The sequence below is a fragment of the Gobius niger genome (genome assembly GCF_951799975.1).
Source record: "Gobius niger genome assembly, chromosome: 2".
Classification (NCBI taxonomy): domain Eukaryota; kingdom Metazoa; phylum Chordata; class Actinopteri; order Gobiiformes; family Gobiidae; genus Gobius; species Gobius niger.
Window position 1 is genome coordinate 37,921,486 of NC_136853.1, and position 72,089 is coordinate 37,993,574.

At 41.0% G+C, this 72,089-nt stretch overlaps 1 protein-coding gene across 1 annotated transcript; it reads left to right on the top strand.

Moving 5' to 3' along the window:
- The first annotated feature begins 773 nt into the window (after window positions 1-773).
- mdfic (MyoD family inhibitor domain containing) lies at window positions 774-27,201 on the top strand. Its single transcript, XM_079552529.1, has 5 exons — window positions 774-1,026; window positions 1,355-1,515; window positions 2,861-2,959; window positions 22,067-22,444; window positions 26,917-27,201. The coding sequence occupies exons 2-5, from the start codon at window positions 1,422-1,424 to the stop codon at window positions 27,165-27,167; spliced, it is 822 nt and encodes a 273-aa protein (XP_079408655.1). The 5' UTR covers window positions 774-1,026; window positions 1,355-1,421; the 3' UTR covers window positions 27,168-27,201.
- Window positions 27,202-72,089: the final 44,888 nt, after the last annotated feature.

Sequence of the window (72,089 nt, forward strand, 5' to 3'; positions counted from 1 at the left end):
TGTAAATATACTTGAAAACATGAAAACACTTCACGTAACTTTACTTAAATAGGGAACACGTGGAAGAGCTTGGTAGCTTCTATCGTGAGCTTTTTTGGAGCTATATGACATGTGGGAGAGGCTGCGTATGTGCTCCGTTTGCGTGACAGAGCGCACGGACAATACCAGACGGGTATATATTAACTCGGCTAAGGTTAGGTAAGAATATATCTCAGTAAGTAAAAATGGTGGCCTATTCCTTTAAGAGGGCCGGAAGGCTTTCCCAGATGTTTTTTCTTTCAATATTGATCAACTAAAAATGTAAACCCAATTTGTTTTGTATTGTTGAACAGATTAAAATGTATTAGTGTTTTCTGATTTTGGAATTTGATTCTGGTGGCTTGTCATCATAAGACAAGATAGCCTTTATTGATCTCTCAATGGAGAATGGTAAGGACTGAACCACTGGTATAGACTGACTTTAGCCTATAATAAAACGTTGCCCTTTCTAAATGTTGCAGAATACAATGTCTGTAAATGGAAGTTATTTCAATCTTTGGAACTGAACCACCACTTAAGCGAGATCCTTGATAACCCCACATTATGGTTAGACTACATAATGTTTTGTTTGTATATTCGCACGTATAACGTCTGGGAGGGAAACGCAGAGCCGCAATCTGTGCTGCTCTTAAGGGAAGCAGAGGGAGAGCGGAGCGGTGTGAGTGGCTGGAGCCTTCCTACAGGAATCCGGATATGATGAAAATGTTTTAGAACTACAACTTTCCTCTGCAAACTGTCGCCACTGAGCGTCGAAGGCGCCGCGACGATTTGTTGTTATTTCTGAATGCGTCAGCGGCGCGTTACCAAGCAGGACTTGAGAGGCACACTGGCGACCAAACTTGTAGAAAAGTTTTTGGAACGGTTGGCAAGTTGCTCTTTCGCCTCCTTTTGAGTTTTTTCTCCTCCCAAACGTCTCGGGCGCGCGTCGAAGGAAGGAAGGATGAAAATAACTCAGATTTGAAGCGAAGGAGTTGTCATGTTTGAAAGGTACGTTTTACGCTTTATAAACAGCGCGTTCAACTTGGATATGAACAGCACTTTGGGCGTCTTTTTTTTATTTTATTTTGGGGACAAATGGAGTGTGTGAGAACCGAAGTCTGCGCTACACATGGAAATCTTCAACACGTTTATGTAAAAGCGAGTGAAGGGAAATTTCCACTAAGTTTTTACTGCGGTTCGACGTCACTGCGTGAATAAGCAGGCAACTTCTAAACTTGTGTAATAACCTGCTGTGTTGCTTTGTCTCTCGTGTGTCTCTTAACTCACGAGAAGACATTGAATTTCTTTCCTTTTTTTTTCCTTTCTTTTTTTTAAGCGCTGAGGGGTGAGGAAAAGGAGGAACTGGTACTTGTGCGCGCGTGGTTCCGAAAGCTGAGTGTCCCATGTCCAAGGAGACGGTGCGTACTCAGGATGGGCCGGCTGAAACGGGACAGGGCCTCCATCTGGAGACAAGACCGCTGCTGTCCGCTGCACACGGTGAGCCCTGCATAAGTGTTTTAAAACTTCACCTCAATGCTTTAATGTTAGAGTAGAGTAGAGCGTATTACAGGGGAGAGTTTTGCATTCTTGACTATGAGAAATTTAGTGTATTGTAAGTGTGCCCCAGTGCTGAGTGTTGAAAATGTTGTTTTTTCCCCCCTCACTGGTTACTATTAACAGTTACCACAGCCAATTATAGTTTTTAATTAACTTCCTAGTTGCCCCTAAGATTATCACATGTCTAATTTTCTTATATTCCACACCCCCCCCTTTTTTTTTTTTTTTTTCAAACAAGCAACGGACCGTTAACTAGCCTATTTATACCAAGCGTCATTATGGCACTGTCAAAAAATAGCAAAGTAGGACAAAGTAAGCAATCAGTGGGGCTGCTGGATTGCGAATGGATTTTCAGTGGACCTTCAAAGGCACTCATAGTTAAGACTGGCTCTGCTTCTTCCCTGGGGACTGTGGATGTTCTGAGAATAGAGCAATTTATGTCTAAGTGTGATCACTAAATACCACGATGCATCACATAGGATTGCTGCTATCGCCACCGCTGCACCCATGCACTAATCCTGTGCTGAAAAAAAGGGGGTCCACATAACGTGTCCCACTGGCCACCTACTGTCACTGCTTTACAGAGACTGCTGTAGCTTTGTGCCAAACACACCATTATTTCCTTTACCGTTTGAGAGCGCTGCTGCCATGGCTGCCGCTGCTGCTGAGTCATAGCTAATTTTCTTCTTTTTTTTCCCCTCCAAAGCAATAGTTTCAAGTTCGCGTGCATGTATTTGGCATGAAATGGTTAATAAAATCATTGGCGGAACAAAGCAGTACTGTTCAGTGACCAAAAGGCCCTGTTATTTTGAAGTCAGTGGCCTATAGAGATGAGTGAAAGTGTCTCCCCGTGTTTATGCGCAGCTATCAGGCTTCGATGTTGCTCACTAACTTTTTCCAATGCACATGAATGCAGTCTTTATGGCAGTAAAACGGAGCTTGGCAGGTAGAGCACACCCGGGAGCAGCGGGAGGAGAGAAAATGAGATCCAGACTCTGGCAGGCCTTACCTGAACAGCTTCGGTCTCATATTCTGCTTTATAATGTATTGTGCTGTGTTGTTGTCTTGTTGTCAGTCTCTGTGCTTTTGGCATTTGATGCACTGGTGTTCTGTTCAATACAAGGAAAGTTTTTGTTGTGATTATCGTTGATGATTTTGAGTATTTGTGTATTCATGTAAACTATAGAGAAAGCTATACAGTCACCTAAAATAACCATGTTTTCTGCACTTTTGGTCATGTGAGTGTGAGGTTTTGCTAATTGTCAAACGTTGCTTGTGACTCTAGATGTTTCTGAATCAGCTGGAAGAAGCGTGACGCCCCGGAAAGCAGCCTCAGAGGGTCATGTGACTGAGGAGAGGACCAATCACTGCGAGCCGATTAGAAGTAAGTTTGATCATCTCGGAACGCGGTGATGAATAATGAGCTGTTTGTTTTAATGCTGTGGACTTGTGTGTTTCCTGTTTGTTGTATACGGAGATGGCTGAAGGGGTGTTGTAAGTGAAAAGCAAGGTGTTGTTTCAGTTTAGGAGCTTCTAATTTCGGCCTCCTTAACATTTTCCAGCTGTCGAGGGGCTTGTTGTCACACATGAACTTGCATGGAGCAGGGTGAGTTTACAGCTTAAACAAAAGCGATCACAATGTAGCTTGTAAGGCTAGCCATCTGTGCTAAACATGTTCACTCCAGTCATAAAAACAAAAACAAAAAACAACTTACTATTGGAATTGGCATCTTGTCTGATATTGTGTTTTGTTTTTTTATTATTTTATTTGGATTTTGAAGAGCTCCACAATAGCTAACTTCATATGCACCAATCCGATACTGGAAAAAATACAATATTGGGTATCGGCAAGAATTATAGAATTAGAATTAGAGATAATGAACCGGTTTTGGCTCTCATCGCTTTAAAAACACAACTTTCACCGACTAAACCAAAGTGAATATGGACATGCTGTATATGATTTTGAAGCTAAGAACCTGGGGAATTCAAACGCCAAGTTAGTTTTAAACTCCGCAAATGTATTATGGCTCGCCGCGCAAGATCAAGAAGCTAGCAACAGCATGCTAAAGCTAGCGGGAGCATGCTAATGCTAACGTCAAATAATCAAGGCTGGGTCAGAAACTATGACAGAAATATCTTAAATAGCCTAATAAAATAAAATGGGTCACTGCTGAAGCGGCCAAGTGTTTGTATTTTCATTTATGAAATGCTGTTAAAGAATAACTCATATTTGTAATGCACAAGTTGTAATGATCAGATCACTTTATGTGAGCTGTTGTAAAATAGCCTGTCCCAAAGATAGTGTCAAAAATCCAGTGATTCTTGTAAAATGTTTTTTACATTAGTTTATTAATTGTTATAATTGATAATTGATCTGTCACAAGAAGATACTTTATTGATCTCACAATGAAAATAAGAGGACTAATACCAAGAAAGTCTCTTGGTATTGGTAAATATCGGATATCGGCATATATATATCGTGCATCTCTACTTCATACAGTACCTCTCCAACATGATTCTGCCTTTTCATCAATATCATTCAGGCCTAAGTCCCAATAAATGGAGACCAGTACATCGGGGGCTAACTTAAACCTCTTACCCCCCCTGCCTTAACCAAGCGCATTTTCTGCAGTTCAGCCTTACCCAAATCTAAACGCTTATAGGCCAGAGTGACGCCTCATTTAAAAGCTAAGACCTACATAACTGATCACTTGAAGCTTTTTTGTCATGTCTTCGTCACTTTTTCATCATGTTTTTGTCACTTTTCCATTGTGTTATTGCTTTTTGTCTTTTTTTGTTGTATTTTCATCCTCGTTTTCGTCGCTATTCAAGAAGCTTCTAGATTTGGATAAGGCCACACTGGAGAAAATGTGCTCGGCTCAGTTGTTGATTCAACTTATGTATGAATCAACATTTGGACATATTACATTGCACTCGTTTTACTACTCAAATCAATAATGCTCTTGAGAGGGGGTTGAACGGGTTGCATTGGCTCGGATGAATAGCTGCTGATTGCTTCCATCCTTGAGTGGATCGTATTTTGAAATTGACGCAGCTACTTTTTTGTTTGTTTCTCTGTTGTTAACTTTTTCCAGCGTGCTTTTCTTTCCTGGCTCTCCGCTCGCATGGAGTTTAAAGTCTCGCCTGTGGCTTGTTTACTTAAGTGACGAACAATGATTTTTTTTGTTGCTAAAATGAAAGTATGTGCGCGCGCGAGTATGAGGAGGCCCCTGTCGCTCCTTAGGTGTGTGTCTTGTGCTTTGGAGGCCTGTCTGTCTTTCATTTTGGAGCAGATAGACCCCAGTGACGACAGTTTTGTGTTGTTATTGATGTCACCCTCCACCATTTACACATACTTTACTTTACTTCTCTTCTTCTTCAAAAATGAGGCGTCTGGGGGGTTTACAGATGCTCTGAATAGGTACTGTTCTTCTGCTCCTCAGATGTTTACTGTTGAAGGCTGAATGCTTTGAGAAGGTCCTGCTAGGCCCGTCACGATAAGGAAATTCAAAGGTTCGATATATTGTGGCAGGTAAACGATAAACGTTATTGTTGTAGACCTTTTTTAAAGTCACAGAAACTCTAGACCTAAAAAATTACTGTTTGTTTGAAAAGTATTTAAATGTACATTAGGCCAGGATGAATGCTGTGTGTGCATGAATGTGTGGTGGTGGTCAGAGGGACCATTTGTGCAGATGTGTGGGGTGTACAATTGTCTCATGTAAAGTGACTGTCTGTGAAAGGCACTATATAAATAAACGTATTCTTCTTTTTCTTCTTCCTCTTCTTCTTGCTCTTCCTCTTTTTCCTCTTCTACTTATTCCTCATCTTCAATTTCCTTTTCTTCTTCTTCTTTTTCTTCTTCTTTTTCTTCTCTTTCTTCTTCTTGCTCTGCTTGCTCTTCTTCTTCTTCTTGCTCTTCTTGCTCTTCTTCCCCTTCTTCCTCACATGTTAATATTAGCCAGCCATTTTTGACTGACCTTAAGTATTTTCTTTCCCCTACATGTTCCAGTCATGTCCTAATGTGTAGAATGAGCCCAGACCTGTTCACCACAACTGCCTCTAAAATCCTACACTGTCACTCAAAAGGTCCAAATTGCCGTCATGCACAAGCTTAATATAGAAGGTGCAGTTACACATGTGACCTGAGGTGGCAGTAGTGAGCATAACATGGCTAACTTGCATCTAGCCCCTTAAACATACTGTAGGCTACGTAAAAGGCGGTAAATAAACTTTATCCTCCTCAATTGATATGCTTTGCGTCATCAGCTGTATATTTCTAACATTATTTCACTCATTGGGTTAACCCAGATATCCCTATTTCCTAAATTTGAATGTAGTTATTTCTCTCTGTAGAGGCTGAATGGTAAATGGCACTTTCTTTTCCGCCTATATTCAGTACTCAAAAGGCTCACTGCTTTAGGCCCGTAGTGGAAAGCCCTGGTAAAAAGAGAAATGAATGAGTAAACCTGAGCTGAAGTCTGTAAGAACGCATTTATGCCAAGAACCGTGAATTTAGTCGACCCATCCGAAATATATTCTCTCAGGGCAACTCGTAGCATCCCTAGCCGGCAGCTGTAATTGAGAGTCTTCTTTACCGCACAAACAGGAAATCAATATGAAATCATCCTCCTGCCTGAGTCCTGCCCCCCAGCTCTGTCTGAACCTGCGGGAATGCTAAGTTCTTGTGCTGTAGACAGATTTTTTATTTTTTTTAAAACAACAAAAAATAAGCCCTTTGTAATGTTTCAATAGCCGTGTTTTGACAAGCTGATGTCAGCACCTTTCCTTACAAGGGGTAAACATATAAAAAGTGTATGGCAAACTGTCCATTTTAAAGCGAACTCGTAACCAGGATGATTTTAGCTGTGATTAAGGCGATTTGATGAAACTAACCCATCCATATCAACACAATAAACAAATGCATAAATCAATACATAATTTTGTAATCTTAATTGAATTTTGAGTGATTGCGCTAATTCGCATTTGCATTTTATTTCTATTTGATGAATTTTCGGGCCAAATTTGAGGGTTCAAATTGTAATGGGTTGAATTGCCCTTGATTTAAGGTTGTTTTCAGTGAGCAGCTCCTGAGGGCTTTCTTTACTCTATGGAGATGAGGAGAAGTCTTGTGGGAGATCTCGGGATTCCTCAGGAGACCATTCTGGGCTGATATCTACTGAAAACAGAGCCGTGAAATAAATTGGCACCAAAGCGTTCCACTTTTCGGACTTAAATTGTCACATTATTCATTGGATTGTCGAATAGTTGTTAGTGCGTCTGAGCTGGATAAAGATGACCTTACAAGCTTCTTAAGAGCAGGTTGGGTCTTTTTTTTTTATCTGCAGGGAGAAGTGGTGAGACAGGAAGGTCAAGCAACGCACATGTCTTTTAAAGTGCAGACATTACTCCGGCCTTTGAGTTAATCTGGGATTGTGCCTGGATATATGTATGGAATTTGCAGAATTATAAAAGCCAGTTTGGGATATCTAAACTTTAGGGTTCATAAGGGATTTTTGTGTCACAGGACTTTTTACTTTAGGTCAACGAGTTACTCAAAGGTTAAGGTTAAAGCAGAACTAATAACCTTAATACATAATCGCCATTGCAGATGTCCTAGCATGTTGTGTTTTTTTTTTTTTTTTTAATAATTGTCCGTGAGAGTAAATAATACGCTGACAGAAAAGAGAAAGGGAGGGAGGGTTATTGTACATTGTGCCACAGCTCAATGATACAATGGAGATAATTTTGTCCACTCAAACTTGGTGTAAACACTGCTAAAGTGGCGCTAGCCCACAGTTAGCTTTACCCGTTAGCCTGTTAGCTTCTTTGCCGTGATTCCATTTCTGTGTGTTGGTGCTCTGAGACACCAGGGGGACATAAAAGACCCCCAATCATCCCATTAACACTTACCCCCGAGGGACTACGAAAAGGATTTCAACTTAAAAAGTTACTTACGGTTAAAACGATGTATCAGGATTTTTGACATAGGGCCTAATTTCCTATTTATCCAGAGTGTTGTTGATTTCTGGAGATATATATATATATTTTTAATTCATGCAGTCCTTATATTTAAAGAGTTTAGTGGTGCTAGACTAGTGCTAGGCTAGCGCATGTCTATGGTAACTAGTAGCCTGCATTAAAAGAGTCTGACCCAAGCACAGTGCACCTGAGGCAAATCACTTATAACACCAGACTACCAATATATATGGCGATAGAATAATTATAACTAAGGCTGCAACGACGCGTCGACGTCGTCGATGTCGTCGATTACGTAAATACGTCGACGCCGTTTTTGTGCGTCGACGCGTCGCTTGTTTACATTTCACTTCCAGCGTGGCTGCGCGTAATGCAATTACGCTGCGACCGAGGGGGAAAAAGCACGGCAAAAGTCGTCAAAAGTGTGGGAGTATTTCCAGAAACGGCCTAATAATGTTGTTGTTTGCACACTGTCGAGCGGAAATGTCATATCACAGCAGCACAACTAACCTGGCTAACGCCAGACTGCTGTGTGCGCTCCAATCATTTCGAACTGCAATATCACTTGTGATTTTAGTCTGGCGTTAGCCAGGCTACAGCACAACGGCTATGAACGAACATGTGAAACGAAAACACCCGCGGCTGCAAGGGCCGCGCATCTCAGTCAAACTACGGTGTTGTTTCACTGATTAATCAACGCGTTGTTACGGGGACAGGCTCTGACAGCGCGCACTCACTCTCCGCCTACTTTGCCGCATATAAAACCAAAACGGAGCAGTCTGCTGAAGTGAATGAGCAGGAGAGACCGACCGCCTTCCCCGTCTCTCCCAACACGCGAGTAGGCTACTTCTCCACTCGTGCCCCGCTCGGCTGTCTGTCTCCCGGTTCTCGCTTCGCCTCATGCTGCCCTCATGCGCGGCTCCTCCGCGGCTGCATCCCGTCCCCGTGTCCCGGGCGCTGTTCTCATATTTTCTCTGCGCAGACTCGGGGCATCGGCCACACACTCATTTAAACTCTCTTGTTGTCGTGTCTAGCGGAGAATCAGGACAGTAGTTTGATGGATAGACAAGAGTAAAGCCGTGTCCGTGGCCTTTTTGTCTCAAAGAGGAGTTGAATCCACATGGTTCTCACGAGCACAGTAACTTACAGTAACTGTGGTTCTCTGAATGTGCACAGTCTATAACGAATTGGGCGACTCACAGGCTAATTCTCAGCGGTCAGACAGAAATAACCGTCAGGTGCAGGTTTCAGTTAGTTTTAAATCAGCGGTTCCCAAACTGTGGGTCAGGGCCAGAAGTGAGAGAATGGGCCCATTTGCCATTTACTATTTTAAAAAGTGGGGAAAATAGACTAGTAGTAAATAAATATATAAAAGCCATGCCATTTGGACACATCAATGTTTTTTTCTTCATTTTAAATGAAAAAATAATCGGTAACATGAAAAATAATCGATAGATTAATCGAAAAAATAATCGATAGATTAATCGATTAATCGAAAAAATAATCGATAGATTAATCGATAGAAAAATAATCGTTAGTTGCAGCCTTAATTATAACCATTTTGCATTTAAAATACCTTATATTTGAGCAGCATTAGCTTTGTGGTTGTAAGCTACGCAGCGGTGGAGTGATCTGCTAGAAAATAGTCCCTCAAAATGCGGTAATTCATGTGATGCAAGGTCAGTTATATTTCAAAAATGATATTGGTAGTCTGCCGTAATATGTGATTTGCCTCAGGTGCACTGTGTAGTGGGTCAGACTGTTTTTAATGCAGGCTACCTCTTACCATAGACATGCCCTAGCCTAGCACTAGCCTAGCGCCACTAAACTCTTCAAATATAAGGACTGCATGAATTAAAAAAAAAAATCTCCAGAAATCAAAAACACTCTGGATAACTTGGAAATGAGGCCCAATGTCAACAATCCTGAAATATCCTTCAAAGGTGCTTTATTTTGTTATTTTGACATTATACACTGTATGAAATTTTCTTTACAATGATTGCTCACTTGTTGATGGTGATGTCACTGCATGATAATACCATGGCAACGTAAGTCAATTAGTGTCAGAGTTTGTTAATATTTCTTTTGACACCCAGTTTGTAACGTTGAGGGTTCTATTTGGAATGTAAATCGATGATGGTTCAGATAGGAGTCTCTAAACTAACCTGTGTAAATTCATAAAATAGTGAATGGCACAGCTGCTGCTATTGGCTGTAGCAAGCGCATGCCTCATAACAGAAATAAGGTGATCTAAAATGATTAGATGTGATTAATTCTCATTACCAGACTTTCCTGTGTCCAAATCCTTATAACCTCGGACATTTTGAAAATATTTTCCATCTATAGGAGCCGCATGGTGAAGTTGTTGCGCAAGGTCCATAGCTTTATCCTTGGTGCTTTGTCTCTGTAGAAAGTGTGTCCAAAGTGTCTCCTTATTATAAACTGAGCCGTAATTTTCAAGTGATTACTTACAGTGGGTCATGGAATCAAAAACGGTATAAATAGGGTGAAATGCTAGTGCAGGGGTTGATTAAAATGGCCATTGTAATTCTACCTCTGTTGTAATTATTTTTTCATTGTCTTGCTGCAGATAGATTTCATATGGGAAATTTCAAGTGTGTTAATTAGCATATTTTACCCAAAGTGCCCAAGCCTATTCAGTGTTAATTTTTTTTTTTTTTTTGTTGAAGATATTCAAAATACTTCAGCCTAATGATTAGATATGCATACCTCACTTCACAGGCTCAGGGCTTTGAAGAGCCTATGTTAGATACTGGGGAACACATAGTTACGCAGACTCAACTGTAGTGGGTATTTTTTACTCCAGACAATTGAACTATTGAAAGTCTTTTGACCAGTTTTTTCAAGTGGCTCTTACCAGTGAAATGTCTACAATGGGAACAATTCAATTCCTGTGTCACATGAGAGTGTAAAGACAAGTCATGTAATACGATTGAGGAAAAGTAATGTGTAATTTTTGATAATTGCAATTTTGATACGATTGGCTGTCAAATTAATATTATGTATGTCATATTTGAAATTGCGACCGAATTAAATGATTGAATGGTTTATTTAATGCTCTATGGTTCTTCAACGTATGCTGACAAGTTGCAACCCAAATAAAATATTCATTTAAACATGTAAAAAAAAAAAAAAAGCTCCATCAAAGGCTGGACGTTCTGCGATCTTGGCCCATCTGCTGAAAGACTCCCATCAGCCTTGGGGATTTATAGCCTGTCCATCCATGGGAGTAGGTCTCTCCTTCTGTGGTTGTCCCCGTAGTTTCTTTATTCTCCCGCTGAGTTTTTGAGTTTTTTCCTCGCCGTGCTCGATAAGGACAGGGGACGCCCACACGGCCCCTTGCCACGACGAGCCTGGATACTTCATTTGCCTGAACTTTGCATTGTCTTGTTTGCTGTTTTGTTTCATTGCTTTAATGTTTACATGACAGGCTTTAGGTTACATTAAACAACTCACATCTGATCTGTTATTTCTTAAACTAAAATACAAACACTTGGCTTCAGCAGTGGCTGATTTTATTTTATTAGGCTACTTTAGGTGTTTGTACCATAGTTTCTGTCCCAGCCTTGATTAGTTTTCTTTAGCATTTGCATGCTAACACTAGCTTTAGCATGCTGATGCTAACCACAGCATTTTGCACGTTTTGTTTCATTGTTTTAATGTGTGTACAGTCCTGTGAGGCAACTCCCGTTGCGATAATGGGGTATACGAAACCATTGATTGATTGAGTAAAGTGTTTTTCCCTCAGTTCGGTTGTTCGAAACATTGACCACAAGACAAACTGGGAAAAAAACAAAACTACCAAAACAAATTGTCAGTATTTTTTGCAAATGCCCACGACCCACTTTCACAATCCAACCGTTGAGAATCACTAGACTATTTTTAATTTATTTTTATTTGCATGGCTACAGCGTCTTGTGCTATAGATTCTTCCATTATCAACAAACATCTATGCTCAACAAGCGTTATATTGTAACTCTAATAAGTCATGAGATCAACAAAGTTTACTGGGAATCCCTCAACTTCCAAAGCCTCAGTGTCACTCTCTTTCACACAGAGAGAGTGAGGGCCATGAAAAACAGGCAGTTCAAATGAGCACGGCGCTGGGGGGATTACTTGGCCTCTAGCCGGGTTTTGGCACCAACATTAAGGTTAAACCCCTTTTCTATTACCCAGAGCACTGTTGGTGTTGCCCCGCGAGCTCCAGGCCGCTGCCCTCATGCTGTTTGCAGGTTGAGTGGCTCAGAGAGGGGTCAATCTGTCAGCCCCTGTTCGGTAGAGGGTGACCAGGGAAGAGCCAAGGGAGTCCAGGGGAGACCATAGGAGCAGACTCACAGGCATCTCCCACCAACAGCCCCCCCCCCCTCCCTCTCACCCGCATCATGCAGACTTTAGAGCTAAAATCGATACGGGTGTCTCCGCGTTTAAAAAGCCACTCTGAGGCAGACGAGGGCGTCTGTCCCGAAGGTTGATCTCTCGGCTTAAGGCGCTGATTGGCACCGGGGAGATGTGAGGCGCTGACCCACAGCTGTCCCATTAGCACAGGGTTAATGCTCAGATTGATACGAAGCAAATAAAGGAACTTGGTGTGAGCGAGTTTGATAGACCGTCTACCCCCACTCTTTGACCTGCCCGTGTGCTGGATTCCAGTGAAATCAGCAATACAGGCTTATACATCTTAAATAAATAGAGTTCACAAAAAAGTAAATCAGTTTGTAATAATAGGTTTGCAGTTTTAGTAAGAGAAATGTACTGTAGCCAATCTCTTTCTTACCTGCTGCTTTTAAATGCTATAAAAAACTACATTAATGACGTTTATAGAGGTGCACTGATCCAGCTTTTATGCTACCGATACTGGGGTTTGAGCATCTGCCGATATCTGATATTGACCAATACCAAGAGACTTTCTTAAATGTGGCTTTCTCTGAGTGAAACATTGAATTGACTCTTTTCTCCAGCTTAAGATCAATTAAGTCCTATTTTATTGTCATGATGCTACAGATCAATTATATCTATTGGAAAAACTCTTGGAAAAACAATTAACAATGATAACTGGACTTTTCTACACTAAATATCTTTGGGTAGCTATATGACAGGTTTTAGGTTACAATAAACCACTCATATGACGTGATCTGATCACTACAAATATGTTACATCAGTTATAAAAAAAAAAAAAAAATACAAACACGTGGCTTCTGCAGTGGCCAATTTTATTAGGCTACTTAAGGTATTTGTACAATAGTTTCTGTCCCAGCCTTCATTAGTTTAGCATTTGCATGCTAGCACTAGCTTTAGCATACTGATGCTAACCGCAGCATTTTGCGCTGCAATCAACAATACCTTTGCAGATGTTTGCAGCCGATACCCGATATCGTATTTTTTCTGTATTGCATCCGATATCAGATACCAGTATCGGATCGGTGCATCCCTAGACATTTACAAATGCAAAGGCCTTAAACACACTAACGCTACCATTGTTAACCTCTCTAAATGTGGAGCATGCAATACAGTACAAATATCTTGGATTATTCTCGATGGTTCGCTCACCCTCAATCCCCATAGTCAAAGTCTGGTCAGAAAATCGGAAAACTTTGGCTTTCTTATTAATCTTTCAAGGCCAAAAAGCAAATAGTGAGCAATGTGCTGTCTACTGTACTGCAGCAATCCACAAACCCAAATAAGATATTCATTTAAATTTACAATACAAAAGAATTATTTGCAGTTTGACCCTATTTTTGGTATATATTTAACCTTTTTAATTCCCACCTAAACCAAGCACATTTTCTCCAGTTTGGCTTTACCCAAATCTAAGTTTCATTGTAAAAATAGTCAAAATAGCAACAAAAATGAGATGAAAATGCAACCAAAATGCAACAGTAAAGAGACAAAAAAGGGATAAAAAGTGTGATTAAAATGTGCCAAAAAAGTGGCAAAAAGGCAAGGAAAAAGCTCCATTTTGATTGGCTTATTGGCTCTAACCTTTTAGATTTGGGTACAGCCGAACTGCCCTCGGTTAAGGCGGGGGTTAAGAGGTTACAACTAGGCTGTGTCATCAGAGTTCTGTTGATTTCAAGCAGTGATCACGAGGCCGTCAAAAACAATCTGTGGAAAAGTACTTAGTGATATAAGTCAATTCTTATTCCTATCTCGATAACTAGACCATAACATTTTATTTATTTAGACTTAAGTAGCTTGCCTGTTCTAAAGTTGCAGCCTGTCTGAATTTCGTTTGTGGTTGTTGCTATAGGCCTGCCATTTTGTTAGTGTGTACGGCTCTGCTCCTCGGCAGCGCATGTGCAGAAGTGCTGAACTTCAAACAAGTCACTTTCCCGGGCAACTTGCACTCTGAGCAGATTTTCAAGCCGGTGGAAATTCTGAGTCATCGATGTAACTGAAACTGAAAATACCTCTGTTTGCCTCCTCTCTCTCTGTGTGTGTCTCTCTCCTGTTCTCTTGACTCATTTTTTGTTTTTTTTGGTTTTTTTGTGAGTCGTCAGGGTGGAGCACTTTTTTGAGAGTAGAGAATCGGGCAGCTCCCTCAGGCCTGCTCCGAGTCACGTCGTAATTGATCTTTCGAGAAACACATGTTGCTAACTGTATGTGGTCTAAATTTCGGTAAGATGTACTCAACTTTAAAAGATGCCACAGTCAATGAAAGCAATTTGACAAAGACACGTGTAAAAAACGAAAAAGAAAACCTGTTTAATCTAGGAGTGAATGAAATGAACAAAGTGAACTGCGACTCTTTGTCCAGTAGAGCGGTTGTGATGCTTTAAACTCTGCCTAATGTCTGGTTCTGGTGCATTAAAAGCCTCAAATTAGCCGCATGCTAAATTCCACACAGCAGTGACCAGAGACTCGTGCAGCTCGAGTGGTGAGTCTGAGGCTGTCTGCTCTGCACAGTCATTCATGTCAGAGAAAATGGGCAAGTCTTTCGAAATAAATGCATTTTGGAGCAATTAATTCTGACGATGCTGCATAAAGGCTGTACTTCCAGGAAACTGGCAAACCGGCTTGGCCTGGCGACATGATGAATGATAATAAATGCATGTCAGGACAGAGAAAATTCAACAGCAATTGTGATCATTTAGAAGTTGGGAAAAATATAGGAAAAAAATATGTAGGCTACTCTTGTCATACCAGCCAGAGAGATGATCTTCTCCAAAGACTCAGTGGCTGCATGAACTGAAAGTAGCCGGAATTGAGAAGCCAATATTGTAGGGTTGTCAAAAAAAACAATTCCTTGATACTAAATCAATACTAAAAGTGGTATCGAAGCTTGATATGCATTTGAGCAGGTATCGATACTTTCTGTGTTTCCTCCCTCCTCCTCCTGCTCGCTCCCAGAGTACCAGAAGGAACCTGTGTGCTACGATCAAAGCTTAAATTAGAGCTAAAAAGTACTCACTTAAACCCTGAATACAATTCCAAAACTAAATACATCCATTGTGGAAATGTAGAATCTAGATACTGGTGCATTACCAGGTTGAAAGGAGCAGGCCTTTTTTATAGAAACTGAAGACTTGTGGCTAATGTTCCATTGGTTTGCATGTATCATTGGCCGTTTTTTCTCCTATAAATGCTCAACAAAATGATATTTTACCAATGTCAATTGTATAGTTACATGCTACCTTTCTGTACTTAACTCATGAATATGTTTAGAGCAGGACTGCCCAAAGTGGGGCCCGCAGACCAAATTTGGCCCACCGAAACAATTCTGTTGGCCCGCCAGAGAGAGAATGACCTACTTTTGCGCTGGTGTGGTTAAAACTCTCTTCCATTCATTCTCAATGGTAGATATGGATGCAGTACACCGAGTGTTGTAGCATCAACTTTCAGTTTTCCAACTTTTATTGCAAAGGTTGTTGACATCGACAACAGTATATGTTAAAAATTGACTTGATGCTGAACTGACACTTTCAAAATAATCTAATGTGGCATTTTCTTTGAGTTAACGAAAGGTAAAGTTACTGTAGGTGCTGTAGATGCAGGTTTTTTTTTTTTTTTACATTTTGCACTAAATTGCTACAATTGTTGATTTTGTTCTACTAAAACTAGGCTTTTGCCATAGTTACCATTTGTTTTAACATAGCATGTTATTTGCATAGATAGAATCAAATGCAAATGTAATTTGCAGTTATATGTGTTTCGTGCTTGACATCGCCGTGTTTGGCCCGCGACTCACAGGCACTTTTTCATTTTGGCCCTCGGAGACAAAAATTTGGGCACCCCTGATAAAGAGGAATTTTAAAGGCCAGTTTTAAAACAGTACTAAGTAACTCTTTCCCCTAGAGGCCATACGCGCTGCTGCAGGTGTCGTAGCAAGTTACGATTTTTTTTTTAGAAAAGGCGAAGGTACAGAGGGATATTGTACATCCAATTACACAATGGAGATAATTTTTTTCACTCAAACTTGGCTGTAAATACTGTTTAAAGTGCAGTTAGCTTTGCCCGCTAGCCTGTTAGCTTCTTCTTCATTATTCTATTGGTGGCAGTCAAGTTGCAATTGTGGTTTTCTGGCCAGGGGGAGATGAAGGCCCCCCAATCATTCCATTAACACTTGCATTACCCCCAGAGGGACTACGAAAAGGGTTTATCAAGGTAAACAAGTTACTTAGTATTGCTTTAACATTGTGATATTGCACTGTTCTGCTCCTAAATGCGACAGCAGTGACTGTTACTGTTATGAAGGCAGAAACAGACAGTGTTTAACCTGATGGTCATTTGCCAAATCCAGTCTGTAAACACTCTATATTAAAGGTTAAATCGCCATGTACTGTACTAGCAGTCGACTATGTGCAAAAACAGTTAATCAGAGATAACAAATTAGACCCTTTATTATTTAATGTCTCAGAGTCTGAATAAACTCATATAATGTTGAGTATTCTGCAATGTAGACAATACAGTGCAGAAGGAAAGAGTCAAGAGTTTCCTACAGCAAATATATTTAAAAGGGGAATTTGTTTTTTTTATACTGTGGTATCGAAATCGGTATAGAGAATCGATAGAATTTGAGCTACAACAAAAATATGAAGTGTAAGTAAAATATAAACGTAAGTTGATACAGTATAGCAAAAATAATTACATCCGAAATAAATGATATCGCCCAATGAATACACTGAAAGCATGTATTCTCTTCACGCGGCCCCTTGCCGTCAAATCAGGCTCCTTTCTTTCAAGTTGCCTTCACCACCGCAAAATGTAATTAAGCAGAACAAGGTCCGAGGGGGTTATTTTTCCACTCAATCAGCAGCAAATTTTGAAGCGTCTAAATCCCTTACGCCCGATTCCCTCTTTGTCGGAAAGAGGCGGAGGCAGTGACGGTGGTGGTGAAGGGGGTTTGGAAAATAATATTAATCTCTGTCTTCAAGTATCACTTAAAGAAACCAAATATGAATGACTGTCAGAGAATTAAAAGGGCTTAAAACGACTGTTATTACTGAAAACTATTGTAATCACGTAGCTCAGACTGCACGAGGGAGGTGTCACGGAGACCGGCTTGGAAAGTCGACTTAAAGTTGATTTTTCCTGCCTAAATGAGGTGGTCTACGGTGTGATCAGACCTGACAGGTGGCGACAGCTTGTAGATTTGTGTTGTGAGGTACCGTATCGCACCCACACTGCCGATGCACAGAGCTTGTCATTGCAGCTGATGAGGATCCAATATTGGAGCTAATTTAGCCGTTCTCCTCAAACCATCACCGCTGCCATGTCTCCATCTTTATGCATGTCTTCCTCCTGATTTGAACGCATGCAAATCACTGTTGTCGCTGACTGGCCCAGGATGGCAGTGTTAAGGTATTTCATATTTATTGGGTCAAGTGCCAAACTGTTTAGTGTTAAAACAAGTCCAATAGGGTCACAGGGGAGGGGAGTGGTGGTCGTGTTGCCATACTCTAGAACAGTTTACATTTTAATGGTTTGACTTAATTTGAGTTCGAATAGATACGGACGGCATCACGTCAAGGGGGAAAACAGAATCTTTTGGGAAACACAGTTGTTTTTCACTCTTTTTAGCCATTTTCTGGTGAAATATAAACTAATTTATCACATACAAATAAAGTGAAGTCTAAATCGGGTCTATATGGATGTTTCTTCACAGCAGATTGTTGCGTAGAAGCAAAAAAACGGCAGTCATAGCTAGTGCTAGCTAGCGTTAGAATTAGTAGAAAACTACATTCATAATTCAGCGTTTGTTAAAGTAGTTTTTTTCTCTTAATTAGAGAAAGTTTAGATGTTTCTTAACTGTTTTCAAACATGACCATATATGGGCGATTCCAGAGATGCCGTCTGTATCTATATGGTTGCGTTGTTCGCTGGTGCCCCTGGAAGCAGTACTCCTTTAGGAAGCTAATTCCCGTGCACAAATGCTATGTTCATATTACCTAAGAAACCACTAAAAACATCAGTCAAAAGCAGTCTGCAAATGAAATTCTGTCTTTATTTTCTGTGTGACAAATAACAAATGCAATCAAACCAAACTAGGTATCAATTTGATGAATGAAAGATACAAACAGATGCAATTATCACACTGCACGGACTGGATTTTCTTGATCTTTAACTACTCTATGAAAATTGTAGTTTTATTGTTATAGGCCAGTTGCAAACATGTCTTCCCGTTGCGTCCTATTTGACAATAAAAGTCCTTGTCCTGTAGTTTGGAAGGTCAAACGGTAAACGAGGCTTTGATACGCCCAAGGAAAATTTCAATCAGAAGCCTTTGTAATAACATTCTTTGTACTCCTCTCCTCGCTCGGCCCTGTCTCCCTCTCTCCGCAGCATAATTCCCCTGGTTTTGCGTCTATAAATATGGACAGGAAAGATGTATAATTTCTAATGAGAAAATATATCCCTTTGGATTGAAGGCAGGGGCTGCTGTTTGTTGGGAGGAGAGATGACACCCCGGGCTGTTTTGGCGGAGGGGGGGGGGGGGTAGTGGCAGTGCTGGTAACAGCCGCCCGCCTAGGTCATTGCACATTTACAAATTAGCATTTCAATCATCCAGGTACACGGCCAGTCAAGCAGAAAATATACATGTTTTTCTAATTCATGCCACATAAAGATAAACAGTATAGTGGTAGTGATGCTGCAATGAGCGGAGCCGTGAAATGCACTCTTTTTTTTTTTTTTTTTTTTATTCTGCTGGAGAAAGCACCCCCACTGTCGTATCCAGACCGGATCAGAGCCCAAACTCCTGCTTTGTGTAATAATGGTTATTAGCGGCTGAACAGCAGATGCGTGTTTATTTGGCCGACATGACGTGACATTTGAATAACTGTTCAGCTCTGTCTGATGGGCATTCTAATAAGCCTAGACAAACACCTCGCTCCTCTCTTTTCCTTCTCTTTCCTCATCTCTGGGGCATTAATATTAAAAAGCAGTGAGCTTCAGAAGCGGAGTGCGGTTTGTCGAGTCGGCTCGCGGCCTATACCTGAGACTGTAGAGGAAGCGCTGTGCAAATGAGGATCTCCTGGCTGCCCTGTTTGACCTCTGCGTATTATTTTCATGTTCGGGACTATTTTAAAATTCTTGTTTATACAGCTCTGTTTCAGTTGACACATGCACACATGCATATTTCCTCCGCTACGTCTACGAGGGCTTCACACGACTTTGACATATATATACACACAGCAGTTCCCTCTTCTCGTCTTTTGGGTGCAATTTCCTCTCCCTCCTGTAGGACCTATTTCCGTGACACAAACTGAGGTGTTTATGTGTGCGTTTTACATAGCGGGTGTTCCCCCCACGCAGCTGCGCTCTCTCCGGGTACTCTCGCCTCGGTCCCTGTGTGGCGCAGACGCTCAACGCGCAGTGACAAATGGCAATTATATTTGTGTGTTCTTCATGAATCCATCAAACACTGGCCTTTTAAAAATGCTCCCCAGATATTTGAGGCTGTCAGCCACTGGTAGCTGGGACCAAATTGGGATGCTGCTTAGACAGTCAAGAAGCACTCAGCCCCTAGTTTCCCCTGTGATGTGTGTGACAGCGTGTGTAGGGGAAGCATGTTTTATTCAACTACAAATGTACACTCGCAACAGTTGTTGATGTGCTGGAAATAGGCCGCTTACAAGTCCAATTTGAAATGTGTACGGGCCCAGCTCCGTCCGGCAAACACGTGTTTTTAATGCAACCTGTCAGGCTCGCCGCGCAGCCATCTCTCAGTAACGGTGCATCCGAGGCAGGCACGAACTGCGCGAGAAGCAGGTTTTTACTGAACACAAACTAATTGGAAGGTGTTCTGATCAAATGCCTTTTCAGCATCACGCTCCACTTGGTCTGAACACTCAATAATAATATTTAATGCTTTGCTTGTCAACTGAATGCATAGTTGAAGTGTCTGACTTTTTTTTTTCTTCTTCTTCCACAAGGACTTACTTAATTCAGCTTTTTCTCATTATTTCTTCATTTGTCTGGTGGTGACTTTACACTGTCGGTCATTGCCATCTCTGACAGTAGCATCATTATTATGATCAATGATTATGAATATTACCCCATTGTGAGCATTCATCTTAGTCAACGTGTTCATCAGGATAAAAATAAGTCTGCTGCCCATCCATCCAGAGACCTGCCACACTCCTCTGCTCCACTTCTGCAGACACAGCCTCTGTCCTCAGCTCTAAGAAGTGGTTTCTTAATAACTATTTATGCTGTTCAACTGAAGGCTGCACTTTCACTGTAATTATGCCCTTCTGTAGACTTTGACCTTTTTTGGCAAAATTGTACGGTTTATGAGCGCTTGAGGCCAGAATTGTGCTCTAGGGAAGACACTTTGTAAACATACTAAAATAAATTGGCTGTATACAAGTGTCAATTTGTTTTTTTAAGCAGTTCTTATGTTAAAACATTTTTGTGGCATTTCCCAAGCAACAGAAAACAGTGGCTGTTTGTTAGCAAATGTCTCATCACATTGTGATGGGCAGGCTGAAAGGCTTTTGTTTTTGTAGACCTAAATCCTGGTCTGCTTTCAAATCATATTGTAATGAATTCTATCTGGTTGTACCTAGTTGTCCAATTCAAAATCGTCTGGTGCTCTGAGCCTTTAAGTCTATATTTGTTTATCAAAGCTGCATGCAGACGTGTGAATAGTGCTTTTAATTGCTTTGTTTTAAATCCACCTTCACGTCAGGCCTCTCCCTGGGCGATGTGCTCCCCAGAAGGCCCATCCCCACACGCTCCCATTCTTGTTAACTATAATTGCACTTGTTGGTGAGCTAGTACATAGAAGCCACAAAACCTCAGTACAATTGTATCACATTGTGGTGTGTAATTAAATCACTGTTTACCAATGCTTGATTTGTAAATCAGTAGTTACAGGGGCACTTTTGTCCATGTGATATTAATGTTATCCTCATTGAAAAACAAAACAAAACAGTGCATTCTTTTTTTTCTCAAAAATAAGGACATTTTAAAGGAACAGGCGATCGTTTTTCCATACTGTGATATGTTCTTACCTGAGCTTAGACGAGTTGATACTGGGAGAACATGCAAACTCCACGCAGAAAGGATCAAACCTGGGACCTTCTAGCTGTGAAGCACAACTGCTGCTCCACTGTGCCGCCAGCTACTACTATATTGTTACTTTTTCTAGACATGATTAGTGCCTTGGTAGAGGTCCTAATAACCACCACCACCCTTTTGTTTGTTTGTTTTTTGATTAGATTATTGTTCATTGGTACTCCTTTCTTTGTTCGAAAAAGTATCCCTCAACCATCCTTACAGCACTGACTCCTTTTCTACATTTATCAGGGTTTTCAATCTGTTAAACGTATATCGGAAAAGTATAGAATGTGGAATAGGTGCAGTTAACGGCGGCAAACTTGAAAAAGAATGAATAATTCAAATCTAAAGTTGCTCACGCAGTGGCGGCGCGTGCTGGAGCCGAGGCTGTGATCTGGAGTGAAGGTAATGTCGCGGAGTCCCAGTAGAGCTGAATTTGCAGGTGCTCGTCTTGGGGAAATGCCACCTCCTTTTCCTCACTCACTTCTCTCTTATCAGACAGGTCGCGCCTGTCTCCCAGAGTCTGTGGCTGTCACACACAGACTAGTTCAGGCCATCTCCCAGCTTCAACAGAGGAGCAGATCATTACAGCAGCAGACGGCAGCGGTTTTGTATGAGCACACTATCACAGGATCCACTTCTCTTTTCTCTGCATTAATCTCTCGTTTTTAACTTACCTGCGAAGTGCTTCCTCAAATGTGACTGCTGCCTACAGGGCAGGCTTTTGTCTTTCTCCTGCACACACGGCACCCATATCTCCTCTTCTTTTAGCAGATCCTGATTTAAATGTTTGCCATATAATCGATATTCATGTAAGGAAGTGGTGTGACAGGATTTGCTGAGAGTTATTTTGTTGAGATGAGAATGTTTCCAGGTCAGTGTTCACTTTGCAAGAACAGATCAGAGCAGCACTGACTAATATGTGGAGGTAGAGAGATTAAAGACCGTTTGAAATTCATGTTGTGATTTGTGTTTTGCTGTTTTCTTGCAGTTCAGCCTCGAACTGAGTCCCAGCATATGTCGACAGAAAAAGCTCAGGAAGATGAAACCAAGGACCAAAGGGAATTTCACCCAAACAGCACAAGCACAACCTGGAGTAATGGCAATGGAATCCACTCCGGACTGAACGGGGCGGGTGGCACACACATGTGCACCTGTGGCAACAACATCAGCCAAAACAGCACAGCATCAGCACCACGGACAGCGATGGTCCACACCTCGACCATGACGGAGCAGCCCCGGCCGGCCTCAAGCTCCGTGTCCCAGAAGATGCAGAGGAAGCTCCGCTCCAGTCTGTCAGTCAACAGTGACAGCAGCCGCCGTAGCAAAGGCAGTTCTACAGGCTCCCACAAACCACCTCTACCTGAAGGTACATCACCAGACTACTACTGTCACTCTGTTTTTATAATACCAAACAGGGGTACACATAAAGTATTGGACAGTTTTGGTTCAGTCAGTTGCGAGCCGTTTCGGTACAATTTTGGTCCATTTATTTAGCAGCGCAAGTTTAAGTCAGTGGAACCAATGTTTTTTTACATTTCACGGGGATGCTATTGCGTGACGGACTGATTCTTGGCCATATTTTGGTATATTATTCATATACCTTTTGAGTGGTGGCAGTGTGTATAACAATCTTTTTTTTTTAAAGTATTCCAAAGTATTCAAACACTTCAAAATTCGAGTTTGTAGGTGGAGGTTTGGACTTACCGGAGCGACGAGGAACGGAAGCTGCCATAAAGATTTCTGAACAAACAACAAACAACCTCTACTAGCAGTAAAAGCTCAAATAGGTTCAAATTTAAAGTGAGGCATGAATAAGACCTTTCTTCCTATATATAACAGGTACATATTGTAATAAAGGAAGATTTTCTCTCACCTTTTAATGATTGGAATTCTTGACCTCTTGTATTTATCAATCGTGTCGGACAAATGACAACTCACACAGCTCCTGGGACTTTTATTTCCCTTAACCACAAGTCAAATTGAGCATTTGCAATGCAGGGAGGCTGTCACTTTGTCAGGTGCAAGGCCGATGTGAGCCCAGTAACGAAGCTGTTTGGCTGATCTCTCTCCATTCAGGAAAACAGGTGTGACCATCTAACAAGTCTGGAGAGCACAGGGGGCCCATTATAAGCTTTGTTGGGCCCCTGACTGCCCCTCACACCTTCCTGATGCTCTGCACCACGTCATCACGACTCCCGCTATCATTAACCTAGCCCCTGCATCTGCTTCTGTGGAAATCTGTGATCTGTGGATCATGCTCAGATATGATGGCTTTGCTTTAGGTTTTTTATAAAATTCCTTTGTCTAGAGTGAGAAAGAAAAGAACAGTCTGCACACAGATTTATATACAAATGAAATAAAAAACAATTATGTTGAGTGTATATGCAAACAAACAGGTGTGTGGTGGTGCTATTATTCTAGACAAGTTGTTTTCAACATCTTCATTTGTAAAGAACAGAGAGTGCAACAAACAACAGCTCAAAGTCTCTCTCATTATGGGTTTTGTCTTTCCATTTGTTGACAGCAGCTCTCTGAATCAATATGTTCACTCTCAACTGTTTATTTCCCTCCGGAAAACAGCCAAGCTGTTGTGTTTGAATGTTTACACGGATTAACATAATCTGTTTGCCGGTGAAATTAGCCTCCTAAACAGCCCCAGAACACTGAAAATAAAAGGCATAAGCTGGCAGGGGTTAGCTCAGGGGATTGTGTCGATCTCTGTGTTTCTTGGCACATGCTGCTGGCACCAGAGCCAGCCTGTGATAACACCAGGCCGCTTTGTATTAATTGTGTGTAATCACATTTGTCCTTAGTGTAAACCACTGAACAAATACTCATGCACAATTAGCCTCCTTTTAGCAACGAACTCGGAATTTAAAATGTATTTTATTTTTCACCCTGAATCTCACTGATTATACAGCACGTCTGACCGAGCATGTCGTGGGCCTCACAGGCCGGACTGTATGCTCTCTGACCACCTCCATGGCCACCACGGCTTTGCCTGATCAATCTCTCTGTGTACTGACATCTAGCTGTCTTGGACTTTCTCTCCTCTTTGTGAGTTTGAATGTTTTGCACAGCTTGCTGCTCTGAGGCCCATCCAGCTTGTTTTGTGTCATGCTGTTCTCTTTTTTTGATGTTAGCTTTCCAGATGTCTCAAACTATTTCCTCAGAGGCGCCGGACTGTTTTTGGCCCTGAAAAGCATGGACTTCACAGTGGCGCTGACATTAAACAGCAGCAGTGTCAGTCGGTTTGCTGTCTGCTGCTTGGATTCACTCTGTCTCTCTGTCCATCCGTCTGTCTGCTTCTCTCTGTTTTCCTGAAAATGTGTGCCTTGTGTCCAGCTCTCTTGTGTACAGTGTACTGCTCCCTCCCGCTCCTCCGCTCTGGCTTTTCGAAGATCCACAGTAATCACTGCCGTTGAATTATACATCCAAGTGAATAGCAGAGCTAGCCAGCCGCTGTTTAATGCCTACTATGTACTGTGTTTAGATGGTGTTGGCAGTCGACTGTTACATTGTGAATGCTGCCATGGCTATGCCCTCTGGGCCCTCAAAGTTTGTTATTCTGAACTTTGAGGTTTGTGCTCAGTCCTGCCTGGGCACTGTTCATTATTCCCATTGGCATTTTGTAGACGTTCAGCTGACGGTACACACAGCAGAGTAAAGTTTTCAGCCTCGCCATCTCGAAACAACTCCTAAACCAGCGTGATCTGAAGGAGAGATGTTGAGAAAGTTAGATTAATTGTAATGCATCCCCCATCACTGCAGTGTTACGGCCTCTGATAAGGATAATAAGATGCATTCAAACTTGAGGCAGGCTCGCTGATACGCACACAGTTGCTCGTTTCATGTTCCCTATCTGTCTTGTTTGTATCACAGGCTGCGAGTGCTTCTGGTCAGCGCCGCAGCCCTGAGCATTGAAAAACCAGGAAAAAAATGTGCTCCACTTTGATTAATCAAACATGAGCATCCCCGGCCTGCTTTAACACGCCGTCCTCCAGCTCGCCTTTTGCGCTTTCCCTCTAAACCAATCAGTAACAGCCGCTCTGACAGCTCAGATGGGCTGATGAAAGTTATGCAAATGCCCCCTGTTTGTAATGCTATTTTTCTGCATCCGTCCACGTCACGTCTACAACGCAGAGACCAGTAACAGTGAAATAGAGAGGCTTAAAGGAGGCATGCTTGCTTCTTGTATTTAGTGTCAAGATGACGAACAAATTGTGTACAAACAGTATGTGAACTTTTGTAGTAAAATATATGTGTAGATATGTATTACCTGATGGGACATGCCATGTGTCTCACTCTGACTGCATGGGTCCAAAATGTCTTAGAATATACAGTAATTGTGTCACTCAGCATGAATCTATGGGAGGATTCAAGGTGTACCTGAGGATACATTTCATGAATTTATTTGTGAGCTTCCCTTTTTATTAGTGTTGCTCTTTGCCCTCTTTCCAACCATGGAATTTTGATGTTGTATTTAATTTTCTGTTTTGTTTTGAAATTAGATTAAAAAAAATAAAAAATACACAGGAATTAAATATCGGAATGCAGTTACAAAGCACATGAACGAGCAGGGGGAAGGTACCACAAACCATAAGTTAATGCTGCACAATTAACAGACACCCCACACAATGTTTTTTGGTTTTGACAAAGCATGTTAAAATTCATTGCAATGCCCTGATGAGGAGGTGAAGGGAGATCAAATGTTAATGAGTGGTGTGAGCCTCGTAAGCATTAAGTCCCTATTTGCCACAGACGCTCATGGACTGTGCCGATCATTTTAACGTGATAGTCCTGGCAGTCCGCATCGTAATGTCACAATTATTTAACACGTCGCTAATCACGAACACTGGACCAGAATCAGCTCTTTTGATTTCTGTGATTTCATTTAACCCCCGTCTGCTTCGATTAAGCACAATTGGACTTTTTGTAGACGGTTTTACTGTGATGTGTTATAAAGTGTCGTGGAACACAAAACTGCACTATATTGTATGGACTTTGTTGTTTATTTGAAAAAAAGAGAAAGCGAAAAACAAACAATTACTGCATAATAAATTAAAAGACAAAACTATAAGTAATAAATAAATAAGTATTGCCATTTGTTTTTGTATGGATGCAATTGCAAAGACAAAGCAGAATATTAAAGGAACAGGCCACCGTTTTTCCATACTGAGATATGTTCTTACCTGAGCTTAGACGAGTACCTGTCTGGTCTTTATGCGTGTGCTCAGTTATGCAAAAAGACCAATGATGTTGTTTGCGTCTATCCTCTCCTCTGTGGGGCCAAACGGGGTTGAAGTTGGAAGCCACGTTTTCCTTATTTTAATAGGGTTATGTGAGTAGTTACACGATCCAAGTCTAGTTATATAAAATTAAACATGTCGATTTTCTGAGCGGATAAAAAAAGGCACTATATTGTAAGGCCTAAGGTGTTGTTACGCCTCACAATATAGTGCCTCTTTTTATCCGCTTAGAAAATCGACATTTTGTGTAACTGTGCTTGGATCATGTAACTATGTAACCGTATTTAAATAGGGGAAACGTGGAAGAGCTTGGTCGCTTCTAACTTCACTCCCCTTTGGCCCCATAGAAGAGAGGAGGAGAGGCTAAATGCTCAACATAATTGGTCTTTTTGCGTAACTGAGCACACGCACAAAGACCAAAAGTTACGCATCAACTCGTCTAAGTTAAGGTAAGAACATATCTCAGTATGGAAAAACGGTGGCCTATTCCTTTAATATTTTGGCACAACATCTAAATCATATGGATTTGTTTTCTAATTTGTTTATTCATTTATCTTTTTTTTGGCCCTGTTTTGCTGTGTGTGTGCAGACTGCTGCGTGCACTGCATCCTGGCATGCCTGTTCTGTGAGTTCCTGACCTTGTGTAACATGGTGGTCGCGCAGGCATCCTGCGGCACGTGCACGTCGGAGGCGTGCTGCTGCTGCTGTTGCTCCGAAGACCTCGGCGACGACTGCAACTGCCCCTGCGACATGGACTGTGGGATCATGGACGCCTGCTGCGAGTCGTCTGACTGCCTGGAGATCTGCATGGAGTGCTGCGGCATCTGCTTCCCCACATAGACTCGGAGCATGTGGCAATGGACTATGGACACAGATAACTCCTGTCACTTCACAAACACGAAGGGGCCTTAAAAAAACAATGTGGATTACAACATGGATATTTGGTGCTAGGCTTCTCAAGTTAAAATGGCAGGTGAACTTAAAATCATCATGTAGAAAAACTAGGGGGAAATTTCCAAAATAATAATAAATAATTGGATTTTGCTTGGTTATTTAAAGCAGTACTCAGTAACTTGTTTCCCTTAATAAATCCTAGTCCCTATGGGGGTAATACAAGTGTCATCTCCCCCGGTGTCTCCGGCTAGAAAAACAAAATTGCAAGTTGGCTGCCTACGGGTTGGAGGCGCAATACACACTAATAGAATCACGAAGAAGAAGCTAACAGGCCAACGGGCAAAGCTAACTGCGGGCTAGCACCACTTAAACAGTATTTACAGCCAAGTTTGAGTGAAAAACAAATACTCCGTTGTGTAATTGAGTTGTGGCACAATGTACAATATCCCTCTCTCCCTTAGTCTTTTCTGTCAGCGTAGTATTTTCTCTCACAGACAATTCATGAGTAAAAAAACACAACTTTCTACAACACCTGCAGTGGCGCTCATGGCCTCTAAGGGCACAAGTTACTTAGTACTGCTTTAAAGCCTAACCAAAAGACATCTCCTCAGTACAAAACACACCATGGCACAATTAACCAGTTCATATAAATGGGCAAAATAACAGTGTGCAGTGCAGGAAGTGGGGCATTAACTGCCTACCTTCTGGTCAAAGCCTTCTGTACATTATCACTCATTATTGAAAAAAACATGAGATCTGCCTTTGTGCACATGACTGAAAGCCATGCAGATTCTATGGAATCATTTTGATGATTAAGAAAACAATTAAAAAACAAAATAGATTATAGAAGGAGCATTTTTTTTCTCATCAATAAAATGTATTACTTTTAAATAGTGTGTTTAATAGGAAATCTAATTCTATTATAGTCTTTGTCTTACGTTTTAGATCTAATATGTACATAGAAATCATCCTCTACACATTTTATTTATCTTCATGTACCTGAAGATGCAGGTTCAAACCTTCACAACACTGTCGGTTTATGGAGCTTAGGACATTTATTAGACGACCGCATAAAACAGAAACCGGCACTAGAACTAAAGCCATTTGAAACTTTTAAATGGCGTTTATAAACAGAAACAATTAAAACCAGTTTCAATATTAGTTTATTCCTGTTTATTCTGTTTCTTTTTTTTATGACTGATGGTCTAATAGATTTGTTAAGCACTGTGAGTGATACATAGATGAAAACATATGCAATAGAGTAGATATTATCTCACATCTGTTATAGCACTGTAGAGTATAAACATGTGAAACGTCAAAGGTCAATCAGGGCAACAGGAAAAATCTGACTCATAACTTGCATTTGCGGTCTCCTGTCCGACTGAAATGTCTGTGTGAATTTTAGAGGAGCTCTTAGTTATTTTTGCATTAATAAATCAGCAGGAGATGTGGTACAGTATATAGAATAACTAAATAGAAATCAAGCCCAAGCTTTTCTCTCACGTAGAGTCGGCTTTACCAGGTGAGCCGCGGAAGAACCTTGATTCTGGAATAAACTGCACTAATTACATAACTGAATCATCTCACACCGAGTCAATTGTTTAAACTGGAATATTATTTATAGTTTTAAGAAATTTGAGATCAACTATTTTCTCACAGAATTTGTAGTTGGTAAACTAGTGGTGCTTGCACTAGTATTTTTTTTTTCATTACAGTCCATGATTGTGAATTATTATATGGCCCTCCAGTCTCGGAGGGTGTTATTGGAATGGTAGCTAGTTGCTACATAAGCGGCTTTTGTCCATGACTCACAGTGCAGAGGAATCAAAAAGTGTCATTTTGTAAATTAGTTGTTTCCCTCACTTTTGTTAATGCAGCATATCTCCGAGTTAGTGGTGAGTCACAGTCATCGCCTGTCTTGTGATCCTCTTTCATGTCCAAGTGTTGATGTTTAATACTGTCTCCCTTTAGCACCGCTTGCTAAATGAAACAAATGTGTCACACTAACACATACTGTATGATCTGCTGTCATACACACAGCCTGTTAATAACAGGCTTTTATTAGACCATAGGAGATTGAATAGACTTTACTGATGATGCGCTGCACACAGCCAACCTCATTCTGTTTATGATTAAATGGTCACTGGCTGTAATAGTTCTAACATGTAATGTGAAAAAAATTAACAAAAAGTTATAGACGTTTCTACCGTTTATGACCTAGTTATTATAATGCTACGCAAAGATACTTCCACTTTGGAGAAATAAAAAAAAAGTTCTACTTTACTATAAAAATAAACAATAATAAACAAAAAATAAATAGAATTTTGAAACGTAAAAAAGAGTTGTCATGCTTTTTCATCCAGTGTACACACAGACGTTTTTGTAATTAATTCTGTAAAAGAAAAATGTATGTTGATGTACAAAATATATACAGTATAGGACAGGGGTAGGCAACGTCAGGCCCTCCAGCACAGAACCTCTGGCCCCCAATATGATTTTGAGAAATATTATTATGCAAATAAGGGATCAAATACCTGTTAAAGTACACTACAAATGGGAGAAATAGTGTCTTTTTATGGTGTATTTTGTAAATGTCCTTACAGAACATCCCACTTGGTCATATATAATGTAAAACAGTGATTCTCAACTGGTGGGTCGGGACTCAAAAGTGGGTCACGAGCCTATAGGGAACTTTTTTTCAATATTTTCCATCTGAAACTACATGGAAACGCACTGAAGTCTGTTAAAATGTGTATTATTGGGTTGTTTTGATCATAATTTCAGTCTTAAAAGCAAATCTACGGCTTGTTCAATAAAAACGTGTGGTAAATACAATATTTTATACGATATATGACAAATTACAGTTTTATTTGGGTCGCAGCTTGTCATTAAGGTAAGGGCGGGTCTCCGAGCCGCACCACTTTAGAACCACTGATGTAAAACTTTGGCATTAACAGAAAATGGTTATAACTTTGGGCTACAATAGTAAGGTTCGTCCCTCGGTGATTTGGCAATGATGAAAATCGGCCCTCCGTGACGCAAACTTGCCTACCCCTGGTATAGGACATGATTTTCAGTTTAAAAAAAACAGGTTTTTAATGAAATGCATTACTTAAGACGATAAATTACTCAAATGAATTGTTTGTATGTTAATTGTCAAGGACGCAACCCTGGCAAGCCCATGATAACCCTCTTCTTATGCACAGGGATATTAGTTTGGTCATCCCGCCGTCGTTCGCTGTTGGTGAGGCTGCCAATCTGCGCCGTTTTCCCTTTTAACCACCAGAAACCATTCACAGGCAAGACTCAACATCAGTCTGCACCTGCAGGAGCCAGGATTTGAACTGCCACCGTAAACCATTTTTGCTCCATTTTGATGACCAACACACCAGGATGAACATCTGCTGTAAGTCGCAGAGTTACTCAAGTGGCTTTGAGGCAGAAATATTATTATACAGTATTAAAGTCATTCTTTTTAATGGGGGTGAAACTAAATTGGAGATGCCTGCTTTAAACGCTGTTCCCCATTCATTCCCTTGCAAATTTCTGTTTAGACTATGGACTTACTGCTTACCTAATCATCATCATCATCATTATGAACATCTTATTGTACTGACATATTATTATCATTGATCTATCATACACAGATGAACCTGCTGCTCCATTTTTTTTCCACTGTTGCTCTCTCCCTCTGGTCTTTGGCCCTGCTTCTTACCAGCAGATTACAGCAGATTGTCCCCGACACAACACCTCTGCTGTCAATGAGGTCTGAGCGTGTGTGGACCTCCTGGTGCCTGGAACAGCAGCCTGACCTTCAGCCAACACCACCCCACGTTAACCCCTCAATTAACCCTCATATGTAACCCCCCCTTCCCCGTCCACCCCCCTACCTTTATTTCCTTTTATCATTTTCTGCCTGGATACACCCTGGCCGCAGGAAATTACCATCTTATTTCACTAATGCGTTCGGGAAAATATCACCGTCCCGCAACTCTGTAATCACTGAGGAGTTGGACTTTTTTTTATTTCTTCTACTTTTCACTTCATTCCTTCAGCACGTGTGCCTCAGAGAGTTGGAAATATTAAAATGTTCAGGTAGAGTGTGCAGTGACCTTTTCACAAAGTCGCCCACCTCTCCACTCGTCCAATCAGACCCCCTCTGATCACTCACTGTGTGCTGGATTGTAATGGCACAATTAGGATGGACTCATTGTTTCTGTTTGGGAGCGTTTGGTGCTCCTGTGATCACAAGGTCATTTCTTTTTACAATATTTAATGAATGAGTGAGTGTCGAGCAGCACTGGCCAGTCACCTCGCATGATATTCCTCTATATCACCAGCCTTTTGTACTGAAGCAGCGGTGTGAAGACTTGCCAGGACCTCCAAGTAAGATTAAAGCTGTAGCAATCAAATTATTTTCTTGTAGTCACTAAAAGGAAATAATTTGAGAGTAAACTTAATTTGGCACCATAGCTCTACATTGTAAACGCAACATTTGTGTGTCAAAATATAGCACATTTTCCACCAGCTCAAACCAGGAAGGAAGGGACCAAATAAGCAGTGTTGCAGTGGTTAGGGTCTAATTATAAACATGATATACTTAAAGTAACTAAACTAAATCTACAGCGCCAGCGTGAATGAACAAGCACTAAATTAAAGGACACACAGGCTCGTAACTGAATAAGAGGCGAGAGAAGTTCCATTTGCACAACGCTTTCTCGACGTGTCAACAAGCAGCAACCTCCCTCTCTCTTGGTGCAGCTGAGTTTTGTCCTTTTTCTACTCCATTTGTGGTTTCTGTGTTCCACACTGTTTTGCCGGATGCTTTTGTAAGTCTTTGCCGTGTTTTTGTGGTGGTTCAGTGGATGTTTTTTTTTTTTTACTGCAGAGAGTCCATAATGGTCCTGAAGAAAGCAGCTTTTTAAAAGTAAACAAACAGCTAGCATATGAGCTAAAGACATTTGAGACCTACACATTTCTTCTTTTGAAACACTGAAGAGGCACCGAGACCCTCCCCCACACCTACAGCACATTGGAGGCGTCACAAGAGGCGCTACAGGAAATTAAAAAAGGGACAAACAAGGAGGTATCTGGGCAAGACTCACAGCTAAGCCACACATGCCTTCTATCCCTAGTGTCCTGGCTAATTGACGTTCACTAGAGAATAAAACAGATTAACTGCTAAACTCTTCCCAGAAGATAGTGAAAGACTGGAGTGGAAATGCTTATTGGTTGCCTTCCACGGGAGGTGTTCCCCGCATGTCCCAATGGGAGGAGGACCCCATGAAGAGCCAGGAGACGCTGGAGGGACTATGTCTCTAAGCACGCCTGGTGCTGCCTCGGTATCCCCCCTGAACAGCTGGAGGAAGTGTGGAAGTATGCGTGGCTAGGTAAGTCTGCGGAAGAAAATGGAAAAGCACTTTGGAAATGCTTCACTTATAAACATGCGATAGAAATAAACTTGATGGATTGGATTGGATGGATGGAAACTTTTGCTGTTCTTGGTGCTGTTTCAGTTTGCATTTCCTTTGCATTTTTATTTGTAATGCACAATACAATACTGCTGCTAATTTAAAAATAGTCAGAAGCACCCTCTGTACCAAATTGGTGTTATGAATTTAATAAATGACATAAACCTTATACTTATATTACAATGTAGAGGTAACAAAAACCTTTGTCAGTTTGATTGTATAACCTCGTAATATATAATAATAATAAATAACTCTTCCTCACACTCTGCGGGCGGTCTCTTTTTCCTCCAAGCTTGGGTCCTCTACCAGAGGCCTGGGAGCTTGAGGGTTCTGCGCAGTATCTTTGCTGTTCCTAGAACTGCACTTTTCTGGACCGAGATGTCTGATGTATTTCCTGGGATCTGCTGGAGCCACTCCTCCAGTTTGGGGGTCACTGCCCCGAGTGCCCCAACGACCATGGGCACCACTGATGCCTTCACCCTCCAGGTTTTCTCCAGCTCTTCTCTGAGCCCCAGGTATTTCTCTAGTTTCTCGTGTTCCTTTTTCCTGATGTTGAAGTTGCTTGGTATTGCTATGTCGACCAAAAGGGTTTTCCTCTGCTCTTTCAACTTTGAACGAGCTTATCATAATTATTATAATGATAATATACTATTATAATATCCCTCATAACCATTGGTCATAGTAAAGTGAACATACAGCAAAAAATAGGGCATGAGAGTTCTCTGTTTATTTAGGTGTATTTAACTTGTTTCCAGGGTACTGTAGTCACAGAGGCCTTTTGTCTATGCATTATTGTTTCTTCCTACTCAGTTTCATGTGTTTGAATGATAAAATGAATGTCCCATGTACAATTACGGCTTTATATGAAAAAGCAGATGGCTACATTATTGCCTCCATCTCCACTCTCTCTGTTCTCAGTTGTCTATTTAGTGACCATAATATGACTAATTGAAAGGAACACTGGAAGGTGGCAGTTATGTGTGACTCTCTTTTATTCACCATCTGTTTATTTCATACATGTAACATCAATGCTGCTTTTGATCAACAGCAGGAACCGTGGCCGAACATGCCCCCCACCCTTACAGCGTGTAATAGCCATCATTAGCAGGCAGTCAGCATGGAGGTGATTCACTTTGATACATTTTATATGTTTGAATAACCTTTTGCATCATACACTTAATTGCCTTCATTATCAAGTGTGCCATATTGGATTGTCAACATGGTTATGCTTACGGAGTTTAATGTATTATTGTTGCAAATGATTTGTTGTTTCAAATATGTCTGCAAAAATAAATAAATAGCCTCAGGTGTACATTGCAGCGTTAGTCAGATAACCGCATACATAGTCATTTGTGTGCATAATTGAATGTGTGTGACAGTGGTGCAGTTGGTAGAGCAGGTCCATCACTTTTTGCAAATAAAAAAATCACATCAGTAAAAATTATTACATTTACGCCATGTACTTCAATATGGTAAAACTTCCTCTGAGCTGGGCAACGCCTAAACCTGAAAAAGATCACGTGCCTTACTACCCCAACGCGGATCCACATTGGGAAGTTGACTTTTGCAAATGAGAACTTCTGTGAAGAAGAGCAAAAACAAAACAAAAAAAATAGTTGGTTCGGTTGGCCTCAAAGAAATTCTGGCAAGCCATCTGACACCTCGAAGGGGATACTAGGGATGTTGTCGAAAGGTGGATCTCCTCAATCCCACCATCATGTCTTTTGATAAGGAACCAGTGACTGAGGACTCAGAGGGAGACTCATCTATCATTTACTTATTGGACAGTATAACATTTGTATAAAACCACATACTCCCACAACAACCCTACTGAGATAATAAAAACCATAGCTCTATACAACCTATCCTATAGCTATCCGTCCTGAGTACCTTAAGTCTCTGGATGTGGACTGTCTTGGCTGACATGTCTGCAACAACGCTTGGCGGTCGAGTCCAGTGCCTCTGGACTGGTGAGGAGCTCAGTCACTCGGGAGGCGCTCGGAGTAGAGCCGCTGCTCATTCATCTGTTTCGTATGCCTCCTGTTCACCTCCCTCGGCAGGTGTAGGAAGCCACCGGGAAGATCCAGGACGCTCTGGAGGGACTATGTCTCTCAGCTGGCCTGGTGTCACCTCGGGATACCCCAGAACAGCAGGAGGAGGTGTTTGTGGACAAGGACATCGGGGTATCTCTGCTCAGACTGCTGCAGAAGAAAATGAATGGAACATTTCTAATGTTTTGATTCATATGTGTCATGATAGAGAAAACAAAGAGCAAATATTCCAACAAATGACAAAGTTAACCACAAGTGCCTGTTCCCCTTGAATGTAGCTCTCCGTAGCCAACACTTCCCCCTCCACTTGTGGCAAAGTTTGAGGAGACATGACCTTCTTGTTTAGACTCTCGACTCGACATTAAAATTAGATGAGCTGATCTTAAAGAGGAACTGTGCTGGAGTTCAACTCATGTCACTTTCAATTAATCTGCAGAGCTAGTGCCCCCATTAGCCCTCACACGCAGTGCCTGGTTTACAATGCAAATAGCGTCATTACCTGCAGAGCATAATTGACTTTGACAAGCGGCCGAAGATGCCTGCCTCCTTATTCTGCATTTTATTTGTTTACTTATTATTTCACAAATAATTCATGTGCTACTCGACATGGTTGTGCATAAAAATTGCATGAAGGTGACAAGATGCAGAGAAATGTGTGTGTGTGTGTGTATGTGTGTGTGTCATATATAAAATGTGTAGTTTTATAACAGTCTGTGCAATGAAATGTAAATTATATCCAAGTGAAAGATTTGTCTTCTTTGTTCCTGCCTCATCTTAGGGTAACATTGTGTGATCGTGCTCGCACCTTAAATATTTAAAGACTCCTTTTTGTGAAAGCTTTGCCGCGGTTCACGGGCCTCTCACTGTCTCTAATCTCATTGTTACCTTGAGGCGTCACCACGGTGATGGCAAGAAACACTTAGCACTTTAGCTCACAACACAACACCCCCGCCCTCGCCCTCCCCCCCTCCCCCATCCGGATGGGCCATAAGGCGAGGTTCAAAGTTTCCCCTTGAAGATGCTGTTTGTAACATGTGCCTGAGAGAATGTGCCAAACCAATCTGAACACAAAAAAAAAGACACATGTTTTCAAATCGTCGCCTTTTTGTTGCGCTGCAGAAAACACCCGCTGTTTCTTCTCAGATCCCCATCGCTCTGATGTGGCGGCATCCTAACGTGCATGTAAGTGACTTTTCCTTTACAGTACAGCACGTGTTGTTTTTTATGGATGCCCGGGCTCCCTGTCAGCCGTCATGGTAGAAACATCATCCTGTACTGGTAAATAAGACATCAGATGTAACTTGAGTACTTTAAGCTCTTTCCGTTTTCCTGCATGGTGTCGGGGAGGCAGCGGAGCACAGGAGAGACAGATTAAGACGGACGTGCGGGCCAGAGATGGCTGTTTATTTCCTTGTACTTGCATCTTGAGCTGTAAATGAGATGTCACCGTTGTTCCACATTGTTGGTTGATGGAAGAAGGTTTGCGCTTCCACCCTTCGCCCAAGATGACTTCAGAAAGGTCATTCAAACGTATTTGAATTATTTACATTACACCGAGAAGGTAACACTTAACTAGGATGGAAGCACAAGTGACAAAACGCAACAAAAAGTGATGAACCGCAGCAACAATAAAACAATGAAAAAAAGCAATGAAAAAATACCAAAAACAGACAAAAATGCTTCTAAACTGTGACACAAACGCGGTGACAATGTGAGGTCTTTAAAACGAGCTATGTTGCTTTCCAGTCACAAAGCTTTTAGATTTGGGTGAAGCCGAACTGGAACTAAAAAGTTCTCGGTTCAGGCTAAGAGGTTAATAAACTATGAAGTAACAATTCATAAACACATCAATTCTGTAAAAGACCATGATTTAATAATGTATTAATTATAAGTTGGTGTATTATTATAAGCCAGTGGTGGATGAAGGACCCATTTATTTTGTTTATTTAAGGGGCAAAAAAAGACTTAGGTAAAAGTACTTAAGTATTCATTACTTCATCTCGATTCAGCCATCATACACAATAAAGCAAATACTGATTAAAAGTGACACAATTGGATGTTGGTAAAATACACAAAGAAAGAACCATGCATTAAATAAAAGCTCTTTTTATTCAGAGCTGAGTGCCATAAACAAAAAAAAAACAGTATTAACAGACTGTTCACTCACTACAAAAATTAGTGTAGCAATGTAATGTAATTACAGCTACAGACGGCGTAAAACCATGTTCTTTGGTTATATTATTTTAAAAACCTTCCTCCATCATCATTTTAAATCACCTGGCCACACCTCCTGCCTTCGAGCTGTGTGTGTGAAGTGATTATTTTCTATGCACTGCTCTGACACATTCATAATAAACTGAAGCAGTAAGAAATGTAACCATAAATTAATGTACCAAAAGAAAATACATGTTGGTCACTTGAACCTAAAGCTAAGTCAGAGTAGCAAGTTTCATATTGTGGAAAATAAATTGTTTTAAATTCTTCTTTTTAAGAGTTTTTCAATGCAAGCCGCTCAGTTTTTCAAGGCTAACAAACACATCTCTTCCAAGTTGGGCCACGACTGAAAAACTGTATCACACTACAAGTCCTCGCCAGTGTCTCCCTCGCTCCTGTCAGTAAAAGTGCAAAGTACCCCTTCATAAATTGACTTTAAAGTGCAGATACATCCAAAACACTTCTGTACAATGATGAAGTACTTTTTCTACCTTACATACCGCCGCTGTTATACACTAATCCTGCATTGCATTTCAGCTTGCATGCTCTCTTCTATTTTTGAGGTGGATTTTCACCAGGTATTCCGTCCTCCATAGACAGCGGCACAACCGGCACAGCCGTCAGTGCCACAGTCGAAACTCCCAGTGCAAAAAGTAGCACACAAGGTCTTAATAACCCCTCGCCTTTGTGGTGAATCTCTGGGACTTAACTTTCCGCTTTACTCCGCTTCTTCACGTTGAGTTAACATGAGTGACAAGCTGCAGCGTACACAAACACGCCTCTCCACAACAACACCAGATCAAACGCTGAGCCACGGAGCCATTTTTTTCTTTTTTTTTATTCTGCTCAAGTAAAAAAAAAAAAGCCAAAGTGTCTTTCTTCCTTCACACATAAACAGTCATGAGTGTAATTGTTTGTCAGGTCTGTTTACTGAAGCTCTCTATACTCCCGGTCCTCTCTCACGGCAACATTGCTACACTTCTAAGGCCTATTACAACGTGTTTATTTCCCTGTCAGGTCGGCGTAATTGTTTTATATGCTACCAACAGGCTAGGCACGTCCTGTTGAATGCCTGTTTACACGCCGCTCCACAGACAAGGCACCGCCGATTATAGCAAGTTAAAGCACGGCGATGTTGTTTTGCACACGTTTGTCACAAGGAATTAGATAAGTGGGGTTAACAGGTGTGGGCTGAAAACATCTGCTCCCCTGATAGGGAAGAAGAAGGAAGTTCGCGAAGTGTAAATGAACACGTGGGAAAGCCGGCGCATGCTTGACAGCGTGACTTTGCCGCTGCTTCACACATGCGATTGCACATCCGCACTGTTGTTATTGGTTTATGTTGCGCTTTGAGAGAAGCTTTCAAGACAGAGATACAGTATAGTTCCCCTTATTGCATGCTTGTGTTAGCTTCCTGTTATACGTGTGGCTTTGTGAGGAAATCTATATTTGTCATGTACTGTACAGATGAGCGTGTTTGTAATGAGTCAAGAAGAGCTAGAAACTAAGCCAACTTGTGTCAGCGGATATCTGCCATGTGCTCCCTGTCCGATTGTGGCCATTTAAGTGAAAAATCGTGTCATTTGGACTTTTGTGTTCTAAAACCGTGTGTGTACTTCCCGTCATGGCTAAACGATGAACTGCAAGTTGTTTTTTTGCAGTGTCTTAGTCAAAGTGGCATCTGAAGTGATGACCAGAAGGAGCAGGAAGTACAAGAATTCAATGAAACATCAGGCTATTCACCTTATTCCGGAAGTTGGCGTGGGCGCCGCCATGAATTGTGCCCGCCCCTTTTCTCCTATCTGTTAACATGGAAATGGAGAAGTCCAGATAAAATCAGTTACTACGCGAAAACAAAGCCGTTTTTCGGGCGCCCTGAGAAACGGTGCAGTGTTGACATGTTGGTGCAAGTGAACATTGGCCATTTTACGCAAATCAATCTGCTAAACATCAGATTTTCACGCCGAGAAAAAGCAAAAAGAGGCAAAAGTGGGCGGGGCGGAATAAGGTGAATAGTGTGTCATTAGCACTTACCGCACCGTGGAGAATTTAAACAAGACTTTTAAATAAATAAACAAACGTTAAACTACATCAGGTGTGTTGAACTCATTTGGCTCGTGGGCCGAAATCCAGCATCCTCGGTGGGTCGTAGGCTGCATGTAAGGGATAATGTATAGAACGCTGGTCATTATCGGGAAAATAAGCACCGACAGGGCGAACCGGACCCCGACGCGAAGCGGAGGGGTCTTGTTTCGCCCTGAAGGTGCTTATTTTCCCGATAATGACCAGCGTTCTATACATTATCCCGCTTATTATACGGCCATTTGCCAACTGAACACACAACATTAACTTCGTACACTTTTATGAAGGTCGAAAGGTTTATTTAATGACTTCCGCGACAAATAGTTCCCAAAAGTTTGCGCGTTGCTAGGCAACGTTTTGCTAGGCTAGAAGCAGCAAGGCTAGTAGCTAGCCTAGCTACTTAGTTGAAGGCGCAGTTGGAGTGGAGAAATGGTGGTGAATCTCTGGGTAAGTTGAAAGTCAGACTCACGCTAACTTCACGAGCAATTCCCCCAACTTCTCTCGCAGTGACGGGGACAGATAGTGTCGCTACTACGTACGCGCGGAGTGATATGAAAGCACGAACTCCGTTGCCATTGGCAGCGGTCATTATTTTTCTCAGAGGTCCTTTATCAGAAAATAATGACCGGTAGAACGTTGGGAAATCCCATTCAAATCAACGGAGCTTCTACTTACGTTGTGAAGAGCCGTATAATAAGTAATGTTAAAGGGACTATACGGAGTTTAAAAATGCTAAAATTATGTATTTTCCTCCCCCTACATGTTCCAGCCATGTCCTAATGTATAGAATGAGCTCAGACCTGTTCACCACAACTGCCTCTTAAATCCTGCACTGTCACTCAAAAAGGTGTTAATTCGGGTCCGAAGTGCCGTCATGCACGAGCTTAATAAAGAACCTGCAGTTACACATATGACCTGAGGTGGCAGTAATGTGTATAAAATGGCACACTTGCATCAAGCAAGTGTCTCAGAGAACACTGTAGTCATTATTCATTCACACTGGTGGTAAGCTGCTATTGTAGCCACAGCCGCCCTGGGGCAGACTAACCATTTACCACATGGCTATAATGTGTTGTTTATATCCTGATCTCTTATTATGTCAGCGCCCTCTGCTGGACATGTGTGGTATGTTGTCCCTGTATTTAATTTAAGTTGCCCCTAGTGGCTGGAATGAGCATATTGGTTATTTCCTTTAAAAAATCATAACTACATCTTTTAAAAGGACTGTCCCTATTTTTACAACCTTATCTGTGTGTCCTTCGGTTTTATTATTGCTTTAGTTATTGTGGTTATTGGTTATCTTAAAGTTTAGAACCTCAAGTCACACATAGATTTTTTGCGTTTTTTAAAATACATATAAATTGGATGAATCCCTCAAATTCCTTGGCAGTTGATTCCACAATTGTGATGATCTAAATGCAATGTTTGTGTTTTTGTCATGACCATGTCGTCACTACAAGTGCTCAATGTAATGTAATATTATATTATCTAATATTTTCAAACAGTGACATTGGTTTACCTGTCAAAATGATGTTCTTTTTTGACCTGTGTGTTGAGTGTGTGTGGAGTTAGGTGTTAAGGGAAAGTGGATCACCCAAACTAAATTTGCCCACATATAGACCGCAAGCAAACTCCATGCAGAAAGGCTCCATAAAGAGTGGCCTTCTACCTGCTATAACATTAAAACTACCCGAGGCTAATATATATATATATACTTTTTTTTTTTTTTTTACTGACCTGTTAGAGTTGAAAGCCATCAGGTCTGTTCAATTCCCTGACACACCATTGAACAAAACCGAGACAGAGGATCCTCAGCAAAGAAAGAAAAAAAGAAAAAAAAAAAAATTCCAGTGATGTCAAAACTAAAGACAGCGCTGGTGACACAGAACACCCCTGCTCATTTTGAAATGGTCTTTAGTAAAGAAATAAATCAAATGAAATATTGTGTTGAAGGCACATGCTGTATTGTACATAGGGATAACTCATTGGCTCTAATTACTAGAACATGTGTGCTCTTGTGCCGTCTAAACAGGGCAGTGCCGCCGTGTTTGAAGTGAGGTGCCTTTGGAGCTCGGAGTGCGCCACAGAACAAGTGCACAGGAGGAGGAGGCTGCACATCCACGCCGCCACATCTCATATGTTACAAGGTGATGAAGTGCACGATCTGCCCTTAAAGAATATGTGCCCTGCGGACGTGTGCGATTTATGCGTATTCCTCCCTTTTTCAGCCTCATTCTTCAAAATTCAAACGCACCGCAACAAAGGGGGGGTTTTGAAATATTCCCAAGCCCCGAAAGAATATTCAAGACGGTTGAGTTTGCGGGTTAAAAATGTATATGCAAATGCTGGCTACATTAGAGCATGCACAGGTTGTTAATAAATTAACACATGGCAGAAATAATTCAGTTTAGCGTGATAATTCTTGGGTGCGAGCTGTCAGCTGTGGCATTGTTCCGGATAGAGAGTGACGCCGGGATGGCAACAGGAGCGGTGAACTGTGATGTTTTAGTGTACCGCGCGCTTCACTTTGACGCACTGACACAATAACTGCCTTTTTACTCACTTGCCTTGGCTTTTTTGTCAAATTGGAAGAACAAAAGGTTTAATTAAAGACGCCTTTCATGGACTGGTTGACATTGTGCTTGCACGCACACATACACCTCTGTGCAAATACAAGCTCGGAAAAAAAAACACACAGTATTCCTTTCAAGTCAAACCAACTCAAGATTCTCTCTCAAACTTTCTTTTTGCGAATAAACTTTCACGTTTTCTTGAACAACACGAGAATTATACCGTAAAGTGCATATGATAGGTTTGAATGCTTTTGAAAATATGACTTATTTAGAAGGATAACATCAGTCGCAACTAATGACAGTTGCATAATTATCATTTTATTTCATCGAAGCAGCAATTTTAATGAAGAATGTTGGGCAGAATTTTTAAGCTGCTGACAAGAAGTGACATAGAAGAAAGTAACATTTCATAGCAGTTTAACTCACTCATTTCCCACTGACTTATAGCAGCATTAAGTGACTTACCTTAATAAATCCTTTTCGTAGTCCCTCTGGGAGATGTTAATGGGGTGATTAGGGGGTCTTTCATCTCCCCCGGTGTCTATGGCCAGAAAACCACCCTTGCAACTTTCCCTGAACCGGGTCGGAGGCGCAATACACACTAATGGAATCACAAAGAAGAAACTAACAGGCTAGCGAGCAAAGCTGTGGGCTAGTGCCACTTAAACAGTATTTACAGCCAAGTTTGTGTGAAAAGAATGATCTCCATTGTGTAATTGGATGTACAATATCCCTCTCTCCCTTTGTCTTTTCTGTCAGCGTAGTATTTACTTTCACGGACAATTAATGAGTAAAAAACCAACATGCTACGACACCTGCAGTGGTGCTTATGGCCTCTAGGAGAATGACTTATTTAGTACTGCTTTAACATGGTTGCACGGCAACAGTTTAAAATTGTTTGCCTTCATCTATGTCACTTCCTGTCGGTGTCCAAAAAGTTAAATTAGGAAGTTAAACTATAAACATCACAAAAATGGCCAAACTAAAGGTAAACGTATGTAGCCATAGCTGCCTTAGACAGGCTGATGCAAATGTAGCTGCCAATCCATTAATGTGACTTGCCACCACACATTCAACACACTTTCAAATTGACAGTACATCGTATTCCCAAGGGAGCGATTAAAACATGTACTTCCAGCGCCTCCATATCAGCTAAAGCTTACACTTATTTCTCCTTTTATTTATTCATTTTTTTTAAATTCTTGCTATATTGTGTGTATTTATGGCAAATTAAGGCATGCTTCATCGTCGATGCACTTCATACCACTCAAGTTCTCTGCGCAACTTTCTTTCAGAGACTTAGATTTTTCTTTTGCCTGAAAAACACTGATAATCACTTGAGTGGAGTGATGTTGTTGGTGCGCTGCTGGGAGATAGTAGATGCTATGTTTCCAGATGCTTTGGGCACTAAGCCGCTTTACCGAATGTGCTGCCTCTCTATGGCTCATCCCTGAGATTTGCATAGCAGGAACCCAGGGAGCTGACACAGTGTTTATGTAGCTGAAGGTGCAGGGATGTGCCAGGTGTCAAGTGACTCAGAGTCAAGTTTTTAATAAGTGCCATTTGTTCAATCTGCTGGTTAAACACTCCTGCTGCCTCTCTATATCCTTAAAGACTGTATGCTCTGCTATCTTTTAATTAAGTCCCGGGCTAATGTGCCACTTAATTGACTAATCTGGGAGATTTTGTTTTCTCTAATTTACTTGAAAAACCATTGGCAGTTAAGCTTTTTAATATTGGAGTGATGAGTGCAGATACTTAAAGGGCGTGTCAGGAGTGAGAGCAAGGATAGACAGAGTGACTTCATCAAGAAAACAATATAGCATAGTTCCAACAGTTAAGATTGTGTTAATTGTATCAGCTTGTGACTCATTTTAGAGCAAATCATAAGTCAAGTGTGGGACATTTTCACCGCGCTGACTCTTTGTATTGGTGCGTTGCTGCATGTTGCACACTGGACGTCATTTGGAAAGAATGGTCTCTTAAAAAGCCCACAGAGTCGAGGAGCTTTGATAAGTGCGGCCACATATCAGCGTGGACAGAGCCTGTGCCCCTGCAGAAAGGCTCGGGCCTGGACTGGAGTCATGTCCCACATGTGGCGCAGTGAGTCAGTGGAAAAGTGCAGTCAGCGCCGTGCGATAGGACCAGAGTGAAAGGCCTGTAAACAATGAGTCACCCTCGAGCAGCGAGAAGTGCACGGGGAGGGAGAGGAAGGAAGGAGGCCACTGGTTCAACTGTGAGAACGGGAGAAAGACAGAAGCTCCTTTTCCAATGCATGTCATCAAAAGGAGCGCTGATAGATACTTGCCTTATGAGATGCAGGAAAACAAAAGTAAAAACCAAGTGAGGGCCAACAGCACACTTTTAGGAAGGCACTAATAAAACTGTGTTCACATAAAAGTTACAATGTTCCACTGAGAGTAAGAGCGACCGCTGAGTCAAACACAATCAGTCTTCTTTAGGAAAGTCCCCCCAGACAAGAGATTTAAAGGGATATTTTAGGATTTTTGACATAGGGCCTCATTTCCTAGTTATCCAGAGTGTTGTTGATTTCTGGAGATTTTTTAATTCATGCAGTCCTTATATTTGAAGAGGTTAGAGGTGCTAGGCTAGTGCTGGGCTAGTGCATGTCTATGGTAACTAGTAGCCTGCATTAAAAACAGTCTGACCCAAGCACAGCGCACCTGAGGCAAATCATGTATAACACCAAACTACCGATATAAATGTCTGTGTTGACTGAATAATTGTTTAAAATATACCCATTTTGCATTTAAAAGAATTTATATTTTGTGATTTATATTTTTATTGATTTTTTCTTTATACCAATATGACCGTGAGGTCAAAATTCAATCAAGGCATCACATAAATCGTACAAGTCACAGATTGAGGTGCAAACCATAAAAAACAAAACAAACCTCCCCCCTCCCCTCCCTCCCCTCCCACCCTATCCACCCATCCCACCCCATCCACCCCATCCACCCATCCCACCCCTCCCTCCCCCCATTCATACAATTGATGCTGCAAAGATAAAAACAGAGATAGATGAAATAAATAAGATGAAACAATACATAAAGGAAAAAATAAATAAATAAAATAAAAGAATAAGAAAAATATATTTTTTTTTTAAAACACAAAAAAAAAACAGAACAGTAACCTCTCGACCTCCCCCTTAGGCAGGGACACCATCCCCCCAAAAAATAAAAAAAAATAAAAAAAGAGCCACAAAACGACCGCACGTGTCAAAAAGAATGTGCGACAAAAAATAAAAAAATAAAAATAAAAAATATTTTTTTTTTTTTTTTTTTTTTTTATTACTATTTGATTTTTTTCCTTTTTGTTGTTATTTTTGTTTAGTTTTTTGTTTTTTGTTTTCTTCTGTTTTTTGTTTTGTTTTTTCTCTTGATGAAAAAGATGAAAAAAAAATAGACAATACAAAAAATGTCAAAAAGTAAAAATAAAAAAGGGGGGGGGGGGGGGTTACTAGCCCAAGGTGGGAGCCAAGAGGTCAAGGGAAACAAAAAGAGCACAAAAAAAATAAATAAAAATAAAAAATAAAAATAAAAATAATAATAAAAAAAACCTAACCTAACCAAAAACAGAAAAAAAAATAAAAAAAAATAATAATTATTATTATTTCAAAACATCACCTTTGTAAATAGGATTGTATCGGTGTCCATATTTGCCAAAACATATCTTGTTTCTCATTCAACTCAAAAGTTAACTTTTCTAAAGGGATAATCGAGGATATCTGAGCCAACCACATGTCCATTGTAGGTATTTGAGATGATGACCAATTTAGGAGAACACATTTTCTTGCCAGTGACAAGATAATTATTAACAGAGATTCGGTAGCCCTATCAAAGAGATGATCGGTGTTCAAATTTAACAAATATAATGATGGTGACATGGCAAATGAAATTCTTGTGATTTCCTGGATTACATGGTGTACATCTTTCCAAAATCGGTTGATATGTTCGCATTCCCAGAACAGATGCAATAAAGTGCCTTTTTGTTTTTTACATTTATAGCAAAGGTCAGAATAATCGGGATACATTTTCTGGAGACGTACAGGTGTATAATAAAATTTATGAATCAGTTTAAAATTTTGTTCTTGAATTGATAGCGAGGTGCATTTTGGAAATGTTTTCTAACAAATTTCGGACCATTCTTTTGAACTAAAGGTTGTTCCCAAATCATGTTCCCAAGACTGTTTTAGTGGGTCAAAATCATTAGAACTTTGTTGTGACAAAAGGGCATAGAACTCAGACATCTTTCCCTTTAACGATCTAGCTGAGATCAACGCGTATTCCAACTTGGACAGACAAAGTCTAAGCTTTTCTTCCTTTAGCAGAGAGTTTATGTAATTTCGAATTTGGAGATACTTATAGAAATCTCTTGCTGGAATATTGAATTCATTCCTCATTTGATCAAAGGATTTCATGATATTTTTTGAAAACAAGCTTGCAAATTTGGTAATACCCTTTGATACCCAATAGGAAAGTCCAATACTTTTTATTTGCTCAGGGATATCAGGATTTGAACATAGTGGAGATTGTAAAGATAAAGCTAACGGGATATTTAAATGTTTCTTCACATCCTTCCACACCTGCCACGTATTGTGGATTATCAAGTTTGTCCTTATTTGTTCCACTTTTGTTATATTATTGATAAAAGGAATGTATTCCAGTTTTAAAGGGCTACATATAGAAGATTCCAGTTCAACCCAGGTAGATTCATCTCTTTTTAGAAACCAATTGGTCATCATTCTTAATTGGGCCGACCAGTAATAAAACTGAAAATTTGGCAAATTTACACCCCCTAAATGTTTGGGCTTTGTGAGAGTGCTATACTTGATTCGTTGGTGTTTATTTTTCCAAAGGTATTGGGAAATATTCTTGTTTAACTTTTTGAAAAAATGCATTGATAAATAACATGGTAAATTTTGAAACAAATAATTTAGTCGAGGGAGGATATACATTTTAATAACATTAACTCGCCCAAAAAAAGAAGTTGGCAGTGATGACCATCTGGTTAAATCTTCGTTAATTTTACAGATAAGAGGTGCATAGTTAGTCTCAAACATGTCGTTTAGGTCAGCAGTTAAGTTGATTCCTAAATATTTGAGTGCCCCTTTAGCCACTGGAAATGGAAAATTTCGCAATTCCGTAGGTGGAATGTTGAAAGGCAAGACAACAGATTTACTAAGATTTATTTTATATCCTGATAAACTACTAAATTCAGTAATAGAAAGTAAAACTGCTTCAACTGATTTCTGTGGGTTTAAGAGATATAAAAGAACGTCGTCTGCAAATAAAGAAATGGTATGGGTATTCCCACCCATGGAAATCCCCTGAATTTTAGTATTAGATCTTAATATTTGGGCTAAGGGTTCGATAAATAAAATAAATAATAAAGGCGAAAGGGGACACCCTTGTCTGCATCCTCGTTGAACTGGAAATCTCTCTGAAAGGAAACCATTGGTATTAACTTGAGCTGTTGGTTGCGAATATAGTATCTTAATTGCATCAATAAATTTTTTCCCAAAACCAAATTTCTCAAGCACACAGAAAAGAAAATTCCACTCCACACGATCGAAAGCTTTGTCTGCATCCAGTGAAAAGATTACGGCAGGATCTTTATCATTGTTAAGTTGATTAATAATATTCAGAGCCCGCCTTACATTGTCAGATCCGTATCTTGCTTTAACAAATCCTGCCTGATCTTGATGTATGATTTTAGGGAGAATTTTTTCCAAACGAAGTGCTAATGCTTTAGCCACTATTTTATAGTCAGCATTAAGTAGGCTGATAGGTCTATACGAGGTGCATTCAAGAGGGTCTTTTCCTTCCTTTAATAGAAGAGAAATAGATGCACCATTCCATGACTGTGGAATCATTCCTGACCATATATTGCTAACTGCACCCATGAATATAGGTTTAATCTCAGGCCAAAATTTTTTGTAAAAATCGATTGGAATACCGTCCAAACCCGGACTTTTCCCATTGGGTAATGTATTAATAGCAGCCCAAATATCGTCTGGAGTGAGATCAGTATTAAGCAGGGAAACATCTTCTTCTGAAAGTGCAGGCAAATCTATATTTTTCAGATAACTTTTTACATCAACGTTTGTCGCTGTTGATGAGTATAGGGAATTATAAAACAGTTTAAAAGTATTATTAATTATTCTGAGATCATGGGAAATCGTTGAATCAGCTGTTTTAATCATATTAATAGAGTGATTATTGATTTGCCTTTTTAATTGATGGGCAAGAAGGCGACTTGCCTTATTCCCATGTTCATAATGTTTTTGTTTTATTAAAAGTAATTGTTTTTGAATTTCTTTAGTATGATCCAGATTTAATAAAGATTTTGCAGCTGACAAAGCTTTTAAGTTGGAAAATGTGGGGGCCCGTTTATGTTCTTGTTCCAAACGATAGACCTCTTTTTCAAGACCCTCTCTGTATGCATGTAAACTTTTTTTTTGATGTGAGGAGTAAGAAATAACATAACCACGAATAGTGGCCTTCGCAGCATCCCAAATAGTTGAAGGTGAAACTAGGCAATTCTTATTATCCTCCCAAAAATCAGATATTCTATTTTGCAAAAAGGAGGTAAATACCTCACTATGTAACAATGAAGTATTAAATCTCCACCGTGGAGATTTTGGAATATTTAGAAATAAATCAATTTTTAAGTACAGTAAAGCATGGTCAGATAAAGAATTTATATTTGAGCAGCATCAGCTTCCTGGTTGTGAGCTACGCAGCGGCGGAGTGATCTGCTAGGCTAGGCTACTATCTGCGGCCGGCATTACTACACGTGGAAATCACAAAGGAGCTTTCTACAAATCAGATATGCCAACGTTTGGAGGACTACCCCATGATTTTGAAGAGGTTTTTAATGCAGGTTACTAGTTACCATAGACATGCGCTAGCCTAGCACTAGCCTAGCACCACTAGACTCTTCAACTATAAGGACTGCATGAATTAAAAAAATTAAAAAATGTCCAGAATCAACAACACTAGGAAATTAAGCCCTATGTCAAAAATCCAGAAATGTCCCTTTAACTTTGTCCCGTTTTTTTTTTACAAACCACAAAAAGACAATTACATATAGGAACACTTCTACCGTGATGCGTATACCATACTGTAGCAACACAACACATGCGCCGGAAACCCTGATAAATAATGAAATCTCCAGTGGCTATAGCCCCAGAACAACAGTGATACATTAATTGGGCAAAATTAGCATGAATTAAAGCAAATAAGTGTAACGCGTAATTTATTACGTATCAAGCGTAGTTTAGCAAAGGAAGGCTCCCATTTCCCCCCAGATTGCCTTAACAGCTATAATGCATTTCTTAATTTACTCTGTGGAAAATCAATTTTTTTCAGAGTTCATTAGGCACCAATATGTTACAATGCCGTTCCCCTGAGCACCCAGCTACAAAAAACATTATGCAAATTCCTTCCAGTGCATCTGTATGTAAATAGCAGCCGAGGCCATAGTCAATTCTCCATGGGAAGCTTTGTTAGCGGGCCCTTTGTTTCTGAGCCACAGCCTTGTACATGATAGTCGGGAAATTAGGAAATGTCTGCCGCTGACAGGTAGGAGCAAACACGCACTTTCTAACCCTCTCTGATTTTACAAGACTGTTTTTGGTATAATTTGAGCAAACTCCCAAAGTCGTGCAAGTTTAGCAAATGGTTCTGCTGAGGGTTTGTTATGAACAATGTTTTAAGGATTCAAAAAACACACACAGATGCACTTCTTTACCTTTCTCTAGTTCTAATCTATATTAACAACCTCACTCACCAAATTAAAAAGAAGAAAAAGTGAGGTGTGAACGCTTATACAATAATATGTTTCTTTAAATACCTTTCACAACATATGGAATATTTATAAATGCGACATTAACAACAACTCTTTGCACACGTTTGAATACAGATGTCACATAGTTGTTTTATGTTAATTTTAGCGATGATTTATTCCCATAGTTCACAAACAGCATATGCTACTAATAAACCAGTCAACATCTTGGTTTGTCTTGGCTGGTTAGAGTGAACAAGGCTAATGTGGCTATGTTTGACACTTCTCGACTACTGCCATCTGGAGGGAAATCTCATCCCTTAAGGAAACCATTTAACCATTGTTTGTCTTGAGGCTTTGTGTGACTAGGAAACCTCACTTGATCACATTTTGTTACTTCAAGGCAAGGGCCATATTTCTTTAGTTTTTTGGGTTTATGTACATTTCACATGAATTAGTTGTAATTTTTCAGCTGATTCTGTAAGTAAATGAAACTGACAATATGAATAGCATAAATTAATAGTATGCAGTATGCTGTAGTATCATGATCTAAAATCCCTCCAAATTGACCACACAAAATACACTTTGCAGGAGCGGTTTATTCAGAATATGTCTTTCTGCCATTGTCTGTGAAAATGGTTCACATGAATAATGCATTTTCTTCGACGTATTGGTGAAAACATAAAACATAAATTAGGTATAATTATAAAATATTTAAAAGGCAAACGACACTGTGGAGGCGGTGAGGGTGGACGGTGTGATGGCCATGTAGACTGACACGAACATTGGCAGCTTGGGTTAGTCCAAAGAAACTTAAGCTTAAAGGAACAGGCCACCGTTTTTTCCATACTGAGATATGTTCTTAACTGAGCTTAGACGAGTTGATGCATACCTGTCTGGTCTTTGTGCGTGCACTCAGTCACGCATAACGACCAAATAAGTTGTTAGCATTTGGCCTCTCCCAGTATATCCCTATGGCTCCAAACGGGGGTGAAGTTGGAAGCTACCACGCTCTTCCATGGGCACACACTAAGACCAGACAGGTACCTATCAACTTGTCTAAGCTCAGGTAAGAACATATCTCAGCGTGGAAAAACGGTGGCCCGTTCCTTTAAGCTGCCGTCCAAGATGCAGGTGCAGTTTGACACGGCCATCATCGAGTCCATCCTCACCTCCTCCATCACCGTGTGGTTCCCTGACGCTACAGACCGGGACAAGCATTGACTGCAGTGCATTGTGGGTGCTGCTGAGAAGGTGCTGGATTGCCATCTCTCCCGGACCTGTTCAACTCCAGGACCCAGAGGCGTGTGGGTCGGATCACAGCTGACCCTTCTCACCCTGGACACGGACCATTCACCCCTATCCCTTCAGGCAGGAGACTACGGTCCACTCAGACCCGCTTGAACAGTTTTTCCCCCTCCGCCATCAAACTCATGAACAAAAACAAGACCCAATACGTTTGTTACAGTCTCATGGATGCAATCTGCTCTATTGCACTATGTGGTATGTCCACACTCGCATCTGCTGCTAACCCTCGATACACCTGTACATCTGAAAATACACCCACATTGTTGTTCTATGTGAAATAGTCTTTATAGTTTAAATTGAATTATCTTTACAATCTTGTAGTCTTACAGTTTAAAGTTTGTATAGTTTATTGTTTAACTGAGTTATGTGTTATGTGTTATATATATTATATATATGTGATATATGTTTTATGTTTCATGTTGCACGATCTACTGAAAAAAATCCTAGTTATGAACCTGTTTATAATCGTGGCAATAAAACCAATTCTGATTCTTAAGTTTCCGAGCAACAGCAGCAGAAAGTACGTCCTCTGCTGGGTTTTCTTGAGCTGATTGTTGACTCCCACTGTGGGCAGTCAGCTCCACGTTGTTGCGACTGCACCAGGACACCGGCCTCCACCTTCTTATGAGCAGATTCAAATGAGCCCAAACGTGATCAATAATACCCACCGGGGGTGCAGCAGTGAGGTAATTTAAAGCAAGTTTTGGACTTGCCAAACTTTTTTTTGAGTCTTGTTTTCCTTGTAATTTGTCCACCTGCTTTGCTTGGACGTCATGATATAATTCTCCTTAGCCCCACAGGCCTCTGCGAGCATATGGTGCTCCGCTGTCTGATAGATTGTACTACATATGATGAACTAATTAGTCGCCTACAACCTTTGGAATTTCCATTAAATACAATTTTACTTAATGGACTTGTATTAGGGAATTTAAAAGAAAATGTCTCCTTTAGGGTTATTCATCGAGCTGCCGCAGTGTGCAGCATATTAATCATTGGGTCCCAGTGTTACGGTAAAGACATTGTAGGGAGGTGCAATTGGACTGCTCTGTGTAGTTCCGAATTACAATTAGTGATATTTTAAATCCCACAATACCAATCAGACTACACATGATCACTTGAGTACACTTCCATAGACACACATTTTGTGTCAGGAAGTACATGTCTTTGCCTCAAGTGGTCACAGCCTTGTCAGTTCACCAACGCTTAATCCTTAAACCACTAACCCCTTAATACTGACCCCTCATTTATACTGAATCCGTTATGTCTCCAGCCTGTCCAGTGTCTGTTCTGCGTGTATCCAAGGTTTGATGCTTTAGGTCGTCTATGTGTGAAGATAGTTCTAGAGTGCATTACACTTCACAACACTACACAAGTCGTATATAAAATGAAAATGTATAAATTACCAAAATGATCATTAATATCAGTCACTGGGTCCATGATCTCTCCGTACAAGACCAACAAATGTCCTAAAAAAGAAAAGAAAAGTACCTCTATATAATATTAAAAAACTTTCGAATGTTGTGATGTCACCTGAAACCCAGAAATATAATACAGTATCAAATTAATGTTACTGTATTCTATTCTATTGTTTTGGTAGATTAACGATTCAGAATAAAGATTTCCCCACCTGGGCTGCAGTTCTGAAGATGTTCCACATTCTTATGGATTTTACATTATCAAGACTATTAACCATGCTTAGCAGGAGTGTGGCACCAAATGGATCTTTGAACCTGTTCGATTTGTGTATATGAACATGGGTTCGAGGTAAAAATGTGTCTTTGCTGAACAATATTATTTGAAAGACACATAATGAACCTCACACTCATGTGGTGTGACTTATTTATCTCATCTTGACACATATTATGCAGTAATTAGCAGATATTTTCCATGATGACGTGAGGACTTCTCAGGTCACATATGCAATTGGTAAAAAAACAGACTTGTTTATTTACTGCAAACATGGATAAATAAACCAACCAACAGTCGCGACATCACAGCACAATTACTCTAATATAAAATCGTTCCCTGCAGGAAATTGTAAATATTGTTGCTACTAATGCAATTAAAGCCAAAGTCAGTACGTGTTATTGTCGCTCGCATCTGGCGTATACATCATTTCATGTTTGTGTGCCTATTGTTGATAATACAGGAGGAAAGTTGAGGCGAGACACTGCAGGGGGAGACATGCTCATTAAGAGATATCAGCTTGAAACTTTTACTGACATTATTTCAGACATATATGAAAACAATTATTGTAAGTTTTCTTTAATTGAATTTTGTTCTGGAATTGGCAAACCCTGATTTACGTATTTACCAGAATAGCCAAGCAGTTAACGGGCAGTTAAAGTGTTTCCCTGTTTACAATTTGCCGGGTTGTCCCGTTTTCCATCCCACAGGTCCAAGCAAGACTCCACATGAGCTGTTTATGTTGCTGTTTGCAAAAAAAAAAAAAAACAGTATACGGCACATTTCTCACGGGGAAGCAGCAGATCTAAATGTCACTTCTTCCTGGCATGTTGTGGGTAATTCGCTGTTACTGCGTGTGATTGCTGGTCTCCAGGTGGTCCTTATGCCACGTGTGTATGAACCGCTGCTGATGGCTTCACCTGGGAGACATATCTAATGTGCCAACTCTTCCCCCCCAAAGTGCATTGTCGAGAATGCACTCTGGGCTTGTTTACCACTAAATGTTTTTTTGTGATTTCTGGAAGCAACTTGGGACTTGCCATTTACTCTGTCTTTTTTGTTACAAGAACCATTTGTTCAGTGGTTTCCCCTCTCGATCCCTGAAAATGTCTGGGTTCGCTCTCAGTAAACAAAGTCTATTTCCCATTAACCTTTGATTCCCAGGGAGAAATCCACAAACAAGTGGAGAGCGGGAAGACCTCAAACAAACTGTACATGCACAGACGCAGAGTCAACACAGACGCACATCAATGTCCTCAAGAACAATATGGAAATGCCCATCTTCCTCTGCTGCTGTGGTTAGCCCCGATGCTCTAGTTGTCTGTTCAGCCTAATTGCTTTAACACTAGCCTAGCATGCTAATTGTACCAGCCCCCCTGTCACCACATCATTTACATAGCCAGCTTGATTTGAAATTTAATCTGCTTGAAGGGATGGTGTTTCATGCTCACTTAAAATCCGAAAACTCCACGGGATTAGAGGCAGTAAAATACATCCGTGTTTGACGCCATCTCTAATCTTTACTTTTGGTGGTCGTACCTTTGGAGTGGTGGAATCTATCCACTGCCAAATAAAAGTGTTCTATAGACCTTTGAGCGATAAAATCAAAGGGTAAAATTGATGAGACAGTGGGTAGTGTCTGGTGTGAGTAGGGCACTGAGTTGTCTGGCCTTTTGACTGGAGATGGCCTTTTTGATGTGCTATGGACAGAGGCACAGGCGGGGCTGATATGCCATGGACCGGCTGGACACACATTGTGCAATTCAATCAAAGACTGGAGCCATTTCAATTTCATAGAGCTCAAGCCGATGCTGCGCCTTGTTCTGACATAGGCCTCCCTCTCAGCCCATTGCTTCTTTCGGCAACTTGACCGAAAAGAAGACGTCTTTCGCAAGTTGAACTCAAGAGTTAAACAGGTCATCCTCATCTGCTATTGGACAGACTGGCAGAACCATGGCTTCCCGGCTGTGTCATGGTGATGAGCTGGCTGCTGGGATCGAATAATAAACCTACTGGCTACAAGATATCGGTTGCCTATCAAACTTGAGGACTGAAACAGAAATAGTAAGACTAACTAACAACGCCATAATATACTGTATATTCCATGACAGGTGTCTTCTTTGGTCGCTCTGTTGCTTAAAGGTGCATAATGTAACTTTTTATGTGAAATAAAACAACTTGATATTTCTGCATTGGACCTTTCAGTGAGTCAGTGGCGTTATGGGTGCAGCATGGCCCCTTTGCGTTCCCTCACAGTGGCCTCTATGATGCTCCAGAATCCATAGTTTTGGGGTTTCTGGTCAGTTTCTGGTACAAACCCCAAAAAACAATTGATCCTGGAACATCATAAAGGCTGCTGTGAGAGAAAGCAAAGGTGCCATGCTGCACCCATAACGCCACAGAGTCACTCCAAGGTCAACTATGCACATATATCAAGGTTTTTTTTTTTCCCCGCATTAAACAGTTGCATAGTGCACCTTTAAGTCTGTGAATGGACACAGCGTATACCCTGCTGCGCCAGTGTAAACCATTAGCTTCCCCAGACTGGGCCTCAGTCCAGACCATGATTGGCCTCACTTGTGGGACTTTTATTGGGGAAACTTGGGCAGATCCGGTCCGTGTTCCCAACTGCCACCTTGTATAACAGAGTCGTGACTCCTTTCTGACCGCGTTGACCTCTTTTCAAAAAGTCACTAAAAAAACAAAACAAAAATCCTTTCTTTCATTTGTGCCAGTGGAAAACATTGACTGAAAATTCACACAGATGCATTATGGGGAGCAGAGAGAGTTATTTCTGCAAAGCTGACATGAACCAGATTGTGGTATTGTGCAGAAATTTAAGGCTTTTTCCCTATGTTTCTTTCTCTTCCCTATAAGACCAACCAAACACAGAGAATATAGTCAATATTAAGTCAATTATAAATATTTATAATCTACACATTTTAAAAATCCTGTCAATCACTCAGATGTGGGGATAAGCTGTGTGCTGCTGTGTGGTGGGGATGTAATTTGCATGCCACAGAAAGCCTCGGCTTTCCATCCTAGCGTTTTGTTTTTGACTTTGCATGCCTGCTTGTTCTCAGCGCAGATTAAATATAGAAGTTTTGTTCTCGTTGAGGATAGATGCGTGTTTTTATTCTGCCACACACACACACACACACAACACACACACAGAGACTGCTGCTGCTGTATTGACGCCCGATGCTGATGGCGATTTATTATTGAAAAGGAAATGGTCTCAATATGACTGGAGTTTGTTATGGGGGCCTTTGTTCTAGTCATCTATATTGCAGGGCATCGTTGTCAGTCAGCTCTGTGAGATCTTTCTCTTCTTCTCTGTTTGTGTGCTATGGAGCAGAGTTTTTCCTCCCTCTGTAGTGTTTGTCAGTGTCCCAAAAACTAACTGCCTTATTTTTCAGTTGGAAAACTGGGCTATAGTGGAGTTGAGCTGAGGCTGCTGACTGCTAAACTGAAGTTTACTCTCAGCTCAGCTCTGAAACATGGCCACATCTGTTTCAGGTTTAGTCAAAAACAAGGGCAAGACAAGGCATTACTTTAATTAAAGTAGCCTGACTAAGACATGGCTGCCAATCAGTGATGACCACGAACCAGATTCATGATCACGGGTCAGAGGCCCGGTGTGAATGAAGAGGGTTAATCCCACACTGGTATAAGAGCATATACTCACACAACATGTTTTCAAGGTATTGCCAAATCCCTAAACATTTCACTGATCCGATATCATGCTGCTCGCCAACACTGTTTTAAAAGTAAATAGTCTCAATTCATATAGTGCTTTTCCACCTACATTAGACACTCGAGTCACACTCTCATTCACACACCAGTGTGCACAGATGCTGGGTGGAGGTGTGGTGGGTGAAATCTCTTGGCTCCCAAAGACACAACAACTGCGGCAGCCAGGATACGTCTTATATTGGTCTTTGTCTACCTTTCCGTCGGCCTTCTCTATACTCTGAACATCTGTCGTCCCATGTATGATTAGTGGGTGCAAGGCAACTTAAATACTGACTGTAGACGCTGAGGTATGGTTTAAAAACTCTTAATCACAGAGAAAGCGTTCATTATATTACCATTTTGATGCCTTCGGTAGTGGAAGCAGAACTAGAAACTTAATGAGAATGGAGTCACTCACAAAAAAATGTTTGACTGTTTTTTTTTTACTAGTACACTGAGCCTGAGTTTTGGTATCAAATCGGACTGAACAAAAGCGATAGTCAACCCTTTGGCCTTACAATAAGACTCGACTGTCGAGCCACTGCCAGGACATAATGATTAATCAAACAACACTTTGCATCATCAGCCAGTCTCAGGCTTCATTTGGCCACATTCGTAGGAAGCTCTTCAGAATCTAAATGTCCTGCGTCTTCTCCACTTGAATTGATCCTCCTTCAGAACTTGGAGGCTCTTTTCTTATGTTGGTGTTTGTACTTAATCGTGGGCGAACGGTGAAAGTGTCCTCTCATGCAGATGCTTGTTGTGTGGCATTCTGTCTTGATTTCATGCTTTACTGATGGAAAATTAGGCTGTGGCGTATCTCGGCTTGAAGAGGAGATGTAGGAGGCAGTGGAGGAGGAGTGGTGATGTTATTGCCTCAGGACACTTTCCCTGACAACAAGAAAACTCGAGCGATACAAACGGAGCCGACTGTGTCATTGGCTGCTAATGCGCTCTAAACAAGACAAGCTGAATCCCCTGTGCCTCTAAAAGACAAGGCAAGTTCTTACGCTGTTGTAACTTATAAGTCTGGCATCCTGAAACATTTTTAATACATCCTCTTGTTCTGTCTCCGAATGGCAATGATGAATGTCAGAGACTTCATTAGCATTTTTTTTTGTCACGTCTGTTTGTTGCCCAATGAAGCTAAGAGGATAACGCAAAAAGCTAAAAGGACTGCAGGCACTTGAGAGGAGTTGTTTGGTTGTTCAAAGATACGCCATAGTTCACCGCTAGAGCTGGAATACAGCTCAGCCTCAGTCAGACAAGAAAGAGGCGTTATAAGGCAGAGGGGAAACGTTCTAATCCTCCGTATTATGTAAGGAGAGCCACAAAGACAAAATAAAAAGTGATAAAGTTACCAGCGTTGGGGAGGAACTGAAGACATGTATTTAGAATTCTGATTTTGAGTAACTGTATTTTGGTAGTTACTTTCCCAAAAGAGTACATTGTGGTACTCCATCATTACATTTCAGCTTCATATTGCACAACATTCATAAGAAACAAAAGATTAAAATGACCAGGGAAAGATTATCTCTACAACTCCTGATCTCCCGCACTTCAGGTGCATTTGCAAAGTGCGTGTTTGTGTTCCTGGTAGGGGTGTAACGGTTCAGTTATCTCACGGTTCGGTTCATGGTGCAAGTACAATAGAAAAGAGGAATAAGTTGGTGTAAAATATCCTATATGTTCATCATTGGGCAGTATTTATAGTCTTTTTTTTTTTTTAAGTTGCTTTGTAATAAAATGTGCTCCAGAAATTGAACAAAACTGCTGTGCTCTAAAGAAAGAAAGAAAGAAAAAAAAGCAGTGTAGGCCATGTGCTCATTAAGTTTCAGTTTCGCTTTCCACAGACGGCAGCGATAACGCAAGCAGCGCATTTGATTTGAGGCTAATTTTTGGGCTGTTCCTGGACAACATTATGCTTGTACTTTTTTGGGAAACAAAGCTTTTGAGTCCGGATTATGAACAAGTTTGGAAGCTACACATTTGCAGCCTGAGCCTGCCCTGGTCACCAGTAGAACTGGGAGAAACCTTTATAACGCCACACAGATTTCATGTGTTTTTGGAGGATATAACTTTGCGGGTCTGAAGTGACTACAGCCGTCGGTGCAATGTGGAACCTTATTGGTACATGGACTGGATTAATACCCCCTCCCATTTACAAACAGAGAAACTGAAACTGTTGCCAAATTCACACATGTCCCCACGGCATAACATTTGGCATAAAATCCTGATCCTGACATGTCCAGCTGAGAGCACATGAGTGAATTTGTCTTTTGTCTTCTCCAGGCTGCCTTACTGCACTGGCCTCCTCATCGGAATCCGGACCCAGAGGTGAAAGCGCAAACCACTACTCAACCCAATAAAAGTGTTGGATTGGAAATGTTATATTATTCTGAACTTTGGAGGGGGTGTTGGGCATTATGAGCAGGAGAGCGGGGCATAAAAGGGGATGAAGAGCATGTGAAGACAGTCAGCAAGCTGTCAGAGGCACTTCATTAACAACAGCAAGGCAAGGCAAGTTTATTTATACGGTGCGCATTTCACACACAAGGCAACTCAAAGCTTCATATGGCCGAAAGTTTGAAAATAATCAACCTCCTCAATTATCAACCTCACAACAAGAAGTAAAGAGAAACACCACAGTTACACTGACAAATGGAAAACGTCGCTTCACTCAGCTGGGTCCTCACTCCTCTCCCAGAGCCGCCGCCTGCTTTACACTCATTGGGCACGTGCTTCGGCCATCAAACGCTCTGACCGAGGCCACTGTGATTGAATGGCGTTGAACAGTATTTGCGTCGCTGTTTTATTCAGCAGTTGACAAAAATGACGACCCGTATTTAATGAGAATGAGCCAACACGGCCTGCGATCAGGGCGGACTTCACGCACAGGCATCATGAATTCTGTACATTCATCAGGAAAAACCAAAAACCATCATCAGCAAATATAAGTTCAGAATCAAATGGCTTAACACAAAGTCAGTGGGCTGTAGTGTTCTCTGGAGCCGGTCACAGCGGAGAGACAGAAGAGATGGAAGGAGCAGAGAGAGAGAGAGGGAGGAAAGACGCGTCTCTGACGATACATCTCTGTCTCTGGGTTAAAAATACGTTTCCATCGTGCAGAGGACACTAAATGATGCGGACCGTTGGGCCAATGTGGGTGAGCACAGGCGCCATGTATAATTGTAGGCAGACCAAGATAAGATACAGTTGTGCCAATAAGTTTACACTTTAGTTTAGGTTATTGGTTTATTTGGTAGGGACAGTGCATGTTAATGAACAAGCCACGCCGGATTGTAGCCTTGGGCTAATATCCATCCTTTGTCCCCCACTCCTCTTAAACAAACTCTTGTTCATCCTGGCCTATTGTACATGTTTTTAGTGGTAGGGGAAACCTGAGTACCTGGAGGAAACCTACGTAGACACGGGGAGAACATGCAAACTCCACACAGAAAGGCCTCGTCCCTTCTGGGAATCGAACCCGGACCTTCTGGCTGTGAAGCACGAGCACTAACCGCTGTACTACCATGACCACAGTAGTACAGTACAGTATTTTTTGTGTTTTCATTCATATTTGTTTGAGAAATGGTAAAAAAAAATCAACAAATCAACCAGGTTATGTGAACATATTAGCACAACATAAGTAGAAATGTGTTTATTTGTCAAAGCAGCAAACAAACAGAACAGAACTTGCACACATTTACCAAGCGTTTTTTGTGCCAGCAGAGACACATACCGAAAAGGCAGTGGCAACTCAATAATGGAAAGACCCCAAAGAAAGAAGATATGGAAGGAACTAAAAGATATCCAAATGCACTTGAAACTGTTCATCAATCTTCCCTTCCGTACTATGGAGTCTTGTAATTGAAGCCAGTGCAAGTTTAAAGCCCCAGATTAGCAATCTTAAGTGTTAGGTCGAACACTGCACAGTCTATCTGCTGCCATCTCGGAGACTAATATTCTATTTCCTCAAAGTAATCAGTCAGGAAGTTGGTGGAATCCAACTCATTCAAAAGCCATTGCAGTGCATAGATAAATCAATATTCACACATAGGGCCCAATATTTAGAGTTGGATAAGTCTTTTTGTCGGATCTTGGAGGCCGATGGTTGTGGAAAGGAGTTGTGAGGATGTCAGGGAAAGACATTTGGACCTCAAAGGCACGGCTGGCCACTATGAGCCAAGACTTAATTACGATGACCTTAACAACAGGGCATTAGCCTAAAGACACACGTTGAGACTCCCTGTGCAATCTGAACCATGCACAATACACCCCCTGCTGCCATCAGAAGCCACAAATGACTACTCGTGCTTGATTGCTGCATCACGACCAAGAAAGGGCAATGGGTAAAGAGAGAGAGAGCACTGAGGGAGGGTGAAGAAGAGAGTTGGAAAGAAACTTACAGAAAGATTAGCAAGTGCATCAGTGACAAGGTGAATGATGAAACAAGTGGCCAGAAAGAAGACGTTAATATAGAAAGTACAGATATATGCCCCCCATATGCCTAACATGAACTATATTGACTGTAACACTGTCAGATTTGTTCTTTAATCATAAAAATGTTTCTCTACATCAGCTAAAGTAACTTCCTTCAGACTGATTGTCTTGTAGATTGGTAGATATTAGGCAAGGCAAGTTAATTGGTATGGCACATTTCATGTATAACAACTCAATGTGCCTCACCGCAACACCAGACACCCAAATACGCTAAAATAAAATAAATAAAGATGCAATAAATTTTACTGTCTGAGGCCACAGAACTTGGTCCCAACAGAACTGAGGAACCAGACATGTGAACACAACATGGATTAAAATCACCAACCACTGATGCATGTCTTGCTGTGTGGAAGATTGTGGTGTTTTGTGTATTGTCCCTTGCTGATATTTTAGCTGAGCTAATTCACCTATTTTTACATATTTAACTACATGTTGAAAAAACACATGTTGAATAATGTGCACTGTCCCAATTCAAATAAAATAAAAATAAAAAGACAGATTGTGGCTGCCTCTTTGACCAACTCTCTCTCCATACGGAGCACAGAGAGAGCTTTGCCAAATAAGAAATCAGCAGTAGATAAATGTGGATAGAGAGGATCAATCTCATCCCATAAATGCCTGAACATGCCCATAGATGAATTCAGATATTGTATACAACACTGCAAACAACAAAAGCCTGAATATACTCTGCCAAAGTAAAATGTCAGTATTCCCCACAGACGTATATGTTTTAAGACTTTAATGTCAAGGGAACGACATTTGTATGTCGATACCTATAGATACAGTACACACTTCCACATACGTCCTAATATTTTTCATTATTTGTGTTCTGCTATTTATATATCTTCCTCAGAGCGCTGCCTAGTTGTGATGAAGTGTTTATAGGTAGCGCCCACAGCCCTGGCACTTGGAGATAAGAAGTTGTAATCCTGGAGTTCTGCACTCTGTGTTTGCGGGGATTTTTGAGGCGCTCCTCTGCTCATCCGAAAAGTGTTTAAAATTTTAATTCCTCAATATTTTCCCATCTGAAATGAAGTGTCATTAACTGTATCAGAGCTCTTATTATGTGGATGGGATTTTAAATGAGCGTTTTTCTCTTAAGTCGGGTACTTGTCACATTTTGTAATGACAAAACAAATTTAGCACAGACTCTAATCTTACTCATCATCTCCATTAAAGATCAAAACATCTGATTAGATTATGTCTCCCTCGAGAGGATCCCAAAGCGTCTTTTAGAAAGAGTCCCTGTCTGTGACAGCACTCCAGCTTTAACAAAAGGGAAATGCTCAGTTCCCTTTAATAGATCTATATTCATTTTCAAATGAGTTGATTAGCCAGCACAATGTCATTGGATTCAGGGGCCCATTACACATTTATGATGGTAAATTACGGAACATTTACAATCCAAATGAAATTTCATGAGGAGGGGATATTGAAAAAGTGGAGGCAGCGAGTGGCTTTGCGTTCATCCCTGTAGCCTTGCCTCATTGCATCCTTCTCCCGCCTCCTTTCCTTTCCTCTCCTTCCCTCCCTCTTCTCCTCTGTCTCTCTCACATACAGTATCACAGCAGCGCCCCCTGTGGTCACATTAGACATAACACTGGGGCTCAGGAACATTTTTATTTCGTAAGCACTCTAGACTCCCATTGTTTTATTTTTTTAATGATGCTACTTATTTACAGATAAACAGTGTGAGTGTTTTCTTTTGTATGGAGAGAGCAGGCGGGTGCAGTGGTATTGTGTGTGGAGGAGCAGATCGGCACTTGTCTCTTGTCTGTGGTGAAGTGGTGCAGCGTTACATGTAAGTTCAAACGTCCTATAGATCCCTCAGCAAACACCTCTCAGCTCCAATCAGCCCTCTGCACCGCGCAGCCCTGTCACTGCCTCCATATAAATATTTTATTTTGGCAAATTTGCGGTGACACACATTAGTACAATTATGGCCAAGTTTCTACTCGGATTCCCATCCTCTATGCGGAGAGGGAGTGTGGTGAAAATTATCTCTCTCCCCGGCAGCAGGAGCCTCTCGACCACTCACCGGCTCGTTCTCCCCACTAAGGCTGGTTCGTTCCTCAGCTCTCTACCTCTAAATAATTCATCATCCAATCAATCATTTTCTCTTTGTTTTGGGCCCCAGTGCCTGAGATGAAACGGCCTGCTGCCAAAGCTGCTTTGCCTCATCTGAGGACTGGAAAACATGATCTGCTGCTGAGATTACAACACACACATACACACAAGCACACACCAAAGATGCAGTGGGCAATGCTTCACTACTGCACTGTACCAAGCGCTGTTTGGGAGTTCTTCACCCATACACATGACTGGCCTATGCACTGATTTTGTAGGTAAGGTTTAAACTATAAGCTTGTCCATTGTTAGATTTCTTCCTTTTGCAAAGAAATGTGAGCAAATACAAATCATCTTTAGTTTTTGTTGATGCAATGTTATTTTAAGTATCATGAATTTGGATCGCACACAATTGGCTGAAGACCTGACGGTGAAAAATGCCGATAGTTGAGAAGGAAAAGGAGATGAAAGAACAGTTGTCCTTTTTGTGGAAATGTTAAAAAGCATTGCACATATGAAGATGTTGTACAAAACGGCTTTAAAAAAAAATCTTCTGCTTTGTTTGAAGAATGAACAATGTCGAAGAGTAGCCTTTTCGCCGGCGCAAGTTCCCTTTTGTGGCATCAGCACTTTCCGGAACAAATGCGTGTGTGCACTATAATGACTTCACATTAGGCCCTTTTCCTTTTTCAGCGGCAATCTAACAATTTAACCGCGCCGAGACCTTGTTCTGGTTTGTTTTTAATGGGACGCCATCGTCAGGGAGTTTTGTGATAGCACCACTGCGTGTGCCTGTGATCTCCGGGCTGGAACACAAGGAGAGTTCGGATAGCTTATCTGAAGGGGCCCCCGTCTCCGCCTTCAAGCCCGCGTGGAGGCTGCCTTAATAGGGGGAAATGCCTTGGACAAGTGATTTGAAGATATTGTGCTTTGTCCCTTTGGCGCGGGGCTCGGCAGGTGATGCCGCAAAAAATGTCTTTGGCGTTTGATGTGCAACAACACAGATCCGTTATTGAATGATGGCTTCAAAAAATGCGGTAAGAGCGAGACCCTACGTGCCGCCGCTCCCACTACTTGAGCTCACATCAGAGGAAACTGACATCTATTATGGTAAAGAAAAGAGTGTTTGAAAAATCGCACGCAGCAAGTAGTGTCAGGATTTTACAGAACAGACTTTTTCTTTTTTTCCTCAACAATTTCCACTCTTTTTTTTTTTTGTTAACAAGGTGGTTTTAAGTCAAGCATGTCTATATGAACTGTGTGGGGTAGAGCATGAAAGGATGCTGCCAGACCATCATAGTAAGATTTTTACCTCCCCAAAATGTCACCCGAGGGTCCCATGAGGGGCTGCTAACAAGAAGAGATTAAGTGTGGCGACGATGAGCTCAGATTCCAGTGATTGTAGGCGATCAGTCACCGTCCAACTTTTCAACACTTTGTTGGAGCTACAGAAGACCGGATTTTTAAAGGATATAATCAGACATGGTGGGGGGGAATGGACTCTAACCGCTCCTCTGTCTGCCATGAGAACAAAAGCAAAGCACAACTCTTACTTATTGGCTTAATACTATGAGAAGAGGGAGAACACAACCAGCGTAAAGGCGTTAATTGTGTACTAACTTTTGTCAATGTTAAGTTGGACCAATTTTCAAAGTGTCCTGAAACAGTCTGACAACTACAGTAAGTCAAAAAAAAAGCTCCAAATAAATACATTTGAGAGGTGGTTCATATCATGTACAAACTTTGCAACAAGAACTGTTCTCTATGGCAGTGGTTCTCAAACAATTCCCACCAAGTAGCATTTCATAAAAGAACCGACTTTCCGAGTACCACCAAGAATAGCCCAAGCTCAAATACAGACTAAACTAGGTCTAAACAGAGACTAAACCTGGACTAACTCAGTGGAGGCGCATTGAGTTGCCTTGTGTATGAAATGCGCGATATAAATAAAGATGCCTTGCCTTAACTGGATGTGAACAATGCCTAATCGGAAAAAAGACCAAACTTTAAAGGCGCACTATGCAACTTTTTATGTAAAAAAAATAATAAAAATGATACGTATTAATCCCTTTCATTGACCCAGTGGATGCTTCGGTGGTTAGCATAGCGCCTTTACTTACCATCCCAATGGCCTGTAGGACGCTCCAGAATCAATTGTTTGTTTAGATTTTCACTGCTGATTGAACCGTATCCATGGTTACACATGCATCCCATTCCGAAAACCTACCAGAAATCCTAAAAAACCTGACATAAAATTTATCCTGTAGCATCACATGAGCCACCGAGATGGAAAGCGAAGGCGCCATACAGCCCGCTGGGTCACCGAAAGGTCAAATACGCACTAACATCAACTTTTTTTTTTACATCAAAAGTTACATAGTGCGCCTTTAATGCAACACAAAAGCATGAATGGACTTCTCCTATAAGCCCACGGTTGCAGGCATTGGATTCTGTCATCAATAACCCTTTTTTTTTTTTTTTTTTACGTAATTATCGATGTTCTGCCCACGTGTACAGTAAAGAAAAAGGCTTTGGTTGTTTACTCCTAAAGCGCTCGTTTATTCTCACCATATGAAACATAATGGTTTTGTTGCGCTGAGCCGCGGGGGACTCCCTCCACAGTAAACACATGTCTACACTCTGATAAATAGCTGAGGCAGTTGAGCCGACATTAACTGTAAGTGTCTGGGGCGCTATAAAAGACAAACGGCTTTATTTATCCCACTGGCAGAGAGGCATTATTGAGACAGACACCAGCCTAGTGGAGTAAATAAATAACAACGCCGCGGCGAGAGGAAGGCAAGGAAAACGAGAAAGATGAATGAAACAGAGAGTGCGAAGCTGCAGAGGGAGCAGAGCGGAGTACAGCAGTCAGGAGGCAGTGCGCTCAATGTGCCAATCCCAAGCCAGGATAAAGGAAAAAGAGGGAGGGCGCAATCAGGAAGCAGATCTGGTGTAAAGTGCAAATGGAGAAGGATGATCAGTTTAGGCCAATAGCAAAGGCACTGATATGTAAATTCCCATTAACAGGGTGTTCATTTTTTGAGGAGGGGAATCTCTTCTCTCTAATACTGAGGGTTTTGTTCCTCATACGGAATACATTTGGTGGCCTAACCCTGCATTACTCTGGTAAAGGCGCAGACGATAAGGAGACTGAGAGACGGACCATAACGATGGGAAGCTACAGTGTACTCTATCCTAGTGGTTTCTAACCTTATACAATCATCTTATCAAACTACCTTCTTGTCTTCATTCACTCCATCTATAAAAGGTAATAAACACATGAAATAGAGATGCACCAGCTTTTTTGCTACCGATTCCGATACTGGGGTTTGAGTATCTGCCGATATCTGATATTTACTGATACCAAGAGACTTTCTTCTCTGAGTGAAAAATTGTATTGACTCTTATCAATAAAGTCATATGATATGATATGATGAACAGATCAATTATCAATTATATCTATTGATAAACTCTTGGATAAACAAGGATGACTTTTCTACACTAAGCATCCTTGGGTATATGACAGGCTTTAGGTTACATGTCAACAACTCAAAGTGATCTGATCAATACAAATATCTCAGATCAGTTATTTCTTAAACTAAAATAAATTTGGCTTCACTTGGTTGTTTCATTTTATTAGGCTAATGTATGTATTTCTATCATAGTTTCTGACAGAGGCTTGATTAGTTTTCATTAGCATGCTCCCGCTAGCTTTAGCATGCTGTTGCTAACCACAGAATTTTGCGCGGCGATCGTAAATACATTTGCGAGGGTTAAAGCAGTACTAAGTAACTTATTTACCTTAATAAATCCTTTCCGTAGTCCCTGTGGTGGTAATACAAGTGTTTATGGGATGATTGGAGGGTCTTTCATCTCCCCCTGGTGTCTCTGGCCAGAAAACCATGTTTGCAACTTGACTGCCCCCGGTGCGGAGAAAGCAATACACACTAATGTAATCACGAAGAAGAAGCTAACATGCTAACGGGCAAAGCTAACTGCGGGCTAGCGTCACTTTAAACAGTATTTACAGCCAAGTTTGAGTGAAAAAAAATATTTCTATTGTATAATTGGATGAACAGTAACCCTCTCTCCCTTCGCCTTTCCTGTCAGCGTAGTATTTACTCTCCAAGACAATTAATAAATTAAAAAATCGTAACTTGCTACTACACCTGCAGTTACGCTTATGGCCTCTAGGGGGAAGAGTTACTTAGTACTGCTTTAAAACCAACCTAGCGGTTGCGTTCTCCGTGTTCTTAGCTTTACAATGATATGCAGCATGTCAATATTCACTTAGATTTAGGTGGTAAAAGTTGTGTTTTTAAGGCGTTGAGAGCCTAAACTGGTGTCGGTTCAGTATCGGATATTTGTAGCCGATACCCAATATCGTATTTTTTCCTGATACCAGTGTCGGATCGGTGCATCCCTAACATGAAACATGAAAATAGGTGATAGAAAAAAAAGATTCCAATAAATCATACTAAGAAACCGTGTGAGTGCATCATATATTGGGTTGAAGGATCACCCCGGCCCATAATCACACCCCGCAGGGTACAACCTCAGCGCGAATGACCTGCCCCTTGTTTGTCTCTGTCTCCTTCTCTCGCTCTCGCACACAACGCAGGATATCTGCCTCATGAAATAAATTGGCCACCTACCAAAGAAGGCAAGAGTCAGATTACCTCCGGTGTGAAGTCAGTTCTGGCAATTATTCTTACACAACGGTGTCGAGAAGCTGCTCAAATATGTCATTCCAAAACATGGCCCCAGACGGCGGGCCACCTCAATTGCCAGATATTTATTAACAATTATGGATTAATTGGAGAAAATATTTGGTTCATATGTGTCGGTGTAATTTGGACGAGAAAATGTGATGGGTTCTTTTCTTTTTTTTTCTTTTTGGTAGAATATCATTAACCCTGGTGTAATTAACCCTGTTCAAAAATTAACCACATGTTATTATCAAACCAAGCAAATAATTGAAGCAGCGGCTTAATTTATAATTTGACAATTTCCCTTCCTCCTCTTTTCTCCCCCTTTCATGTATTCCTTTAATAAAAGAGAGGAAATGGGGAGAAACATTTGACGGCACGGGCTTTAATGAACATGTAGTGTGGTGAAAGGAGAGGCAGAATTATCTTACACTAATGGCATCTCCAGTCTGTCCTCTCAGTGCGTTTTATCCCCGAGAGCCCACACTTAGGGAGCGAGTATGTGAGGAGTGTCCCCCACCCCCCCGTGCTGTGGGTCCTCCCAGTGAAGACAAGAGTAACAGAGGAATGGAATAACACCAGAATTAAACCAGGACAATATGCCAAGCTAAGCAAGAGGGCAGGATACACACCGTAAGTGGGCTGCGTTTAGAAGAAGAACGATCAGATGTGGGGTTCGTCCTGAGCTGCTGCCACTGTGGAACCAACCTGACCAGTGTGTTTTTAGTGGTGGAAACCGAAGCACAGTCATGCAAACTCTACACAGAAACCTCCTAGCTGTGAGCCAAGAGCACTAACCACTCAGCCACCCAACTGCCCAGGCTGTACTGCTCGTCTTTTCTCCTCACGATTTAGGATTTATTGTGACTGAGGCCATTGGCATAGATTGACAGAAATATGGTTGCCAATCAGGTCCAGGGAAACGGCAAGAAGTAGCACAACCGGACTAATTGGGAGAGTTGGAAATTTCCAGAAGTTTTGGTTGGTTTGCTCAGCTGATGCACCTGCCTCACTGGGCACTTGGACTGTGTGGTCTTCTCTACCCTCGCTGGAAACAGTTATTGGTTGGCCTGCCTGTTTGTCAAAGGAGCTCGGCACGTAATGTAATTAATTAATGGTGGCCCACTGAATTGATGTTTATATATTATAATGAGCCGAGGTGTCATCCTGATACCATATGCAAGCTCTTCTACAATCTACGGTTGATGTCACAAGTTGAGTTTATGTCAGGCTTGTATGTGGTGAGGCTGAAGGAGTAATAACTGAACTATGTTGAACTGAGTTAGGTTGTGTAACCAATGAAGAGAACAGTTACACGAGTTAGGCACCATTTCATTTGGTTAAAAGGGAGCAGAATATAGGCAGTAAAAATACAATTATGGCTAAAAATGACTAAAATTGTGCTTGGCATCTGTGTCAAGATTGGCGAATCTACGATTAGGACTAAAGGTTACTGAGGGTCCTCTTCGAGGCACGCATGCTCAGAAAGCCTTGGCACTTATTCCCATCTTGTCTGTCCGGGAGATATTCCCCATTCTCCACCATCGTCACACAGCACAGCCCATCCTGCCTTTTGCATTTGCAGCGCTCACCGAACTGTAGCGCGGCCTTCCATCCCGCCTCCTGTGCCTCTGTGTGGCCCGTGCATCCAGTCCTGTTCAGTTCCCTTGTGCCTTGGGCTGTGCCTTGGGCACCTCCTGCGTCCTCCTTATGTTACGCATGCCGTCCCCATGGCGGCCACTGCACAGGTGCACAGATTACAGCCTGCAGTGATTGGTCCTCTCAGTCTTGTGGTGGTGTCGGATACCAGGGTGGTCCAACTAACATTGTAAATTCAAACCAAAAAACAGAATTATGCAATGTTAAAAACTAAGTTAAAAGCAAAATAAAACACGACCCACTTGGCCGTGTAGAATTGGGCTCCAACAGACATATGGTAGATTTGGAAGTACTGTCTCAGTCATGGTTCTGTTTAAATAAGCTTGGCAAAATAAAAGTTTTTCAAAATTTAAGACAGCACTGTAAAACATTTCGTAAAAAAAAAAAAAAAAGCCCACATTGTAATTAATTAAACATTAATCATAATGCCATATGAAACTGTTTGTTGATAGTGATGTGAGGCAAAGACTTTTTGAAATAAGTTGACTATGATGTGCATTCAGAATCTTTGGAATGAAAAGCAAAGTGATGAGCCATGTTCAGTTCTTGAAGATACAGATAAAACAAAACAAAAAACATTTTTCTTCTGTGCGGCCTGTATATATTCTGCAAATGATTATCTTTGAATCTCTTAAGACTGTGGGAGAAAGCCAGATCTCCAAGAACATAATTCTCTCCCAGTGAGACAGTCGAGAGAAAGATGTCCAGGCACCTAAGGTCAGTGAGAGATAAAATTGTGCTGAAGGGAAGGAAATGCTGACATTGTAAAACGACTCTTTTCTCAACTGTAGAAAAATGAATCTGGTTATTAATTGCATATCAGTTTCAATGGGACATCATGCTGTGACCCCTACTTGACACCCTCTTTGTGGCTGACGTGACGGCGGCCCATTGCTCACAGTGGGAGTGGTTGCCAAATCTGCCTCATCATTGACCTCCGCGCAGTGCCACCACAAGTCTCCGGCACAGACGTTTAACTGCCATACAAAAGTCCACGGCTCGCTGCCTCTTCAATCTCTCATGTGACAGTTAACGGCCCCGCGCTGCCTAATGATTTTCTGTCATGTCCGGGACGCCAAGAGGAAAACGGGGGATTAAATATCGGCCAACGATGGACACATCAACTATACACAAAGGCTCCTGTTCGTCAGCTGTCCCTGTGCGGCCCTCTCCTTAGGGGCGCAGTCCAAGTGTGAGGTAAAGCATGTGCTGGGCTGGTATTTAAGTTGTATATCCACCAAATTACAAAAGATAAAACAATAACTGTGCCTATGATTATTTTACATAATAGCATGTTTTACATTATAGCATATTATAGCAGGTTTAAGTTTAAAAAGTTAGGTACACCTTTTAAAATTCACCTCTCATTTGAAGAGTTGAGGAGTGTACAAAGGTGTTTTATGTTATTCAAGCAAACAGAATGTGAAGTAGAGGGTATTGCATTGTTAAAGGGACTATAGGGAGTTTAAAAATGTTAAACTTATGTATTTTCCTCCCCCTACATGTTACAGCCATGTCCTAATGTGTAGAATGAGCTCAGACCTGTTCACCACAACTACCTCTAAAATCCTGCACTGTCACTCAAAAAGATGTCACTTCGGGTCCGAATTGCCGTGTTGCACGAGCGAATATAGAAGGTGTAGTTACACATTTGGGCTGAGGTGGCAGTAGTGAGTATAAAATGGCCAACTTGCATCCAGCCCCTATAAGTGTGACATCACTCATGATAACCGGGCTACTCCGGAGTCCTAACTGTACAGAGTTCGAGAACACCAACTTTAACTTAAATCTTCTGCAATGATTATGATAAAAATGTAAAAATATTTTTCAAAATGATTAAATCTTCACATTCAAAAGAAGCCTTAAAATGGTTTGATGATCATAATTTTGACGTTTAAGATTCATTTGATTTGATTGTTGGATTATTTTGGGTAAATGTAATATTTCTGTGCAATCCGATGTGTGAAAACAGCCTTGTACACACATTAGAGAAGGGTTAAAATCAGCAAAATCCCATCCCAACACAGGTGAAAATCAGAAAATTAGAATGTCGTTCAAAAGTTCATTTATTTCAGTTATTCAGCTTAAAATGTGAAACTAATATATGAATATATACTATATAGACTCGTTACATGCAAAGTGACATATGTCAAGCCTTTATTTGTTATAATTGTGATGATTATGGCTTACAGTCCGTTTTCAAAATAATCAAATTTTATGACATTTTTAATTTGGGGTTTTTACAAGCTGAGCCATAATAATCAAAATGATATCAAAGGCTATACATATCTCACTTTGCATGTAATGAGTCTATCATATATTAGTTTGACAGTTTAAGTTGAATAACAGAAATGGATGTACTTTTTAACGATATTCTAGTTTTCCGAGTTTCAACTGTAGAACTTAACCCTAACCCTGCTCCATTGGACCCAGAAGTAGAGTGATGACAAGAGGATAGAGGTTCACATGTGATATTATAACATAGCAACAGCCAAAGATACAAACGGCATCTCGTCATAGAAAGGGCATGACTTTGGCGAGGGGGAACATAGAATAGAAATGTTTTCCACTCTTTTTAGTCATTTCTGGTGGAATATGAATTTATTTATCACATGCAAATAAAGTACAGTCTAAATTCGGTCCATATAGATGTTTAGTTAAAGCAGATTGTTCAGTAGACGCAGTCGTTGCTTCCGCAAGCTAGCGTTAGCATGTAGCATGACGCTATCATAAAGCATCATGTTAGAATTCTCCGTTGTTTATGTATTTATGAGCCACTTTGCTCCTCTCCATGTCTTTTTATCTTTATTGGGTAGAAAACTATTTCAATAATTCTGCATTTTGTTAAAGTAGTTTTTCAATAATTGGAGAAAGTTGAGATTTTTTCTTTCCTTTGTTTTCCCCCTTCACTGTTTCGAACATGACCATATATGGGCGATTCCAGAGATAGCGTATAGTTAGCGTAGCGACAACAGCAGCAAATTGAATGGAAAGTCTG

Coding starts and splice junctions, on each gene's coding strand:
- mdfic (XM_079552529.1), top strand. CDS start 1,422: ATGTCCAAGGAGACGGTGCGTACTCAGGATGGGCCGGCTGAAACGGGA. Junction 2,960..22,066: donor TCACTGCGAGCCGATTAGAA/GTAAGTTTGATC, acceptor GTTTTCTTGCAG/TTCAGCCTCGAACTGAGTCC. Junction 22,445..26,916: donor CAAACCACCTCTACCTGAAG/GTACATCACCAG, acceptor GTGTGTGTGCAG/ACTGCTGCGTGCACTGCATC.